At 36.6% G+C, this 62,976-nt stretch overlaps 1 protein-coding gene across 2 annotated transcripts; it reads left to right on the plus strand.

Moving 5' to 3' along the window:
* The first annotated feature begins 44,306 nt into the window (after nucleotides 1–44,306).
* On the plus strand, nucleotides 44,307–59,320 carry PROK2 (prokineticin 2). 2 transcript variants are annotated; one of them, XM_006917471.1, is made up of 4 exons: nucleotides 44,307–44,405; nucleotides 47,780–47,905; nucleotides 57,774–57,836; nucleotides 59,164–59,320. In XM_006917471.1, exons 1-4 carry the CDS (start codon nucleotides 44,310–44,312, stop codon nucleotides 59,266–59,268), a joined length of 390 nt encoding a protein of 129 aa, XP_006917533.1. In that variant the 5' UTR covers nucleotides 44,307–44,309; the 3' UTR covers nucleotides 59,269–59,320. The 2 variants fall into 2 exon arrangements, with proteins under 2 accessions (XP_006917533.1, XP_006917534.1); XM_006917472.1 differs by lacking the exon at nucleotides 57,774–57,836.
* The last annotated feature ends 3,656 nt before the right edge of the window (nucleotides 59,321–62,976 follow it).

The following is a 62,976-nucleotide window of genomic DNA, read 5'->3' on the forward strand; positions in this document are numbered from 1 at the left end:
GAGTTCTTTATTTTGGATATTAACCCCTTATCTGATGTATCATAAGTGAATATCTTCTCCCAACCAGTAGGTTGTCTTTTTGTTTTCTTGATGGTTTCCTTTGCTGTGCAAAACTTTTTAGTTTGATTTAGTCCCATTTGTTTATTTTTTCTTTTGTTTCCCTTGCCCCGGGAGATATATCCAAAAAGAAATTACTGTTAGTAATATCAGAGAGTTTACTTCCTATGTTTTCCTCTAAAAGTTTTATGGTTTGGGGTCTTACATAAGTCTTTAATCCATTTTGAGTTTATTATTGTATATGGTGTAAGAAGGTGATCTGGTTTCTTTCTTTCTTTCTTTCTTTCTTTCTTTCTTTCTTTCTTTCTTTCTTTCTTTCTTTCTTTTTTTTTTTTGCATGTATCTGTCCAATTTTCCCAACACCATTTATTGAAGAGACTGTCTTTACCCCATTATACATTCTTACCTCCTTTGTCATATATTAATTGAGCATATAGGCATGGATTTATTTCTGGGCTCTTTACTCTGTTCCATTGGTCAATGTATCTGTTGATACAATGTATCTGTTGATACAATACCATGCTGTTTTGATTACTGTAGTCTTGTAGTATAGTTTGATATCAGGTAGTGTGATACCCCCAACTTTGTTTTTCTTTCTCAAGATTGCCATGGCTATTCAGGGTCATTTATAGTTCTATATGAATTTTAAGATTATTTGTTCTATCTATCTAAAAAATGCTATTGGTATTTTGATAAAGATTGCATCGAATCTATGGATTGTTTTGGGCAGTATAGCCATTTAAATGATATTGATTTTTCCTGCCCATGAGCACAGTGTATCCTTCTATTTATTTGTATCTTCTTCAATTTCCCTTTTCAATGACTTATAATTTTCTGAGAACAGGTCTTTTACCTCCTTGACTAATCTGATTTCTAGGTATTTTATAGCTTTCGATGCAATTGTAAATGGAACTGTTTTCTTAATTTCTCTTTCTGAAAGTTCATCATTGCTGTATAAAAATGCCACTGACTTCTGAATATTTATTTTGTAAGCTACTACTTTAGTGAATTCATTGATCATTTCTAACAGTTTTTGGGTAGAATCTTTAGGGTTCTCTATATATAGTATCACATCATCGGCAAATAATGAGAGTATTACTTCTTCCTTTCCAATTTGGATGCCTTTTATTTCTCTATCTTGTCTTAGTGCTGTGACTAAGACTTCCAATACAATGTTGAAGAGTGGTGGTGAAAATGGGCATCCTTGTCTTGTTCCTGATCTTAAGGAAAATGCTTTTAGCCTTTTCTGATTGAGTATGATGTTGGCTGTAAGTTTGTCATATATGGCCTTTATTAAGTTGAGGTATGTTCCCTCTATCCTCACTTTGTTGAGAGTTTTTCTCATACATGGATGCTAGATTTTGTCAAATGCTTTTTCTGCATCTGTTTATATGATCCTATGGATTTTATCTTTTGATTTGTTAATGTGGTATATTACATTACTTGATTTGCAGATATTGTACCAACCTTGCATCCCAGGAATAAATCCAACTTGATCATGGTGTATGATATTTTTAATGTATTGTTAAATTTGGTTTGCTAATATTTTGTTGAGGATTTTCACATCAATGTTCATAAGAGATATCAGCCTATAGTTTTCTTTTTTTGTAATGTCTGTCTGGTTTTGAAATCAAGGTAATGGTGGCCTCATAAAAGCAATTAGACAGTCTTCCCTCTTCTTGAATTTTTTGGAATAGATTGAGAAAAGTAGGTGTGTTAATTCTTCTTTGAATGTTTGGTAAAATTTGCCTATGAAGCCATCTGGTCCAAGACTTTTGTTTTTTGGGAGATTTTTGATTACTGATTCAATTTCATTGGTGGTAATCTATAGTATGTTTCAAAGAATGTGTCCATTTCTTCCAGATTGTTCAATTTGTTGGCATATAATTGCTCATAGTATTTTCTTATGATCCTTTGTATTTCTGTGGAGTCAGTAGTTATTTATCCTCTTTCATTTTTGATTTTATTTTTTTGAGTCCTCTCTCTTTTTTCCTTGATGAGTCTGGCTAAGGGTCTGTCAATTTTGTTTAACCTTCCAAAGAACCAGCTCTTGGTTGCTCATTATATTTTCTTATAATCCTTTGTATTTCTGGGGAGTCCATAGTTACTTCTTCTCTTTCATTCCTGGTTTTATCTATTTGGGTCTTCTCTCTTTTCTGTTCATTTTCTTTGAGGTTTTGTTCTTATCTATAAACTGGACTGGATCATGAATTCTTCTAGTTTCTTCCAATATCTGGCTATGACACTCCAAACTAACGTTTCCAATTTTCTCCCATCCTTTTGACTTAGGATCATTGAGAACTAAAACTGCCTTCTTTCTGTAAGCCCTGCAAAGTGAAGCTAGCCAACTAGATGTAAACTTCAGAAAAATCACCATTGTAGCTCATGTTTAGACAATCTTCCTCATGCCTGTTGTTGTATGGACTCAGAAGGTTTACCCAATGAATCAGAGACATTCAAACTGCAAATCAGAAAACTCATTCAGATTGCCACTGCCTGCCCTCATTCCATCCAAAGATGCTTTTAGCTTGACACCTAGACTGGCAACTCTCAAGACTCAGAAACTGCACTTATAGTTTACTACAATCATTACTCTTTGTTTTTCATTTCCATAGAAATGGCTCTTATTAATTGCCTGACTACTTGCAATATATATAGGCCTAATTTTGGAAGCCCATCTGCAAGACCACCTCTTAAAATGAGACAACAACCATTTAACTGAATTGACTTATTCTGAAGACTGAGACTAGTTTAATGAGATGTGGAGCTATCCATAAACTTAATTTCTGGACTGAATTATTATTTGAAATTTCAAAGATGGGACTGAAGGGGAGCAGAATTTGTCACCCCAAAATATGCCACTCTGACATGAATATTTCAAGCTAAGGCAATCAAAACCCAGGTGATTCAGAAAAAGCTCCTTACTTACCTCTCAGCTACCCAAATTTACATTGGAAAAGGGGGCTTTTTTACCTAAGAAACTTATCTGCATTATAGGGCAATCTTTGTTTTCCAAGCTGCTCCTTTCACTTTCCTGTGAATGCCCTTCCTTTCCATTGTATCCTCAGACCCCACCCCTTTTTCTAGCTCAGGATATTAAATAAGCCACAATTACCTGGCTGCCTTTTGAACCTCATATCTTTGAGGTTGTCATACACACAAAATTTGTTTATTTTTCTTCTGTTATTCTATCTTATGTCATTTTAATTGTTTAACCAGCCAAATAACCTAGAAGGGTAGAATAAAATTTTTTCTGCTCTTACAGGCTTCAACACATGAATTTGAGGGGAACACAACCCAACCCATATGAGAGAGGATGAGGGAATGCACATTTGTGTATCATTTAGAAATGAGAAAAGAATTTCCCTCTTTCTGAAAAAATATCATTAACCTCTTTGGTTCTTGAATATTTTCTGTTCAGAACCCTTCTAAATCAAGGAAAATCAAGAAATAACCTTTATTTAATTGTACAGCACTCAGGATGATATCCCTTAACCCAGCTTATGACTGTGTCACATCCCTCTAACACCAATTTGGCACATGTGGTTCAATAGAAGCAGAGTTTGAATTTAAGCTCTTGAATCATCAGACATGGATTTAAATTCTGCCTATATCAGCAATAAGCTCTTGGACAAGGAACTTTTATTCTCTCAGCCTTGGTTTCCCCATCTATAAAATGAGGGATAATAATCGTTTTTATCACAAAGGTTTGTGACAAGGATTAAAGAAAATAATGCAAGTAAAGTACTATGCATGTAGCTGGCACTCAATAAATGTTAACTATTATCATCATTAAAGGCCACCCAAGCCAGTGCCTGAAATTGATAGGTAAGGGATCCAAAGCTTGTTGTCTGATTCTGTTCTGCTGACATTTTTTCCAAATCCCTTCCTCTTTTCAGACAACTGTTTTGTCTGAAATCTAAGAGAGAATGATAGCCTAAAGATTCACCTTGAAGATATGGCATGTATTTGAGGGGCTCCTACATTTATAATCCATCTGAAATTGTCTAATAGAAAGTGTATAGCAAAGGAACTAAAAGGAAAACTGTTCCTATTTCTCCTTACTTTACTAAAGGTAGTAATTACAATTTCCATAGCACCCACAGAGGCACTCAGCATAGTTACAGCTCATTTAAAAATGAGTAAGAACTCAAATCCAAACATTAATGGGGTGATTTTGACTTGGTATTCTTTCAAACACAACCACTATTCTCTTTTGAAATTCAAGGTCAGTTGCTTTATTCCCTTAGGCCTTCATTTAGAAATGAGTGGCTCATTAATTATCTTCTTGACTGTAGAATAGATGATGTTTGATTTCTTTTCACACTGGACAAGTCAACTAAAAGAGATCTCATTGCTAAAAACTGTGGATTACAATTTCTTTTTTCTCCTCTGTTAGAAATAGCTCACACACACCCTCCAAAGAAGCATGCTCATTCCCCAATCTCATTTAGCTTGTTAATTCTCATAACTTTTGTACAGTAAAATGTTTGGATGTCATTTCATCAGAAAGGTCATCTACATTCTTTGTCATAATAGCATGCCAAGGTTATACATTGGACATCCATCAAATAACATGATTTATGAAAAGTATTGACTCCATTCTTTTTTTACACAGATATTTACAGTTGAAACAACTTTCCAAATAAAAGGAATATGAAATCTTCCCATATTCTTAGGTACCAGAAAAAAACAGTTTGCAAATATTCTCTGGACTAACAAAGTTTCAGGCACAGTTACTTGATGTGCAAATTATACAGACCTGAGTTTTTTCTTTTTACTTAGTTTTCAGACTCTTAAAAGATGATTCATAGGGTTATTTTTAAAAGTATACCTAATTGAAAGGATGGCCTCTATGAATGCTGCAAAATACAGGATAAAAGCCCAACCTCTGCTCTCTTTCTTACAATGAACACCAGTATTTCTGATTTCCTGCACCTTCTTTTAGATGAGGAAATGACGCATTCTCTATGTTGGAGGTATGATTGTTTACCATTTATTTAATCTCTCCCCAAAATGCTTTTGCTCTCTTTTGTATTATCACTATGGATGTTTAAAAGTCTTTTCTAAACAGAATTGGTGTACTTTTTCTACTCACTTTAACAAAAGCTGTATCTTCAACTTTCTTTTGCTTTTTTCCCCCTTTCACTGGAGTCAGTTAAACATTAGCAGCAAAAGGTAAGTAATTTATTTATAGGGTATACATCTTTGAATAAATTACCCCAAATTCCATACAAGTATAAAACAGAAGCATTTAAATGAGTTTAATATAAAACAACATAGTGAAACAATAAAAAGAATATTCAGACAATGGGACTAGATTAACTGTTTAAATTATGGATGAGAAAACACATTTCTAAATGGCTTTTGAATATGGGATAACACAAGATCGAATGATGCATCTGAGGAAGCACTCCATTACAGTAGTAGGCAGTTTTTCAATGGATGGTATATTTGAGAATGTTTTTGTACTTGTAGGGAAGCAAGCACCCCTTACATAAACGAAATCCCCAAAATGATGAACAAAGAACTCTGGAGAAAACAAAATCTGATTGGGTGCAACACAGAAGCACTCAGTAAATGAGAACTGATGGGATGAACAAGGAATGGGTTTGGAAATAGCAGAACATGGCCAATTTCCGACTGCTCTTCCCCCAAATTTTTGCTCTCCCCTTGGAGGTCTCATTTTCATCTCATGGCCATCTGCAAATGTTGGGCAGAATTTGTGCACATGCAGATACCTCTGCAGAGCCTCAGAGAAGAAAGAAAGAGGTAGGATTAGGCAAAAGGAAGTTTGCTAATGCACAAATACAAGAAATCCTCTTTGGCAATCATCTGAAGGAATATAACAAACAGTGGGATAGAGTAAATGAGATAGCTTTGCTATATTATAACCATCACATAAAGAGTTAACATTTTCAAAAGCTAAAAAATAGATCAGTATGAATTTTTCTTAACCCTACCTCCTGCCACGCAGACACACCAAGCAACCAATTGGGCCTAGTTATTGTCATTTTTATTATAAAGAACTCCAGTCCAACCTTTGTTGAATGTTTGCATTGATACCAAAAGAAATTTCTTACTACTCTGGAAGTTCCGTTCCATGTTTTCAGTCACTGGTGTTTGCTTTAGGACTAGCTTCTGATTCCGCAGCAGCTACCAGAATGATAATGCCATCACCTAAATGCGTCCCCTCTAGCAAAAGTGTCCAGGTTTAGCACATATAAATATAAGATGCCCAATTAAATTTGAATTATAGATCAAAAATGAATAATTTTTTAGCATAAGTACATCTCAAAAGCTGTGCTAGACATACTTATACCAAAAAAATTATTTGTTGTTTATCTAAAATTGAAATTTAACTGGGTAATCTGTATTTAATTTGATAGTTCTACCTCAAGAGCTAGGTCTGGCTGAGAGGGCACTTCTGCATCCTTTAGAAGAAGCTCTGAGTTTTATTCCAAGTAAGAACCTGAGGGGCTAAGGAAAGGCTCCAGATATTTTTGGAATGGTTGCTCAAGGCAAAGGATGGGAGTTAGTCCTGTGAGACTCTAATTCCTGCCCCATCTGCAAGGTACCACCCAAACAGTAATGTTTTCTCATCTAAGGACTTACTTTGATTTACTGGGAATCACAGATCTGGCTAGAAGAAGTCAACTATCTATATGTTAATGTTTCATACACTTATACATTTAAAATTGATAAGTAACAAATAGTAGTCCAGCACAGCCTCTTATTCACTGTGGTCACTATGTGACCATCTGAAAAGAAAATTTTTCTTTCAGGTATGTAACTTGAGTCGACTTTATTTTATTCCAAAGCTCTTTGCAATCAAATAAAGCTGATATTTGAATTGGATAAGTATGTTCTATTTTTCTTTTATATTTGTCCTGCTTTTTCTGTCTTTACTAGTCTCTGATTTTTTTTTTTTCTGTATTAATTTTAGGATAAGAAGTAATAAGCACTATGTAGCTCATAATGTGCTACTCTGTTCATTTTTCAGGTAAGCCCTATCTAAATTCTTGTCAAAATAGTAGTTATTTTTGTCACGATTTGTATCTGATACATTTTGATTTGGCGTCCATATAATTTGAAAATTCAGGTATAAATTGAGGCTATAATGTTATAAATAATGTCGTTTCAAAGATGAATTCTGAAATGTTATATAAAAAATGTTTTGAATAAATTATCATTTTATTCCATTTGCCAAATATCAATTTAGGATCATAAACATGATTATATAGAAGAAAGAATTCCAAGAAGTTTTCTTAGTGACTTTTATTATCTCACAGATAACAAAGCCACCATAATAGAGCACATTTGTAAAGACAATTGTAAATGTTATTAGTTATTAAACAGAAATTATAAAATGTGTGTATACCAAAACAATATCATTTTGCTGTCAAAGATGCTATGTAAAAGTTCTTCATTGTGGTCAACGTGTTCAGTATAACATTATGCTAAAGTAATCGAATGGCTCTGAGATTTCATTTCAAAGCTATCTCAAGTTCTATTTAGATATTTAAAATAAAAATTAATATTTAATATTATAAATGAATTAAGGAGAATATAAAATAGTAAAATCCCAAAGGCACTTTGCATATATTTAATCTAATTCTCCTGACAGTCTTGCAAGATAAATGTTATCGTTTCATTTTAAACATGAAGAAACTAGGTTTGGAAATGTTAAATGAATTGTCCAAGGTCCCAGTGCTAGTAAGGAACAGAGCTGAGATCTGAACCATGGTCTGGCTGGCACTAAACCATGATTCGATAATATGAGATTTATAAACTTCCTCCTTCGAAAAAGGAATAGAGGCAATATAACAACATAAAAAAAAGACAATTAAAAATAATAACAGAACCAAAGATAGTGCAGGAGACTTGATGTTACAATGGAGTGAGAAATTAGTTTAGGTGATTCCTGAATTTAGTCCTGAATATCCTTGCAGCCAAGTTAAAGAGGAAGTTAAATTACGTAGTTCTTTTTGCCCTAAGAGGCCAATGAATGAGCTCATTCGCAAAGATAACTTTTTCCTTCCATGATTTGATGGAAGATTTGTGACCTGAGTTCTTCATTAAGACATGATGGGTAATCTAATGGATATCATCTTAGTAAATCTTTGCTTTTGTAGAAATCCAAGTAGTTTCACAGAAACCTTGAGGCTGAACTGCATTGAAGTTGTGAATTATCATCATTTAAGAAGAGATTTTTCCATATGCAGAAATTTGGTAGATATGAATGTTCATTATATAACTCATCTTATATTCTAAGAAATTAACATTAAATTACAATTCATTAAGGACACTTAGGCAAAAGATAGACATAGTATGATCAAGACACTGCCATCTGGCCATCTAATAGGCATTAGCAAACTTCCTGCAAAGGGCCAGGTACTAAATATTTTAAGCTTTGTGAGCTACACGGTCCCTGTTGCAACTACTCAACTCTGCCATTATAGTGTGAAAGCAGCCCTAGACTACATAAATGAATGAGTATCGGTGTATTCCAATAAAACTTTATTTACAAAAACTGACAGCAAACCAGATTCGGCTTATGGGCCTTTGTTTGCTGACCCCAATCCTAATATAATAAAGGGGATAGCCTTAAAATTATATCCTGTAGCACTCTTTCTCAAATACTAGTTGTCCAAATGAGTCTTGTATCACAAGTAATTCAAGGAGGAATTATGCAATATGTATGCATATTTTCTCTTATTGCTTCATTAAAATTTAACTTTGTGACAAGACAGAAAGAAGCAGAATTTACGTTGTGAAGATATGGAGCTCTAGCACACAGCTGGCCAGGCTGTACCCTTCAAAATGGCTTCCAGCCATGGGAACTAAGGGAAGTAGAAATCCAGTTAATTCTCTGCTGCATCCACCCAGAGGAAGGAGTATCATTTTCTAATTTTTCCACCCAGAGGAAAAGCCTTTTTCTAATTTGTCCACTGGGAGGGATGTTTTTTCTAATTCCTATAAAGACATGGTATGTGCTAACAGAGGCTCTGTGAAAACCTAAGAACCTGACTCATATCCTTCCCATTTTTGTGGGTAGCCACTCAAAAAGCAATTTTTACATGGTTCTTTAATAAGAATTAATTTGAAGACATAGGGTTTGATGCCATATTCCAGGAAAAAGAACTTTAGGCCTGAAAAACATTAGGGGTGGCTGTTAACAATTGACTGTTGCAACCAGAACATCATAAGATTGTTTACCCTCTCTGATTTTGGTCTTAATAAACTGTCATGGATTTTTTAAAATCCTAGCCCTCTAAAACATCTAGGGAAATTATATTATTAATATAATGGGTCATTACTCTTGAGGGGATCAAATGTTGACTTTGGATGACAAATGGTATAAAGGGTCTCAGACTGTTTATGCTTTTTTTTTCTGATGAGCCTTACTGTTAAACTGTGATCAGTTGTATAACAATTGTGTTTTAAAACTTGCTCATTATTCATATGACATCGATGAAAGCTGTGTTGCAATTTGTTAAGAAGATTACTGGCACACACTTGTTTTGTTTAGTTAATTGGGTTAGTTTTATTATTTTTATTATTTAAAAATCCTCATAGAAATTAAAACAACACTGAAATATATAAAGGAAAAGCTGAAGTCCCCTGTGTTTTCTGGCATTTGTTTAATGCTGAGGAAGAAGTGCCCCATGTCAGAGTTATAAAAATATATCCTTCTGTATTTCCTCATAGTAGCTTTTCATTTTATTTTTGTATTTAAATCTTTAATCTGAGTGGAATATGTTTGCGTATGTTGTGAGGTAGGAATTTGATTTTTTCATTTAAATGACTAACCAGTTTTTAACCATTTATTAACTATTCCATCTTATTTTAGTATTCAGCAGAAAAAACATATTAATCTCAAGGGTGGAGCTTTAATTAAATCGATGATTTTTACTGCTTTATCAAAGACATTAAAAAATGAAACTAGCATTTTTTTTTTAACTGAAAGTGCATGATGGGGGTAAATACAATGACTGCTCCCACAGTTTGGTGCCCCTGCCATAATCTGTGTCAGGATACCAGTAGTTATCCCCACCATTGTTTTTTTATCATCAGTATAAACGTCAATACAGTGAAAAGTGGGTAAGGCAAATAATGTTTTAGTATTATTATGAAAATAATTTTGACCTTTCAGACCTTTCCAAAAGGGTCTCAGGAAATAGACTGTAAGTTCCATGAGAATAAGAATTCTGTCTTGCTTGTCATTGTATTGAGATTGTACAGTATGAAAGTCGGTCTCATTAAAAATTTTTCTCTTCCCAGTGCCAGCACACAGTAGCATTATGATAAATATTTATGGAATGAGTACTTGTTACCACCTACATCGATTAGCTTTTGTTGCAATAATTTAGTTTGACAAATAACCACCAAAGCTCAGTGGCATTATAACAGTAAGCATTTTCTACTCACACATCTACAGGTTGCCTGGGGTTCTGCTGATCTAGGCTGGGTTCATCTGGACAACTCTGCTTCTCACTGCAGGGCTACGTGTCAGCTGAAGTGACTCTATTCCATACCTTTTTCATTGCTTCATGGGCCTATTGCAGAGCATTTTTGTGGAAGAGCTGTAAGAGAGAAACCAGAAACACACAAGACCTATTAATCCTTGGAAGAGGCAAACTATCACTTTTACCTATATATTTTTGCTGAAGTAAGTCACATGGCCAAGCCCAAAGTCAAGGAATAGGAGGTACACATTACCCACAGTGAGATCATAGCAAAAATATGGATGCAAAGGGGTAGGAATGAAGATCTGAGACCATACTACTCATAGGGGAACCAACTCACTTCAGTTTGCCTGGGACTTTCCTGGTTTTAGCACTGAAAGTCCCAGATCCAAGGAACACTCTCAGTTCCTGGCAAACTGGGACAGATGATCACCCTAACTACTCGCCGTCCCCAGTATACTTCATGCCATAAGCAAGTTGAGATTGTATAGTATGAAAGTCGGTCTCATTAAAAATTTTTCTCTTTTCTCAAGTACTATTACTTTAGATACAAATATCTAATAGAAAACTTCTGGTTATAATGGGGAGGTGTTGGAAAAAAATAAATCTTTCATAATTATTTTAACCCTCCACTAAAGAAGACTTATTCTATATATATAGAATCATTACATCACACATTAATATAAAGATTTTACTCAAACACATTTCTAAATCATATACTAAGAAAATTCAATTTTAAATTATACATACTATATCATTTATATGTGGTAAACTGTGGTAGCAATCTCTTATATTTTGCAAGTATCTTTTAACATTTTCTTCAATTCAGTTCATTTTTATATCCTTCATCATAAAACTATAAAAACAAGATGATATTGTTACTGGCACCATGTAATTATGTAACAACTCATTGGGCAAGAAAGAGAATATTTAAAGGAGTGATGTAAGCAAAGGATGTTTTGGGTGTATTAATGACCTTGGGTATCAAAGCTGAGAGACTGAAACAAATTTATGGGGTTATATTGCATCTTTAGCAGTTACATTGAATCTTAAAACTGCTAAAGAGGGAAATAACAAATCAGCTGAATCGTTGAAAGAAAATTGAGTAGTGCGATTAACAGAACTACTCAGGAATTGAGAGACATATATTCCTGTTGCTAAGAATGAAAATGAGAATATCAGAAATGAATAATTCTGCGTTGTCCTTGAAATATCATTACCTATTATTCAAAAAGGTCCTTTTCCATTTGTATTTTTCCTTAATGTCATACATTTGTTTGCATTCTTGTTCGGAGAAATTGTTTGAAATATGTCAAAATGTTCTCTAATTCTACTTGGAAAAAACAATGTTCAAAGCGCTCAAAAAAGACTTTTAAAAATCACTGGTGCTTAAAAATACGCCTTTTAAAAATGTGGTATTGGAAACCAATGAATCCACTCTTGCTCTCCAAGATGAATATTTATTAAAAGATTGACTGCCACACAAGTTATTGACAGAAATGTACCAAAAATAAAATAACAAATGCACATTATATTTTGAGAAAATTTTCATTCACTAGCACATACAATTAAATATTTAATGCAGAAGAATAAAGCCTTACAACTCCAGTCCAACAAAGATCTTTGTATAATGAAGTGAAGTTGGCTGCCAATATCCCATTTATTATGGATAGTTAGAGCATTTATTATCACCATGGCCCTAGAAGGCTGATAGAACCATCCTCATTTTACAGATGGAGAAACAGGCTCAGGGTGGTTAATGATTAGTAATCACACAGTTTCTAAGTGTCAGTATTGGTATTGACACCATAATCTTCTGGATACAAATCCAGTGTTCTTGCATCTGTACCTCAGTAGGCTCTAGATGGGGCCAAAAATGCACCTCTCTTGGAGGCTTCCTCCAATGTCCCTCCATGATGTACATCTCTTGTTTTTGTCTGTTCAGTATTCTTCCGATGAGAAACTCCTCTCCATTCCAGGTAGTTCTGGTGGGGCTTCCAACAACAGTGCCCCAATCCACAAACACAGGGTTCTCCCTCCTAAAGTGTTGTACTATCACTAGGTTGAGCAATTCATAGTACCTATTATTTATATTTCCAGATCCTAGCATAGTACCTAAACAAAGTGCTCATTTATAGTTAGATCTAGTCAAACAAATCAATAGGAAAGAGATGAGCGCTCCAATGAAAGAAAGTCAATGACATGTTCTCATAAATTATAGGAGTCCTTAAAAAATGTTCAACCCCACTGGTATCTAAGAAATGTAACTTAAAATGACAGAAATGTCCATTTACAGCCATCGAGATGGGTTAAATGTTTAATTTTGACAATAATAAGTATTAGTGAAGATATAGGGAAACACACTCATAGCTTTTTGTGTTGAGTGTAATTTGGTGTAACCATTTGGAGAGCAATTGGGCAAAACTCAGTAAAATTCAAAGTGTATATATCAATTGATTGTGTAATTCCACTTCTAAAGAAAACTTTGTGCATGTGCCCAAGGAAATGTTTTCAAAGATCCTCCCTGAAGCCTTGTTGGAAAAATGGAAAAGCACCTACAAGCCCACCATCAGAAGAATAGGTAAATTGTAGCCATTCCTCTAATGGAATACTCTAGAGCAGTTTAAATGAATGAAATGGATCTCCATGTATCAACCTGGATCCACCTCAGAAATATGATGACGCATATAAAATCAAATTGCAAAAGACTAATACCATTTACCTCGAATTTCGAAAAAACCCTAGAGTTCATTTACTATTCTCTCTAATTTTGTTTATGTTTAAAATGTTTTATAATAATTTTTAAAAACTACTTTATATTGCTTACTGTGATAAAGAATGTAGTAATGGATAAAAACACAGATAAGAAGAATATCGTCTCAATGCACCCCTGAGAAAGGAGGGAGATGAATACAAAAGAAGCATCCACTGAAAATATAATGTTTTATTTCTTTGGGAAAAATTTTATCTGAAGCAAATATAGCAAAATATTAAGAGTTATTATATCTAAGAGGTAGGTAGAAAAAATTAAATATAATAAAAATTAGAAAGCTTTAAAACTCAAAAAAATTTTTTAATTAGTAATCAATGTTCAATTAATTAATTGGTTATTGAGCAATGGTCACCCCAGAGTCCTTTTTCCACCAGGGAAGATATGGCGTTCTGTCTGCAAGCACAAAATCTATGGGAAAGAAAGGAAGATGTAAAGTTCTCCAATCATATATGATACACAGCAACCTAAAGTTGTACTGTAGCAATTTACTATAACGGAAAAGAGCATCTGAATTTCTGACTGCAGAGTTAGTAGAAGCCAAGAGAGCTTAATTTTTACTTATTTATTTTGTTTAGCCTTCACCATTACACCTTCAAAATCTCAGTCACTGGCACCAGGATTTCATACCAGCCACCTGCCTCCTGGGAAACTGATAGTCTGCTGACTCGAATGGTCCTGATATCTGAAAGTAGCAGGTTAGTGGGGTTTTACAAAAGCCTTTTTGAGAGCAGCATACAGCCTCCCCTTTTCCTTGGTAGCAAAGGTAATTCTGTATTTATAGGTAGCAATTTTTACAGTCAAAACACTTCCCATTTAACAAGCAATTGATTTAATGGTAATAACTTCTGTGGACTGGACCTGGGCCAGCCACCACCAAGGTTCCTTGACAATGTGCATATGCTGCAGGAGGCTGAAACCCAGCACCACACAGTTGGGGTGGGAGAGAGGACAGTCCCCCTGCTGCTGGAAGTTCGGAATGTCTAAACAAGAGCAGAAGCACATATTTCAGAGTTGAAAAAATGCCAGCAGAGTGGTTGCCCTTGGAATAATCTAGAGCTGATTGTGCCCTGCCCATTAAGCAGGGGGAGTGAAGACTACTGTATTTAGGGTACATGTTTGTGCCCCCCACCCACTCATCCACATAACAAGGGAAGGTACGAAGAAGCTTGTGACCCTTCTCAGCCTCCGAGACTTGTGCAGAAGAGTATTGCTGGATGCTTTGGGATAGTTTTTCTCTCCCTTCCTGCCAAGGGAAGAGACAGAGAAAGGGACTCTTACCACCCCTGGAGGGAGCAGCAGCAAACACCCGGGAAAGGCATTGTCGTGGCAGGCCAGGTGAATTAGCAGCAGAAAAACACAATGTTGGCTCCTGGGTTGACCATGACCATAGTATGGCAATCTTGTGTTCCTTGGAGTTACATGACCTGAGGTTTAGCTTCAGAGAAGGAACAAAAAAAATCAAAGAATACAACTGCAGAGAGCACAAGTATGAGGAAAGGAGGGGCTGTCGATGCCAACCAGAGGTCACAGAAGGAGAGTCTCTGAATCTAGCTTTCTCATAGTGGAGTGTGAATGGAGGAGACTACTTGATCCTCCAACTATACTGATTAACTGGCCACTTTTATATTAGGCTGCTTCAGCTTTTCACCAAGAACTCCCACTTCCTGTGTCTGGTTCATTATTAAGTTAACTGGAGAAAGCAAACAGTGGACCTTGATTTGTAATCTGTCTGGACATTTTTCTTGGTGCTTTAATAACTACTTCACATACATTGTTTTTCTCTATATTACCCCTTAATTACACCTATAACTCCTGGGAGAGCATGTAGGTACTACCCATTGCACAGTAGCCACAGTGATCTTTAAAAAATGTCTCATCGTGTCACTTTCTGATCAACACCCTCCTGTGGCATTTCATCTCATTCAGAGCAAAATCCAAAGTCTAATTTCAGGCCTTCAAGGCTCTGTGCAACTTAGACCTCCCCACCACCTCCACCCCTACCATGCACTGCTAACCTCAGTTTCCTCTACTCTCCACTCCTAGCCCCATCTCAGTTACCTAGGCCTCCTTGTGTTTCTCAAGCACACCAAGCACTTGCCTGCCTGGAATGTTCTGATGTCTGAATGGCTTTTTCCACATTTTCTTCAAGTCTTAGGTCCACTGCCACTTTCCTTTTCCTAACCACTCTCTATAAAATTGCAGTGCTCAGCCCCAGCCCTGACACCACACACACCTATCCCCTTCCCTACTTCATTTTTCTCCAGGGTCTATACCACCACTTGACATTCTATATGCTTTAATTATTGGTTGAATATCTGTCTCTCCTTCTCCATGCTCCCTGCCTCCCTCTCAGTGTCCCTGCTCCATCTTGGATGGACAGGATGAGGTCTTTTAGGCCCTATCCTATTCTTACGAGCAAAGCCTCCTCAAAGCAAACAAATCTCATTAACTTCTTGTCTTTTTGCCCTATCAAGGACCACTTTCCAAAAATGAATGATGAAGGAAAGAGAAGGGGAAGAGGGAAGAAAGCTCCATCTGGTCACATCTTTGTAGCCCACAGAGACAGTTATACCAGACAGCAAAATAAGTGCTATCTATGAATTTCATGAGCAAAGTGTCACTAGAAGAGGAACTTTCAAATATCGTTGATAGCTACACACAGTAAGAAAAACATTTAACATTGAGATCCAGTACACACACACATACACACATTTATATTTATGAAACAAAAGATTTATGAAACATTAACTATTATTATTTGGAGTGTTATACTCTGACATTTTCCATTCTATTTTATTGTATTTTTTAAAACACCAGTCTCCATTTCCTATTTCATTTCATAATCCAATGGATCATAGACCTCAGTTTAAAAATCTCTGGTCTAGACCCAAGCCCTTAAACTAGAAGGTCATGCACACTTTTGCAGCCAATCATTGTTAATGTGGAACACACAGTCACTGTACATCAATGAATTTATGAATACAAGTGTGTTTTGAATAAAAAATATGATATAAATTTGGCTGTAGTTTTTAGACTTTTTATTTCCAGGAGAGAGACGTCACACTGCACATTATGAAATATTTTAGTAGAATAATTAAAAATGATTATCGTACCAGGTAAAATATTAAAGACTATTTTCTCACCACATGAGCAGTTTCCAAAGCCAACACACTGTGAATGTGTTACTGGATGAATTTTCCTTCACACTAATTGAAATTACTGAGTTTCTCTCCTTTCTCTCTTCCTCTCTCTCTCTCTCTCAATCCCTCTCCCTCTCTCTCTGTCTCTCTCTCTCTTTTTCACACACACACACACACACACACACACACACACACACACACACACACATACACACACACACTCACATACACACGCTTTATCTATCCCAGATCTCAGAACTCAACCGCCACATTGAAGAGTACTTGCTCTGGCACTTTGTAAGCCAAATATCAATCACTGAAAAAGTGAATTATCTACTGAAATACTGGTTATACCTTTGAAGAAAACATTCAAGAGCTGGAGAGCATATGACAAGTGTACAAATTTTATATTGGATTGTGCAAACAGACAAAAGCAGGTGGCTTTGAAATCTGAAGCTTGGCTTGAATGGGATTTTTGTTGAGGGCCCTCCTGATTCCAGAATTACCATGTTGTTTTCCCCTGCTGGCTCAGACTATCCTTTTATCAATGCGTGGAAGAAGCAGGACAGATGCCGTGATTCTCAACATGCAATTGTGGAAATTGGCCTTCAAAACAGTTAGTCATACTGGGTGAAACGTCCCTGTTCCCCATTTCAAATGCAGGAAACTGTATGTTCAATGCTGTAAGTTTAATGACATTTATTGCATCATGGTTTATAGTGCCAAAGGACTGGAAACAACATGGAGTCAATCTGGAGGGAAATGTTTCAACAGATATTAATATCTATACTATGAAATATTATGCAGCTATTTTAAATCTAAACAATGGCTTCAGTTTAAAGTTACTCAGAAAAACAAATTGGAGGAAATATATGTAGAGTATAATCCCATTTTTTATTTAAAAGAAAGAAACATGCTGTATTTGGGTAAAATTTCTTGTAGGTATTCATAGAGGTTGGTCAAAAACATAGACAGATATATACTAAATGATTAATATTAGTTACTTGAAAAAGTATGGGCTATGGGAATGATCAAAGGAGATGGAGGGGTGAATGGCTATTTCACTGCATAATTTCATTTCTTTCAAAAAGTAATATTTCTATGATTTAAAAAGTCTGACAAAGAATATTTAAAACAACAAAAGAAAGTTATCTTTTTTTAGTTCTATTTTAAATACAGTGACCTTCCCAAGATCAGCTGAGTTGAAAGAGGCAGTGTTAGGACTGGAACACATGTTTTTAACCCCAATGCTCACTTTTTCCTCAATGCTACAGCTGCCTCTAATGTATCAAGTGTGTGCAAAACGTTGTACCCTTAAAACTAGTTTTGGGAGAATACGCATAGTGAAGAACAGAATAAAGCACATATGACAACAGGGCCTAAGTTATTGTTGTTACTGCACAGTGTTTAGTGCAAATTTAAGAATGCAAGTCAGGTATTACAATAGCAGTTGAAGAAATGTAATGCTGACAGTATTTGGCAATAAAATAATAATCACTGTGTGTATCCCTGATGAAATGAGATTTAATCCATTTGAGCTCCTAATTGTCTGCCACACTACATTAAAGATGGATACTACTATTGTCTCCACTGCTCAGAAATATGAAATTCAAAGCAATATGCACAATGTCTTGAAATAAGCTAGTTTAATGAACCAGCAAATTAGACCTTTCTATCTCTTTATTTAACACCCAGTTCCATGAATTTATCAGAGTTCATTACAAAGGTGCAAAATTTAAAGAAATGCTGCTAAATTCATTTATGATTAGAACTAATGGCTTTGAAAAAGACTTCTCATATTTTTAGAGAGCCATTATTTATTATTGAATTTATATGGCTTTGGGTAATAAGCATTCAGTCTTTTCTCACTTACTTCTGTTATTTATAGTTTGGATTTTGTAATAGAGCCACACACACACACACACACACACACACACAAAAACTCATGTAAGGAAATCAACTTTCCCCCCACAAAACACAGCAAAGACATTCAGAAAAGCAATGGAAAAGCTTTCTTCTTGACCTATATCAGTGCTTTTCAGTAAGGGGGTCGGACTGAAGGGCTTTTCCCCTGAGCTATATCTGGCGATATCTGGAGATAGTTTTGGTTGTCACAGCTGGGGGATGAGATGCTTTCTGCATCTAGTAGATAGAAGCTATGAATGCTGCTAAACATCCTACAATGCACAGTAGAGCTCCTACAACAAGAGATTATCCAGCCCGAGGTGTCAATAGCACCAAGACTGAGAACCCCTGACCTATGTGAATGTGCCTCATTCAAAGAATGTTCCACTTAATTCAAGGTTTTCTTAAATGAGATCACTTTCTATCATATCACATAGATTTAGAGTAAAACCAATGAAAAACATGAATCTGGCTCAAATGATTTTTTTTCCTGAATAGTTACAGTAATAATGACTTTGGCATTTGTAATAAAGATGATAGAGTGTTAAAATAGAACCTTTAAATATGAATCAGAGAACTGACACGCATTTATAATATTTTCAAGGAGATATCTTACCCATTTTAAACCAAAAGCATTTGATTATCTAATAGGTTTTAAGATGTTAGCATTTTGAAGTGTTTAAAAGAAATCTGCTTGAGATTCTGATTTATATGGGAAGAATCTATTTCCAGAGGTAGGAATGATGGCAGACAATGGAGAGAGCAAAAGGTCTCATTCTCTTTGTCTCTTATTTGCCTAGAACATTATTCACAGTCCATTTCAAGGTAGAAATTCCATATTTTTAAGAAAGATAGGTTTGATTTCAATATTGTTGAATTTCTCTTTTAATATTCTAGACTTAGCTCTTGTTTTAAGGTGTCTCTTATATATGTGCATGGGGAATCTGGTTAACTTGATTTAATTTAACTTAGTACTTTTAGTACCCCTTTGAAAACAATGGTCAAAGTTTTTATAGACCTTATTTACTTAAAGGAAAATCTAATCACTATAAAGTGACCCAATGAAGAAAAATGAAAAAATACTGAAATTCTTGTCATCCAAAATAAAATAACAATCAAGTATCTCAAAGTAAAAAGCTTATTATCCCAATTTTTTAAACTCCTTGAGAACAAGGGCATTCTGAAGGAAAGCTGGTAAATATCTTACATACGTTATATTCTTCGATTTCGTTAAGCAGAGTGAATATTATTGAAGTATTCATAATTTAAGTATTGTGTAACAGTATTTCTTATAGTGATTTAATGGTTATGTGCTTATTATATGTTTTTTTGTAAAATAAATGTTACTAGCACAGCAAATTGAAGATTTCACTAATATTACTTCTCTCAAAAACAATGAAGTATTGGTCTTGATGTTAGATTCAATTCAATTTAAAGAAAAATATTAAGTAAATAATAGTACAAGTGACACTCAGTGTGGCAAAAATTGTGACTGGTACCCAGATGAAAGAAATCCTCAGGCAATACTTTAAAATCATTATCCTGAACATTTTCATTGTATGGTATTTTGGGTGAGCAAAGTAATAGGGATAGAGGCATAATGACCTCAGCATATGTCATTACATTGTTTTTTTATAATTAATAGCAATTAACTTTTATTGGGCCCTTGTGATAATGCTCAGCGACATTTGTATTATGTTTACTACATGCCAGAATGTTGTAAAGATGTTACTCGTTTGTTGGGTTTTTTAAAAAATTAATTTAATACACATAATAACCCTATCTAATCAGTCACATCTAGTACATAATGAAGCTGGGATTAGCACCTAAACGTCTGCTCTTAACAACTATGCAATACTGTGTCTCTTGTAATAAAACACTTTCATATATTATCTCATACCTCACAGTGATCTTCTGCTGATCCTCATATCACCTTGAACACATGAGGTTTGTGGGGCTAGCCAGTTCATTTCTCACTAAATCATGTAGGGGAATAAACTTCCAATTATTCAAGACTCTAAATCAGTGAAAACCAAAGTGGGAAGGACACAACAAGAGCCACTGAGGTGTGGGAAGAAAAAGGAAGGGAGAATTTCAATTAACATTTATTTCTTATCTTTTTTTTTTTTAATGTCTACAGCATCAGATCTTCCTAAGTGGTCTCTATTTCTTATCTTTTTAAAAATCTATCCTTTTGTGTGTAGATATAATGTACTTATGAATCAATGCAATCATGTGTGATATAATTTATAATTAAATATACATATAGAGAGAGTGCTTGAGCAAAACATTTATACCGATGGATACATATTTTACAATAACTCCATATTTTTTCCCTCTCTGGGCCATTCCCTTGGCATACACAACTGAACTTGGAAACTTACATTGTCTCCTTAAAGCCTGTATGTATGCATGACTTTATTTACTATGCACATTTAAATTCCTTCACTCAGTACATTGTCACTAAGTGCTGGAAAGTATCTCAGATTTGAAAAGAGTATGCCATTTTGAGGTTTCATCCATAAGATGAAACCCAAAACAAAACAGCTAATCAATTCAGAGGAAATATCCCATTGCCTAAAGGAATCCAGGAAGTTAGATAACTGAGCCACTTAGGTATCCATTTAACAAGTATTCATACAGCCGTGTGCTAGACACAGAAGGCACCATACCTATGTGGCTCTGTCCTCAGGTTGCTGACAGTCTAGCCAAGTGGTTAAGAGCACAAATCCCTGGCTGCATGACCTTGAGCAGGTTATCTAGTTTCTCTGTGCTCAAATTTTCTCATTTGTATGAACATAATAGTACCTATCTCAAAAGGTTATGGTGAAAGAGTAGATAAATTAATATATGTAAAGTGGCACCCAGAAAGCACTAAATTCTCATTATTACATGTGATTAATTTTATATGTCAACTTGGCCAGGCCACTGTGCCCAGATATTTGTTCAAACATTATTCTAGATGTTTCTGTGAAGGTATTTTTTAAATAAGGTTAACATTTAAATCAGTACAGTTTAAGTGAAGCAGGTTATCCATAATGTGAACATGTCTCACCAATAAGTTGAAGGCCCTGATAGAAAAAGACTGAAATCTCCCAAAGAGGAGGGAATTCTGCCAGCAGATTGTCTTTTGACTTGAACTTCAAGTCTTCCCTGGATCACCAGCCTTGTAGATTTTGGATTTGCCAGTTTCCACAATCATATAAGCCCATTCCTTAAAATAAATATCTCTATGTGTGTCTGTCTGTCTATCTGTGTCTATGTCTCTCTCTCTCTCGCTCTCTCTCTCTCTCTCTCTCTCTCTCTCTCTCTCTCTCATCTCTATCTACTTATGTATATACACACATTCTATTGGCTCTGTTTCTCTTGAAAACCTTGACTAATACACTATGGAATAATAATAGCTAGCATTTATTTAGCCCTTCCTACATACTATTTGACACTTCAGATGTGATCTTACCTGTTCTTCATAAAAGCCTTATTATCCTCATTTTATAAACTGAGCCTAAGAGAGGCAAGTAACTTGTCCAAATTCATCTGCTAGTATGTGACTGAGGCAGGAGCCAATGCTCTCCTAAGTCCTCCTCTCAAGTAAATGCTGTCATCATTTAATGTTGGCTTAAAAGGTTAGGACTGCTGGTTCTGGGTAGGGTGCTTTGTGTTCAGCAAACCCACAATACTGGAAGACATACAAATATTTATGTGGCTGTTTTAAAACCCTTTTTAAGTTATAGAGAGATATTAAATGCCAAATAATAAATGCCAAACTAATTTTTCCCACCTCTAATTGTAATTTTTGCCTGGGTTGAACTGCGGGACTGCTTTAGTAAAGCTGTACACAATATCATAGACAGAACCCAACTAGATGGCAGAGAACATGGAGACCACCAAGACCCCTTATTGTAAGGACTATCTGGCAGATGGGAGCAAGTTTAACATATCGAGTGAAATTAGCCAAGGTTTTGAGAAGACCAGCTATGGTTTGAGAGGAGAACTAATGTTTTTGAGTTAGATGGGAGGCTCAGGTGTTTGAGACATTATGGAATTAGCAAATCTAGTCAGTCCTCTTCTAGTAAAGTAACTCTGATTACTTACTGATGCTTATCTGAGGGTTCTCCAAGGGCATTTAACAAGTCCTAGAACCATCAGGCAAAACCAAATTAGCTAGCATTCACAAATCCTTTTGTGTGCAAAGCTATAAGAGTTCAAAAGAGCTGTAAGGGAATAGTTTTGCAATCTGTTCCACTGGGTAACAGATTGAATTTAGCCTTAGCTGGTGATTTTTGTCTCCTTAATTATCGATAATAGCAACATTTTAAATTAATATAGTGCTTTTAACTTTGCAAAAGATGGTTGAGTTTGTTTATCAACTAATCTACATTGTTGTACTATGCTGTAATTTTCAACTGGTAGTCCAAGACAGCAAGTTAGCACATTATGAAGAAGGACATGCTAAGAAGTATTGTCAACATCTCTTTTTTTCTAAGCAAAATTTAGGAGATGATCACATTATCTAAAGAAAATTTTGGTATCTGATGTAATTTATTTAATCCCCAGATACAGAAAATATTTACATGAAGATAAATAAATAGAAAATACTTGATAACATGTAATTTTTTAAATTTCACATGTACATTCTAAGTATAAAAATGAAAACCAAAACCAATTAGAAATTATTGCAGAACATTCTTTGCTGTGTATTTCTCTGTAAGGGTAATTGAAAGTTTACTGTACTCTAACACTCCAAAAAAATACTTGCACAGGATTGAGAGCAAGGGGCTAAGAACTGGCTTTTGAAATGTACATGCTGTGCTTGGCTATAGAAGCATCTTTCTCTGGTTTATAAAAAAAAATTCATATACTCACCATAATAAGAAAGTGATAGTTAAGTCGGCAAACCTTCAACTATAAAACTTGCTAAATGGTGTTTAAAACAGCAGGAGAGCCTTTGTCTATACATTTTGTATTACTGTTTTGAATTGTATGAGATAAGTATATATGGCATGTTTTTAAATTACATGTCAAAGGAAGGCAAAACTCTTTAAAATATATGAGGCTCTTAACTTATATTTAGCTATTTCACTATGTAGGGAGACAAGTTTGCAAAATGAAATTAACAGAGATATGCTTATGCAATTTTGGAAGGTAAATCAAAGAACTAAGGTTATATGATGTGAAATTTCCATCCAGGAATAAGACATGAAGGTAAATTTGTCAATGAAAGATAATGTGTTTACATAAAATATGTATTAGATTACATACTTCCATATTTGAAAAAAGAAAATCATTATCAAATAATTATAAATGATATGCTGCTATATCAGAATAAACTCTTATCAGCAATGATTTTTATGCCAAAATTACAAAAAAAAATCTGTTTATAATTAGAGTTTACACTTTAGTCTCCATCCATTGAATGCCCATAATTCTAGCTATTCCTTTCCAAAACTGGTGCTCCACAGATCCAAAGCACCAAGCACCAAACTGGAAGTTTGTTCTATTTCGAGATGCTTAGCAAAATTACTATTGTCATGGCCTATTACTCTAAGAATGATGTCTCTGTCTCTCCTCTGTAGCTTCCATGAGCCCTTTCTACCTATAACAGCAAAAGGAAAGACTGCTATTGTCAAAACAGAAACACAAATTTGCAGCATTGTACAACTCCAGGGGCAATATTCACCTAGCATTGTTTATATAGACTTCCATGTGAATGGCGCCCTTAGACTGATTAGCTTGAGCTATAGAAATTAACAAAAGTGGATAAAGTTATATCAAGAACACAGAATTTCTCTACTATTGGGTCTTCTCTCTTCATCTTTTCAAAGGCCAGACACCTCCATCTCACTCCTCTGGCTTTGCTTGTGGGAGTGATCAAATTTGAAAATCTGAATGGCTCAGCATGGGCCAGAAATCCATATCCTGGTCCAGTTAGCTACAACCACAGAAGTGGTTTTGTGTGATCCCCTTAGTAAGAGACAGAATTTCAGAGAAAGGAGTATGAATCAGGCAGGCAAATTGGCTACGGAGCTATCTGTGGTTACATAGATAATGCTAAATTTTATCAGGAGAGTTTATTCTCTTTAAGAATATTCCCATTATGTAGGAGTCATTGATCCTAAGATACTTGCTCTTTATAATAGTAAACATGCCTTCATGAGTATATTTTATTACTTATTTTAAAATATTTGTTTCTCTTCCCTGTGAGCCAATTATAGTTTCTTGCCCTACTGAACCAGGCTTGATCATGTGATGTATCTTAGCCAATGAAATGCTAGTAAAAATGATGTCACTTATAAGCGAAGCTTTAAGAGCCATTCTGCGTTTTCCCCATTGCTCTTTTCCTTCTGCCACAACAGAAGCAATGTTTTAGAAAGTTCTTTTTGATGAGCCAGAACCAGATGTGATCATGTCTGCCTTTTAATGGGAGTGTTTATCCATTGATATTTAATGTAATTATCAATATGATTTCATTTAGTTTAAATCAAGAACACTGTTTCTCTGCTGTTGGGCTTTCTCTTGTTTCATTATTTTTGGGTTTTCTTCTCTTCCTTTTGTTCCTCTGTTTCCCCTTTCTGGCCTTCTTTCTGCTTATGTTGTGAAAAGTCTCGATTCTGTTATATTCTTACAAAGAGTGTTGATGTTTTTGTTTTAGCAGACAATTAACTTGGACTCTAACAGTGAGTTCTGTGTTGCCGGTGGAAGACAACAGATCAAATCTCAATGAGCAACTCTTAGCCTTCCTCCAAACAGCTTTGAGTCTGCCCCATGCATGCATTGTTCAGGAATCAGAGAATTGGTCAAAGTTATGCACAGAATTTGAGGTTCTTCTGCTCTGTGACTCTCTTTTCTTGGATCTCCTCCTCACTTTCCAGGAACAGTGGCTGCCCCAGAACCTTTGGTCATTTAGGCCAGAAAGACAGCAGATTTTCTGGTGGAATTTTAGCCTACTCATGCTGTGACTGCAGCCTGATCTCAAATAGAAGCCATAAAAATGGGCAATTATTGCTCTCAGAGATTCTGTCCTCTTCCAAGTTTTGACTCCAAAACCTGCCTGCTTTTGCTTACACTCCAGAGCCTTCAGGTAGGTTTGTTTTTGTTTTGTTTTGTTTTGTTTTTAATGTATTTTGTTCAGAGTTCTGCTGTACTAGAGGTAGAACTCTCTAAGGCCAATTCTGAGATAAGTGTATAATGAGAATTAGAAATAAGCTTTTATGATTGAAAGCCATTGAGGGTTGAGGGTATATTTGTATCTGCAGCCTAACCTACCCCAAACTGACTCATTAGCAAGGTATGACAATCTGGAATATTACTAACCATTTTACACCTATACTTGTAAAATCTATTCATGGACAAATAAATTTCCCCAAATCATTCTGATTTTATGAGTTTTGCTTTTCTACATACGCTGTTTAGATACTTTAAGCAGTACTCTTTCTGTCTTAATCATGAAGAATAATGTTCCTTAAATCTGAAAAGCATTCTTCACTCCATGTCTTCACATTCCATTCTTCCCACTGAAATCACAAGGTTTGGAGACCAGGCTTTGTGGATCTAAAGTGAATGTACATCTACCATACGGACATACTGACAGAATTAGGTCTGATAAAATTATAAAATATTTCATTTAAAAATATATAATTAATAGTTTTCTGCTAAAACATGGGGACATAAAGAAGCTGTAGGCAAATTAGACAAAGAAAATTATTTTTCTTGGGATTGCCATTTCAATGTTACTGCCCATAAAAATGACTCAGTAGAAAATGAGGTTTTTTGCCTTATAATATAGCCAAACAGGTCTTTGGCATGGATATTGGGTATTATATATGGTACTGACTTTGATTAAAAAAAAAAAATGCAAGATGGTAAATATCAGAAATTTAGCATGTCATCACCATCTAATCCTCAGCTGACCAAGCCACCCTCCATATCTACTTAGTTACAAACTACAATCAAATCGACTGCCTTAGTATTGCTTAAATCCACCCATCTAACTTCATATTTACTCCCACCCACCCCCATTAGAGCAGTGTGGTCTATACATTCTCAGATTTGCCCTTCCCAATTCACCCTTTACACTGCAGCACAGATGAACTTTCTAAACTCTAACCTGTCTGTGGCTGTCTTAAGCTTGAAGCTCTTATAGCTTCTCTCTGGAAAAAGATTATGTTGGGCACAAACCTATGCACTTTCACAGATTCTTTCAACTTTCTCCTTTCTGAAGGAGCTCATTTCTGGTGTTTGGGGCTCAAGGTGATGTGGTGGGCCTGAGTGGCCTCAAGTCTCACCACCAACCTCTGTTTTGAGCCATCCTCATCTTCCAGAGTTGAATGAAGCACCACATGATGGGGCATGAGATCTGGCTTCCTGGGCAGACCCCAGGGGCTAAGCGATGCAACCAGAGTATGAAGAAGTCAATTCCCAAAGAATGGTCCTTAAAGAGTGGGAAACAGGAGATGGAAGAGAGCTGGACAGATAAACTTCTCCTATTTCCACCTTTATGGACTACTATAAGAGGGAGGTTCTTCTTACAGCCTTTCTGGATAAGTCCCTTGTCCCAAACAGTTTTGCCTGCTAAGTTACTTGACATGCCTCTTTCTGGCTCTTTGTAACATGGTAGCCACCAAAGCGAGGTGCTATAATTTTCTCACACTACTTTGCTTCTTCATTTGCCTCACTTCCCTTTTTAACTAACCCTCACTGCCCTGGGATTGCATCTCCCAAGTTAAGTATCAACACTTCAATTCTTGCCTAAGAGGACCTGGACTTAGACAAAGACCAAATTTCTTGGCTACTGCTTACTTTCCGAACTCCATCTTTCTTCCCATCTATCTGAACATTTTCCAAGCTGCCACACACTTTACAATTTTGTGAACATGCCATGTTCTCTCTTTCCTCCTGCAGGCCTTTGTACAGGTCCTTTTATCTCCCTCTGGCAAGTCTTATGTCCCACCTGGAAAGCATTTCTTGACACTACTCTTGCACCCAACTGCTTTATGTACCACATTTACATTATTCCATGGCACGGGAACTGTGCTTTCCACTATGAAAGGGCTTCTCACTCGGCATGGTGATTGCTATTTTCCTGTCTGTCTTTCCCACTAGATGAGAAGTTACTCACTATTGTACCTCTAGCAGCTGGTTCAATGGCTGACATAAGGGCCCAATAAATATTTAATGAATGATTGAATAAATCAACACATGTTTTCAAAGGGGGACAAATTCCATGAAAAAGAGTGCACCAACAATAAAATTGTACTAGTGTTCAATTATTTCCTAAGATTTAGCATACTTTTTTAAAAAATCTGCTGTGTTTGTTTTTCCTAATTGTGAACTTTCATAGCAATGAATACCATATAGTTTAATGGTTAGGTTTTATGGCTCCAAAGAGCTGTGTTTGAATCCCAGCTTTCTTACTGATCTGTTTTGGGGTATGTGCTTGTAACCTTGACATACACCTGGACATAGATTTCCTCATCTGAAAAATGAAGTTAATAATAGTCTCTACATCATAGGATTGTTTAGAAGAGTAAATAAGAAAAATGACTAGAGGGCTTGGTACAGGGTTTGACACATAGTGATGAATAAGTGTTAACTCTCTTTGCTATTATTATTTGAAGAGGCACTTTTACTATCACCTCCTAAATAATTTTGAAAGCTATTAGGTTGGATATTTCTGTCTGCAATGTATTGAAAAGCCCATCTTAAATGACTTAATAGGGAAATGCATTATCTGGCATAAGTGGTAGGAGAGGATCCATCAGTAGCTCAAAGATGTCATCAAATACCTAGCTCCCTCCATCTCTCTGCTCCATCTTTCTCATGATGTTTTATGCCTAATTCTGGAGCATCTCATGATTACAAGATGGTCACTAGTGGCAATTGGTGCTATATGCTTCTTTTATTTCAACCGCCTGGTAAGAGAGAGGAAAACCACACCCCCAGGCAAAGAATGCAAATCTATCTTTTATTCTGATTGGACCAATCTTATGTGACCAATTGGAAATATGTGGGTGGGGTAGCATGGAAGGATGGCATGTGATAGGTTCAGACTGCTCAGGACCCATTCCTAGAGCCTAGTGTTGGATTACATTCCCCTGAGTTTTGGCCATGCAAGACTGTGAATACTTCACCAGAATTTAGTTTCTGTTAGGAAGAAAAACAAGAGTGAATGGAGACTTATTGGGCAATTAGCAGTGTTTACCACCGGTGCTATTGTTGTTAGAAAACATGGCGATGTCCTCAAGAGGAGGAATTCTAACATGTTACATTGTGTTTAGAAACTATGTTGCCAGATGTAAAACATAAAACAGAAGTATATACTTATATGTGTATTTATATATTTATAGCTTACATACATTATTACACATAAAATAAACATTATAACTTTATTATATTTTAATTATTAACATATTAATCATTAATATTGAGAGATTGCTTTGTGCCAGACACCCTTTGCATTCACTACTTATTGAGCACCTATCATATTTCAGACACTATCTAGTCACTGAGGACAGTAACAGCCAAAAAGACCAAGTCCCTGCCCTCTTATGCATCCTACATTCTATTGTTAGGAAACTGAGGCCAAAGGGGATTGAATGAGTAGCCCAAGATCACAAAGCATGAATTTGTGGCAGAGTCCAACTCCAAAGCCAAGAGTAGGTTCTTACAGGAAAAGGTTTATTTGGCTCTAAGGGAAATAATATAAATGTGAAGTAAGATATTAACTGTACCCATCCAATTTTAGGCTCCCTCCTTTCAATCCCCCATTTTCCCAGGGAGGGCTCTTTGTGGCTTTGAGAAGGTATTGCTTCAGGGGTCAGGTACCACAACTTACAGTGAAAACAGCCACTTGAGAGTGTTCAGGATGATGAAGGGCAGAGAGCAAGCCAGGGAAGAGTCCGTTTGAACCAGGGGTGTAGAGAACAGACTCCATGAGTACTGAGGTCCCAAGAGAGTCCTGCACAGGAAAGGGAGGCTCCCAGTAGGAATCCATCCTTCCTCTGGCTGTCATCTGTAGTATCTTCAGGTAACACTACCTGTAGATTTGCTTCTAAGGTACCAGTGTAGCTACCTGCCAACCCAAAAGAGGGTTTTATGGTATCTAGTAGGGTGAAGCTTCCAGACATCTGGGTGGGAACCTAAGCTAATTGAAAAATGATACACATTTTAAAAACCTAATCTCTTTCATATTGATCCATGACCTCAAATTTAGTGAAAATTTAATATCAAACTTTGATCAAGTTACTTTGAACTTGAGTTCCTCTAGATAAAATCAAATCTATACAGTGAATTAATTACTGAATTTTGACTGAATCGTACGAATTTGACTGAATTCAGATGTGTCTTTTCACTAGAACTGGATATTTGATTAATTTTAACACTATATTTTTTAAATCTTGCAGAGATTTTCAAGCACCCACTGTGTGTCAGGCATTTTACTAGGCCTTGGGTGAATAAAAATACATGGTTTCTTCCCCAGAAGCAGACTATGAGACAAAGATTCTCATGGAAAAGATTTCTTAAGGCAGCGTTCCCAGGAGACTCTGGTAAGGAAGTGAGGGTGTGGGGAATTAGGGCAAGCAAGGGAAAAAGGCAAGCAGGTGGTGCTCCCAGGCAGAGCCCCACCATAGCCCACCTCTGCAGCGATCTCTGGAGTATAAGTTATATGCCGGACTTTTTCCTGACTCAAGAGAAAGGAGCTAGGCTTTCTGTGTTAGCAGGTTGCTGGATGTAGACTACCCCGCAGGGATGGAATTAGGCATTGCTAGCTCCCTGCGCAAGCAGAGTAAAGGCCCTCCAGGAGCCTGAGAGCAGTCCTGTCACAGGTTCCACTGCTGGTAGCAAAGGTTCAAGGCAGCTAAGGGAGGAAGGCACAGGAATAGTAAGAAGGATGCAGAGCAGGTGGGCAGAGCATCAGCAGGGCTGCCACCTTCTCTTAATGAAATTTATCATCCAGTAGGTGGTAGAGAGGGACCAGTAATAAGAAAACAGGTAAATATGTCATCATCAAATATGATAAGTGTATATGAATAGATGCAATTTTAGAGACTAACAGGTGAGTATCTAGTTGGAATGATCACCAGAGGCAGATGTTCTCAACCTGCAGGCACCCTTTGCCTTCCCGCCACCCCACCCCCCCTGCTAGTCGATGGAGTAACCATCATGCCACCAGGAGGGAACATGCATGAAGACCAAAGTTCAAGGATGACTGGGTAGAAGAATGGAAGAAGCTGCTATCTCTGATGGCATCACAGAGCCAGTGCACCAGCCCTGGGCTACCTGCCAACCCAAAAGAGGGTTTGGACTTCTTTTACATGGGCAAAACAAAAAACCCTAGTTGGTGAAGCCAGAGAAGTTGTAGTTTTCTGCTACATGCAGCTGAATTTAATCCTAAGAAGCTCCCAAGCCTTGAAAGAGGGTTAAACTTATAAGTTTGATTTCTCAGGAAGAAGAAAGCAAAAGGTAAATCCAAAAGTAGGTAGGAAAGCTTCTTAAACTAGCTTCTTGATAGAGATACAGGGTTATCATGACACTTTAATATGGTAGTGCTCAACAGAATACATAAAAGAACAAGGTTTATCTTCTTTGTGAGAGTCTTCACCTGCAGTAATCAGTTCATTTAACCCAGTATTTTTCATCCTTGGCATTATTGATATTTAGGGCTGGATCATTCTTTGCTGGGGTGGGTGCTCTGTCCTGTGCACTGTAGAATGTTTACTCCCATCTCTGGCCTCTACCCACCAGAAGTCAATAGGAACCCCTACCCAAATTGTGACCAAAAAAAATGTCTTCACGGGGTCAAATATCCCCTAGGGGGCAAAATTTCCCCCTGTTGCAAACTACTGCTTTAATCCATGACTTTTTTCTTTCAAAAAGCTATTTAAAACTTATGTTTTATCTTAATCATCTACAAACTTTACAATTAATGATAAGTTATATCTAAACTATAAGAGAGCTGTGAAGAAAATAATCTTTTGATCCTATAAGCCTGCCTTCTTTGAAGTAAACATTGAAAACAAAATCTGAATTTTTTTTTTAAAAAGGATATTAATACAAATCATAAAAGAAACTCACGTAAGTGTATCTAGGGTAAGTCATTTCTCACTATCTCAGTTTCCACATCTATAAATGGAGAAACTTACATAAGATAGCTCAGAAATAATTTTCTCCTTTAAAATTAAAATTATTTCATGAGTCACTGAAAAATTGTTTTAGTTACCCTGGACCTTAAATGATGATTAGTTTACAAAAATGTGATTTACATGTAATTTAGGGAAAATAGAGCTATAGAATGAGGCATATTGTTTTTCCTTCCAAAAGTCTTGTTGAGGAATATAATTATTTTAAAATCATCATTATTATATATGTGTGTGTGTATATATATGTATATATACATGTATACATTTTTTTAATTCTACAAAGTAATTGCATCATTAATTCAAGATCAGATTTTTACATTGTTAACTTCTGAAAGCATTCATTATAAGGTTCTTTGCATTCTACTGACATGGCTGTAGTCAAAGAGAATATGCCAAGAGAAGGTCAGTAAAGGCTGAGGTGAATCAATTTGCATAGAAAAAAAAAAAGAAGGGGCTGTTTCCATGGCTTCTGATAGAAACAAAGAGAGAAATGTGAAAAATGAAAACTAGTTTGCAGTGGCAAACAAAATGAACTGGTCTATAAATATTTTATAATTTTAGCTCCATAAAGTCTCATTGTTTGGTGGTTATGTTTATTATGAGTAATCATGGGTTGCTTTTTTGTTTGTTTCTGACTTTTTCTGCTGATCTCTGTGCCACACATCTCTGAAATAGCACCCACTAATTTCTTTTTCATTTACCTCATTCTGGTATAGAGAGAATATATGTAGTCATCAAGCAGGAAGTTAGAAATGTAACTATCCAATTTAAACCTATAAAGTACATTTTTAGAGTCAAAGAGCATGATATATAAAAATGAAAACCCTAAGCTAAGTCCTCAGTAATGTTTTCCTTGAGAAGTAGAATAGATAATTTTTAAGATATCCTCTGTTTTCTTAAGAGGTTGAGAAGATTCTCTTGTTAGCAGTTATACTGCTCATTGTTATCTTGAATACAGCTTGTTGATAGCTGAGATGTGAACAGAGTAACCCTTGGCTCAGAAGTGGGGCACACACCTCTTGCTTTTATGCATGTTCATCCTCTCTTCCTTTCTTAATGGCATTTTACTTTCCTTAGGAGAACCACCCCTCCCTCACCCTAAGTTCAAGTGGCCTAGGTGAGATGAACCTCTTCTAAGTGTCTCATGGCCAAACCTCCATAACACAAGCCTGTCCAACAACGCGTTCTGTCCCTGCGGCAATCTGCAGTGATTGCTTCAGAGATGAGCACCTACTTCAAAATGGTTCACTTAGATGCAATCCTGGGATTTTCTTGGAAGAGGAGGTTTAAATACCCCTTTTAGTAAATGAGAAACAAAGAGAATCCGAGCCTGGAGCTGCTGGGACCACCTTATTCAGGAGAGCCTGACAGAGGACACCAACACAACCCAAAACATGATCGAAGACCAGCCTGCACCTACCTGGTCCTCTTAGTTTCTAGAGCAGCAGTCTCCAACCTTTTTGGTACCAGGAACCAGTGCTCCTATGAGAATATGATGCCTGATGATCTGAGGTGGAGCTGAGGTGGTGATGCTAGTGCTGGGGAGCGGCTGCAAATATGAATGAAACTTTGCTCTCTGCCCCACTGCTCACCTCCTACTGTGCGGCTTGGTTCCTAAAAGGTCACGGACAGGTACCAGTTCATGGCCCAGGGGTTAGGGACCCCTATTCTAGAGTATATAAATTCTTTCTCTTTGCTTAAGCCCATTTGAATTAGATTTTATTACTTAGCAATGGAAAGATTCCTGAAAACTTTGGCTCAGATCTCTTGTAGAATGGAGTAGAAAAAGAAACCATGTTTGTTTAGGAACCCGTATGCAGCTGATAAATCTACAAATTAGGAAATGGTTAACAAACAAAATAATCTGGATATCTCTGTGAGGAGGGACACACAAAGAGCTTCGGAAGCACTGGTGTTTAAATGCTGAAGCTAGTGTTGGCCAACAGATACTTATTTTATTATTTATTTAATGCGTACATATATTTTACCCGTTTATATATAGCTTACGTCTCATTTTTTCAGAGGTTAAGAAATTTGCGTAAAATCACAGGGCTTATAATGGGGTAACATTAGTACTTACCTCGCAGTGTTGTGGGGATCAAATGAGGTAAAAGCATGTAAGGCTTTAGCATCATGTTGGACACGTGGCAAGTGTCTGTAGACATTAGATGTTCTTCTAATAACAACCATTTTGACATGTTGGGAGGATTATAGAAGATAAAGTATATTAAATACTTAGCATAATTTCTGGCCTCTAGTAAGTGCTTATTTTGATGTTTGCTATTATCATTTTTATCAGATCTGATTAATATGTCTTCCTGGCCAACATATCTTCCACAGAAACAGATCATTTATTTTTTCTCTTATTATTCAGGCTCTCGTGGGATAAGACATTTTGCTGAAAAGGGATATAGGTAGGGATATTTTTACATTTTTTGTATTCTTTTCCAGCCTTACATTTCAAGAATCTTCATAGCAGTGTAGAAATTTTTAAATTCGTACCTGTACTGTAAAACACAATAGTCACTAGTCTTATGTAGCTATTTAAATTTAAATGTAATTCACAATTTTGTTCCTCAGTTGCACTAGCCACAGTTCAAGTGCTTCATAGACATATGTGACTAGTTGTACTGTCATGGACTGCACTGATTTGGAATCTTTCTATAATTATAGAAAGTTCTATTGAACTGCTCTGTGATATGCTGGGAGTGATTAAAACCAGAACTGAAAAAGCACAGAGTCTTCAATTTTGGAGCTGTAAGGAGATACATTTTCTGGAATAGGCTTCCTGGCTATGTCCCAAAAGAGTTCATAAGATAATCTCACCTTGATCCAGTGATGATAGTCCAGGGTCTCCCTAAGTCTTGTAAACTCAGAGCCTAACCTGCCTGTACCTCCAGAAGGGCAGCAGGGCACTTGTAATAATCAGGCACTTCGGTTTGGGTCATGAAATCAGAATGCCAATCTATTGATTTATGACGAAAACTCTCACTGCCCAAGGACTGGTATTGAGGTCCTCTGGCTGCCAGGCATCTCACCACCGGCAATGCCATTGGAACTCCACATATGAGCAAAGGGCTGCAGTGAATCAGAGTCAGATGAAAGGTGATGGGTGGTGTTGTCCAAATGTGCTATTCCTTAAATTCAAGGGGGCTCTGTCACTAGAGCCAGAAAGGCACATCCTTGGGCACCCCTCCGACCTGATATTGGTTAGCATTGCTGAGTTATACTCCGGGACTCCCCTTTTTATTCTTTTTTTCTTTTTTTTTCTTTTAACTATTTTGAAGTAATCTTAGACTTACAAGACAATGCAAAAGTAAAAGAGAGTTTCTAAGTACCCTTTAAGGATAGCATCTTATATAACCAGAGTACATTGTCAAAACCAGAATATTGATGTTGGCATGACACTGTTTTCCTTTGATAACAGTGAATGCTTTATTGGATCCTTGCATTGCATCAGGCATATTGTCATATAAATCTCATAACAACTCTATAGTGTAGATATTATCATTAGCTCCATTTTGTTGATCAGAAGACTGAAGCTCTGAAAACTTAAATATCTTTCACAAGGATAGGCAGACCATAAATGGCGGAACTGGGATAGGACTCCATCAAGCCTGACTCCAGAACAGAGCCTTTTAAATACAAATCGACATAAAAAGACTCTAACAAGCAGGCACCGAAGGCCAGAAAGCCTTTCTGCCTGTTTACTTTTGCATCCTACATCTCTTGGGTTGATTCGGTATCTGTTAGATCTGCACTTGCCCAATAGAGAGAAGGGAGAAGAATTGACTATCGCCCCCAAATTCTGACGACACATTGCTAAACCCAAAATTTGCTCAAATTTTTAGTAAATGTATCATAATGTTTAATAAAGGCAAATAATAGCATTTAATTATAAAGTGTACTACAAAGTGGTTGTATATTTTATACTCTTTGACTTCAAGAACTCATCATTCAATATCATGGCTCATTAAAATTGGGGCAAACATTTAATAACCAAAAACTACCCACCAGAGGCCTAATATTGGGGAAAAGAAAATTATAAACAGACTTACATTTAGGAAATACTTATATAATAATACAAAAAAGAAACAATGATAATAGCTAACTTTTTTTAACGCTCTCATATAGCAGACACTTTGCTAATCACTTTAGATATTTAGCTATGTCACTTCCTTTATTCCTTACTATGTGATATCATCATCATCATCATCATCATCATCATCATCATCATCATTATATAATAGCCATACTGTATGCTATGCAGTCTGCTAGGTACTTTGCATGATCTCATTTAATAGTTTCAATCCTTATTGTCATTTCCTACCTATTAGGATATTGATAGCTTACATTTATTGAGCTATTATAATTATGCAGTTGGTGGATCACATTTATCCCTTATTTTATATAGTTTTCACACATATTATTTCACTTAGTTCTCATAGCAACCCTCTGTGCATGGAACCATCATTATCTCCATTTTACAGATAAGGGAACAGAAGCTCAGAGGCATGAGGTAACAGACAGCAAGTGAACAAACCCTGATTCAAATCCAGATGTGTCTCTCAAGTGATTGAGAGATATACTCCAAATGCTCTCAGATTTTAAAAAAGAAAGTTAAATGGACTGCAGTTATTTGGAGAGGAGGTGATATATAACTTTGGCCTTGAAGAGTGCATAGGTAGAGAGACAGGGTAGAGGCAATCTTGCAAGAATGAAGGCAGAAACAGGGACTCTCATAACTTCTGTGATGTCTGGAAAAAGACCTGCCTGATAAAACTCAAAGATGAGACTGCTGAACAGGGAGATTGGGTTCAGGTCACAGAAAACTTTGACTGCTTTTCAGAGGGCTGTAGATGAGCTATTAGTTTTGGGAATCAGTTTAGGACATTGAACATGGTAATGGTGAAACTGTTGCTCTAAAAAGAACCATCTGGTAGGAACATGCTGTGTAGACTGGTTCTCACAGCACTTTTCTCCCAGTGCCTACAGGCACATAGCAGGACCCAGAGAATGCCTGTGCTCTCTCTTCACAGCTCTCCCTGCCCTGTCTGCATATTAAAGAACCAGAAACAAAAAATCAGGAAGTTATCTGACGAGATTATCAAAACTTGGGTGTTCCACTAGAAAAAAAAGTTTAAAATCTACTGGTTTACACAAATTGAATTTACAAGAGATCAATTTATAAATCAGACTGGCAATTAATTAATTTTAAAATAAGTGAATAACAGAAGTCACTTGGTGCTGGGATAGGATTTGGGGGTTTTCATCAACTTTAAGGAAGACAGGGCAGGGTTCTGGAGCCCTACCCACTCTGTAAGGAAAACACTTCTATACAAAGAACTCCAGTAAACTCATTTCCTGACCCCTCTCCCTCTCTCTCCTTCTCCAGCTCCAGCTATTATGATGGGGATCTATTAAACAGACAAACTCAAAAAAAAAAAAATAGATCAATTACTATGCATCATTAGCTATGGCTTGGAAATATTTTCATTACAATGAATTGCATTTATCAGCTTGAAACATTTTAGTAGTAAACAAAAAAGGAGTTAGCAGTTTACCTCTTAGGATTCTCAAAGTGAGAGTTTATCCCACCAAAGGTGGTTTTCCAATCCCTGCTCCTTAAGCCTATGCTATCCTTTTTGCTACTTCATGAGCCAAAGGTTGATAATAATCCTGAACCTTTTGCGAACTCAAACCCTGCCAAACTGTGTGAAGGGCAAATGACACCAGTGGATAGAGACCCAGAGCGCTTTAACATGGAATGCACAGTTTGATGGCCATCTCTCACTGTAGGGAAGGTGGAACTCAACCTATAGGGCAGGAATCTCCTTAAAGTCGTCTCCTGTTTTTAGAAAATGTCTATAACTATTTTGTAGATTAGTACCCATACCTCAAAGAGGTGCACATACAGTCAAAAAAAATTTGAACTAGGAGGCAGGAGAAGCATGACCTAATCCCAGCTCTGTTTCCTAATTCCTATGAGATGAAATCTTTTGGATTCTCAGTTTCCTCATCTATAAAGCAAGTTAGGTGAATTAAAAATTTCAACATTCCTTGTATTTAATTGATGAGCTCATCTAAAACTGGCTACATATTCAAAACACATTCTAAATTTAGTGGGTTTTTTGTTAAAGCTTGTATGTGGTCAAGAAAAGAAATTTTGATTTGCCTACAATTTTATCTCTGACACATGGGAAAAGTGCTCTGTGGCCAAATATTTTGGGAATCCAAGTGGGCTGGTTTCTTCTTGCAGGCCTTCTCAGGGACTTTAATGTGTTGATACAAATTATGACTCTTTAAAAGGTCTTCAAAAGTATTTGATCATAAAACTCAGTATTTTTCTAAGAAACACTCGTTGGCAGATGCTATGCTAAAATCTTCAGCCCCCTGATGATCCTTCTGCCTCACAAAGTAAGGATGTCTTTGATAGGATACTTATCTTATTAGAACAGAGGTACCAATCTTCTCTGAGAACTCTGACAAATAAACCCGCAGAACAGAAATGTTGATTGCCTGTTTCCTTTACAAACAAATAGCTCTTCGGAACCTGTTCTTCAGGGAATCTCTCTGGAAAAAAGTCCTCCTCCCACCCCCACCCCCCCAAAAAAAGTCACACGTGTGAAATTATACTTGTTCTCTTTCCTTTTGTTTTGAAGTCTTGGTCTCTGAGTTGTTGAGAGATAGACAGATAAACAGATAAGGAAAGAGAGGGGGGTGGGGAAAGAGGGAGAGAGAGAAGAGGGTTTAAGATGAGTCTGTGGAAAATCTACACCATAGTCATTGTTTCTTGCCTCTGGTTATTGGCTATCTAAATTTTTTATGGCAATATTTAAATAAAACATATAAATAGGAGAAGAAGCTGTATATTTAAGTATTTGACATCAGACTGACCCAAGCTGAAACCCAGTTCTACTACATAGAAGTTATTGTGATTCATATTGTGTAACATAACAAATCTTACTTTTCTGTAAAATGGGGGTTGCAATAGTAGCTACTCTACAGGGTAACTAGGGGTATTACACAAGATGTATTGATATTTATTGAGAACCTACAAAGTATAGGGAGAGCCAGCCTATACATTTAGAAATTGAGGCTCTGTTAACTGTTTTATGCCTATAAATTCCTGTAACCAAATGCCTTATTATTCCAAATCCTTTAACTCTGTTGAAAACGAATATGATCCAAATTTAGGAGAGAAAGGCAAATTGCTAAATGAAATTTATTTATATCGGATAGCTAATAAATGTTAGTCTAAAAGAATAAAAATTGCCAATTTTTATCGTAAGAAAATTCTTTACTATATGACACTTTCTCTCTGGAAAGCTACCAAGTAGGCACCAGATTTGCATAAATATCTCTTCCTTTTAATGAAGTACATGATATTTAAGCCTTAGCCTTAAGGCCCGTCTGCAATGCCAAAAATAAATATTAAATACAGTCAGCATTATAATGAATAAAATCTAAAACTTTTAGAACCCAGTGTTCATCTTGACCCCTCATATTATGTCAAATGGATTTCATACTAATTGTTTTAAGAAAACACTTTCTCCTGGATTAATATTACAACTATTTAAAAATAGATAAACTTTATTGTACATTATCACTTGAATAGACCAAATAATTTTAGTGCCTTCATAGACAATTGGCTTTCAAATTGAAGCATAGTGGTTTATTTTTAAAAATAAAGAGCAATCATCGGCATTGAAATAGATTAAAATGGATGTCTTATTCAGAATTACAAAAGCAATTCCATTTTTCATATGTCACATTTAAAGCATGGTTATTATTTAAAAAATAAATTTCAGACTGATATTATGGGTCTATTAACAAGAAAAGCTACTGTGTAATCATATGGTAATAAAGAATGAAGGGTGAAAAATCTAGCAGAATATCTATTTACCTTTTTTAAATCTATCTAAATGAAAATCATTTACACAAAGACAAATGAAATCCAGGTATAAAATTATCAGGCCCACCTATTATGCAATACTAATTAGAAGTCATATGAAGCATACACAAAAAAAGTCCTCAAATAAGCCGGAATCACTTTTAAAACTAGAGCTTCATATACAAGAATAATAAAAGTTCTTTACATAGTTAAGAAAATTTTTCAGGCTTTCAGTTCAAGATGGCAGACCAAACATATACATATTGCTTTCTTCCTCAAATTCCACCAACAAATATTTGTGAGTACCTACCACATAACAGGCAATTTAAGTATATATAATGAGGTGAACATGCTAGGGGTCCATCAGGAAGCCAGAACTTGGGGCAAATTCCCCAACTCAAGAAGCAGCTGACTTACACTGACAAAGTAGAGGGACCATCAAAAGTACAATCCATAACATATTCAATGGTAATAAATTTGCCCTGAGGAACAATATAAAAACTCCAGACTTCTCTTCTTTATCATCTAAAGCAGGAGTCCTTTCATTACATAATTGTATGATTACTTGATTCTTGTACACTTTCAGGGGGCTGGCTTTCATGTCTGTTTTACTCACCATTGTACCCTCAGTGCCTCTCACAACATCTGGTCATAGTAACTACTTAGTAAATATCTGTTGAATAAATGAAAGATGGTTTAATACCCACCTAAAAGAAAATATCAGCTTAAACATTCACTCTCTTTCAGAGTCTTTGTATAATTCTAGTATACTAAATTATATTGAATACTGAAGGAATACAGAACTAAAAAAAAAACAGAAGAACATTATCATTTATAATAATTACTAATATCATGCAAAGTTCATTATGCTCATTAATTAGTCTAAGCCATGATTGACCTCTTTCTTGTAAAATATGACATTATTCATTAGATTTCTGGTTCCCCTCAGAAACCAGAGTGTATTGCAGACTTGTCCATCCCCTTGGAGACAGACTAAGTCATGTGACTGGTTTTGACCACTAAAACATGAGCAGAAGTGATATACATCAATTCCAGGCAGAGGCATTTGAAAGCTGGTGTGCAACCTTCCAGTTCCACCCACCTGTATTAGTTTCCCATGGCTGCCATAAGAAATTACCACAACTGGGTGGCTTAAAACAACAGAAATGTATTCTCTCACAGTTCTGGAGGCCAGAAGTTTGAAATCAAGGTGTAGGCAAAGCCATACTCCCTCTGAAGGCTCTAGGGGAGGATCTTTCCTTGCCTCCTCCAACTCTAGTGGTTGTTAGCAGTCCTTGGCACTTCTTGGCTTGTAGATGTATCCCCATCTCTGCCTGCATCTTCACATGGCCTTCTCCCTGTGTATGTGTGTCTCCTTTGTGCCTCTATGTCCAAATCTCCCTCTTCTCTCTCTTAAAAAGACACCAGTCATTAGATTAAGGACCGACACTAATCCTGTATGACCTCATATTAAATCAATAACATCTACTGAGACCCTATTACCAAAAATGGTCACATTCATAACCATTGGGGGTTAGGACTTAAAAATAGCTTTCGGGGGGACGGGGATACAATTTAATCCACTACACCACCCTACGCTGGCAATCATAAGCACATGTTGATATGAAGCCTTCACCAGCCTGGGTCCCAGAGTAACTACCATGAGACAGGTTTGAGTTTTCCGGTTCACCTTATTTTAGTCACATGTCTACTGAATCGCCAGTAAAGGTAAAGTATCTATCCCTTTAGCTTTTTGATGACTACATTTAATCAGTCCATGTAAATTAAAACTGTCTACACTGTACATCATTTGCTTGTGACCTGTCTCTGGACTATCCTCAATAAGATATATTCTGTTGATCAATTAATTACTGAGTGTCTGCTTATATGCCTATCATTGTGCTTTGCGCCAAGAGGAATGTGTGGGAAATTAGACACGAGGATCCTGATCTCAACGAGTATATATATAACCTAATCTGGTGAGCAAAACAAACAAACAAAAAAACTATATCAGCTGTGAGTGTCTCGGGGCCAGTATGCGGGGTATACAGGGGTAATCTGAGGTACCGGCTGCATGCTCTCCATGCTTCATAGCTACGCCTCCCAAGATTGAGGAGATCAAAAACTTCCTGCTCACAGCCAGATGAAAGGATGCCAAATCTGTCAAGCTCAAGAAAAATAAGGATAATGTGAAGTTTAAAGTTCGATGCAGCAGATACCTTCATACCTTGGTCATTACAGACAAAGAGAAGGCAGAGAAACTAAACAGTCCCTGCCCTGCCAGTATTGCAATGAAGGAGTTGAATGAACCAGACATGCTAATATGAACTGAATTAAAATTTAAAAAATTAAAAAAAAAACTATATCAGTGTTAGCTGAAATTGTCAGATGATGCCTAATAATAAGATTTGATAAGAGGTTACCTTAACAGGGTTCCCAGTCTGTTCTAGGCCCTGTGCTGACCACTTTACAGGTATTACAGTTTTTAAACTCCATAGAGGTTATAACCCATGAGGTTGGTATTTTATATTCATTTTACAGGTGAGGAAACAGAGACTTAGAAAGGTTAAATAACTTGTCCAATGGTCACTCAGGATTCCAATCCAGGTCAGTCTGATTCACAAACCCAAGGTCCTTTGAACTTTCCTGTACTGCTCCTTCGATTCAGCCAACCTTTGATGGTCTTCTAGAATATGGTAATCTACACTCTGAATTACACAAAACTGGGTTCTCCTCATACAGTTATCCCTAAGTTGACTTGATCATGTAGCAATACCAACAGGTTGCAGTAAGAAATAGAATGGAATAGATAAGGTACTCTTCAATTTCTATTTCAGTGTTGGTTGGCTGGCCTTCCTAACTTATTTGTATGAACTAATCCAAATTCAACATTTCATCTTTCCCTTTGTAGACTGGAACTAACTTTCAGACTTCAATTTTCTAACTTGGCCATCGATGCAAAGATTTGTCATATCAGAGGCCTTCATTTCTCTTCTAAAACATTAAAATAATTCAAAGAAACATGATCAAAAAACAACATGAGATGAAACCAACCCTATTTTTAAGTGTTTCCAACCTTGCTTCAAAACAGCCTTATGAGGATTGTTTTCTAAACAGCCATGTAGGAAGCCACCCACTTTTGAAATCTAATTTTCTTATGTAGACATATTCTGTTTTCTATGCTTGGAGAAGCACGGAATTCCCAAGCTGGCAGTCAATAGCAGCAAATATGAAATAAACCATTTTTTTAAACAGTTGTAGGAATGTTAAAATCCATGTTGACTGGTTTTTACATTTACCCAGCAGCATTCCCATGCTAGCGTTGGCATGGAGACTGGAAAAGGAAACTTTCCACCAATCTGTCACTTGCTACTGTTTCCACTTATTTTACTGAGTCCAATTTTAACAATTTTTTAAAAGTTAAAAAAGAGTTTGATTCCTTGGTTGGTTGGTTGGTTTCAGGACAATTCTCAAACATGAAAACACAGGTTAAAAAAAAAAGCTTTGGTTTTCTAAATATTCAGCTGTTTAACATTCGGATAATTGCCTGCTTCCCCCCTCCCCCACCCTATATTTAGTCTAAATGCTTTGGCATGGGGGAGCCCCACAGTCTGAAAGTAACTTTGTCCCGACTCTCCTTACTGCGTTTTTTAAAGAGGCTGAAAGACACATCTGCTTTTCAACGGTTTGTGGTCCTTAAGGGACGAGGGGAAAGCCTGCAGTTCTAACAATTTAGGAAGAAGGTTGGGCTTCCCAAATTTGGTGTAGTCACCCCTAGGTATTCTTGAAATCATATTCGTTGAGCAAAAACAGGCTGAAATTCTTGGAGCTAGGCTTGGGTCAGAGATGGAGGGCAAATTTGTCACTCTCCCTCTCATGGGTGGCCTAGAACCCATGAGGCACAAATGAACAATTCATAGTAACGCGCAGTATGGCATAAGACTGAAGGGTGATTTTCCTGGGATGGAAAGTAACGGAAGAGAAAGCTGCCTACCTAGGCTCCATGGGCCTCAGGCTGGCACGCAAAGCCAGGCGTTCTAATTTCCCTTTGGCAGCATCCAGAACTGCTCTGCCTGAAGCTGGCGCGATGCTAAAGAAGGGAGGAAATGCATGTGAGAAAAATCAGAGAGGAGAGGGTCGGGAACAGATGTGAGCATAAAGGGAAAGCATTTGAAATGAAATAAATAAATTGGACTCCCACAGCTGGAAAGACAAACTCTTCACTGTCGCCAGGGATGTGGGATTAAGGGTAACTTTGCTCTCCCTTTGTTCTTTTTCTTGGTCTTCCACGTTTCCAGTTTATTTGTTTGATGTCTATCTTTTCTGCTGTTATTGGACCATGAGGACAGACCCGGGGCAGTATCTGGCGTACAGCGGGCGCTCTGTAAAGACCTACCAAACAAACGAACAAATTCAGAGGCTACACAGCGCCTGGCACGTAGTAGGCGCCTCCTAAACATCTGTAGAACAAATGAGCTGCAAGTTGTCGGCACTGAGCACGTGGAGCTTTGGAAACCAGGACAGCAAATGAGTGTGTCTCAGCCCAGGAAAGCGATTCCAGCGCGTGCGAAGGCAGCGGCGGCGAGTCTTGTGCGGAGAGAATGGCGGGGAGCGGGGCACCGCGCTGGGGGCTCTGCCTGCGTGGCGCCCAAGGAGGGGGTGCGGGGCGCCGCGCGCTGGCACGTGTCATCTTGGAAGCCCGCCGGCCCGGGTGGGCGCGCGTGTGAGCGTGGGGGTGTGCCCGTGCCGTGCCCTCTGCGCCGGCCGCCGGGCGGGCGCGGGCGTGAGTCACCGCTGCGCTTGCCTTTATAACGGCCCGGAGGCTCGCGGGAGCTGCCCGCCAGCCCGCCAGCCCGCTGCTCCGCGCTCTAGTGAGCGCGCCGGGCCCCACGCCCCCAACGGCCCCCAACCGCCGCCAGTCCCGAGGGCGCCATGAGGAGCCCGCGCTGCGCTACACTGCTGCTCCTGTTGCTGCTGCCGCCGCTGCGGCTCACACCACCCGCCGGGGACGCCGCCGTCATCACTGGGGTAAGCGGTCCCGGCGCACCTGTTTGCCTGGAGGCGCGCCCGTGATGTGCCCAGGGAGCTGAGGAAGGGACCGCAAAGGGGAGGCGAGGGGCATGGGGAGGGTCACTCTGAGCGGGCACACCTGCCTCAGTCGCCTCTTGGCGCATTTAGAAAAGTGGTCTGCTCCAAAGCAGCAGACGGCGCGGGACATTTGACGCACTCTGGAAGAAAAAGTGACCAAAGCTTCACCCGATCACCTTAATGACCACTTTTTCCTGCTTGTGTCTCCCTTATTTGCACAACCTCACTCGTGTTTTGTTTGTTTTTCTATTCAGTTGGAAGTTTTTTTCAGAGTCTTCTCAAGCACTTTTTTCTTTTTTTTATTTGAGGCGTTCCAGCCTGGAATCTTAAAATTTGAGGGCCCGTTTCTGAAATGAAAAGGCGCAAAACGAATATCCCACATCCCGAGAGTCCTACTCCTGTAGTCAAAGAGTTTGTTCCTCATGCATCCTCCGCAGAAACCCTTTGAAATAACTTGGTCCGAGGCCATGTGTGCGTTTTGAAAAGCAATGCATACGCTTCCTTCTGTGTCCCAGGGCTTTTCTTTTTTTCAGCCTCTTGATTCTCCTTAAAAGTTTCCATTTCCAATTCCTTATTAAGCACCTCCAGTGCTCCGGCATAATTATGGAATAGGTGGTCATCTAAATGTTTCAACTTAGAGAAGCTGTCTTCATCATGTTTGGAAGTAGGAACTAGTTCAGTTTTCTCCTACTCTCACCAACAGTTTTCTTTGTGCGGATCTGAAGGATGAATTTACAGTACAAAATTTAAAAATCTAGTCTACTTTTCATCAACAGTGCAAAAACGCTGTCATTCAACTGCAAAAACGCTGTTGTTCAACTGCATTATTCTTTTTTTCCAAGTATGAAATTATTTTATGCTTCCATTAAATCATTTCATAAATCAAACTTACATGTCTCAAATGATGATACATAGATAATGAAATAACATTTATATTTAAGGAAAATGTTATTGTCTTGAGAAAATAAAGCTCTATTGTTTCCATGTTAATTAATAGGCTTAGGGCACATTTTAAGCCCTTGTACTATAACAGTATTTGGTTCTATCCAAGAGATAATTATAAGTGTTGTGATATTTATTAAAATAGTTTACGGATTTTTTTTTTTACAAAAGATATTTGAATAGCTCTGTCAGTAGCCAGACTGTGTGATTGAAAAAAAGTTTTTACACGTCTTTCTAGTACATGAGAATTGAAACATGATTAGTTTTCCCCCTCTTCCCCTGCTGACTCATTTTAAATTTCTCCTAATCCTCTGAGCCCAAAATTCTTTTGCAATATAAGTATCTTTTTGTTCCATTCACGGAACAACACAGTTTGAATAGATCTGCAGTGGTTTAAGGATGAAAGGCATCAGGAAACAGCTGTCTAATTAAAAATATATAAACCTATGCAGTTCTTTGTAAATATTTCTAAGAACTGAAGCTTCTTGTTACAAAATGAAATTTTTATCACACTGGATGTTTCTCTGTTAGATTTAGACTAGGCTTGTTATATAGTTGTGTGTGCTCTTTTGTTGTTGTCATTTTAATCAGTGTTATGAAATGGGAATTTTAAAAATACTCTAACGTAACATGGCAATAAAGAAATGGAATTATGTCTCCATGAAAGAAACCATCTGGAGTCATAGGAAAATCTAAGTAACTTATCTAGACATATTGTCTATAGGATGTTAAACATCCAAGTGATTGATTGAATTTTAAAAGATTTTGGCTGGATTTTGATTGTCTTATAAGAACAGGTGGTGGGGCTTCAGAATTCAAGGTCTTGAACAACTGCTGAAATAAAATAATGCCCGAAACCTCCACCTTAAATATTTACTTTTTGGGTGGTAATAAATGTAATCATTTATAAAATGACTATATGTTCACATCAATTTGTTTAAGCCATATTGGAAAAGATCATGTGCCGAACATCTCATTTATGGAGTGTAATGGTCATGTATACATGATTTCTGGAGTACAGATAAAAGTGGGGAAATGGAAATGTTTAGATGTTTTTCTATAAATGTTCAAACACTCCAAGGTGAAAATTGTAGTTTTTGTCTAGATGCTTGTTTTACATAGACTGAAAAAAAAAATTCTAGTGGAGGAAATAAATGAATTCTAAAGCAAGATAGTTGGTCACTTTTAATGAAAAGTAATGAATAAGAGTGTGCCCATATATTTGTTTTAAGAAGTTATGGCTGTCCCCAAAACTAAGAACTTTGAAGGAATACTTTAGCTGTGACCAATAAATGTACAATTAAATTCGTGCCTAAATTATAGACTTTTTAGTTTCTTAGATATGTAGCACAGAATGTTTTTACCTTATTGCTAGCGAAATAGATTACTGAACACCATTTAAACAAAGCATCCTATTTTTTGTTGATTCTAGGAAAGAACAATTGTTCTTCAGATCTATTCTCATGCAAATAAATTTACACTTCATTATTTCTATTTAGTAGAGTATGGAAATTCAATTTCCTCTACAGTTGATTCTTAGATTATTATATGTATTTTTACTTTTTATACTGGGAGTAGGTGACTTGAGTGAGTAATCACTGTTGATAATTGCATTTCCTAATCTAATGGATCTGATAGAATAGTTCAACTGATTTTGTAAAGTACATGTCTGTATTTCCTAAGCCAATAATTGTCTTTTTGCAAGTTATTCACTGGGGAAGAAAATGGTAACAAAGGGAAAAGTCTTGATCTGTCCATTCTTAACCTATGAGGTTTCTTTCTTTAAAGTGGAAATGGTGACAATCAAGCCAGTGGTGCGAGAAACATCAAGTGTCATGAACCAAAATACAAATACTTGAAAGGGAAAATGTGTATTTCAAAAATTTACATCAGCGCCTTTATGGGTCTGAGCATTTCATGGCTTACATATAGATTATTTAAATCTCTTTTTAAAATTGGGCCCAATGTATTCTACAGTTAATAGTTATAAAATCTTATGATTTGATTCATGTGGTTCCTAATGGCCATGTGTGGTATAAGAGTAACATAGACTCATTCTTCAAGTTCAAAGCCAATCCAGCCATAAAACATTAGAAAACGACAGCTGATTTTTTTTAAATCTTGTATTTAAGATTTTTATAACACGTTGGCAATTTTTTACACCATTTTTTTAAAAACCAGGAAAATCTTTTCTAATTAGATTTTATGGTAAATATGTACAAGCAAATGAAGATTACAGTTCTTTTTTTGTATATGCGATTACTAATATTGTAACAGTTGGATATTTAAAGTGCATATTTTATTGCTAATTTTAGATTTCCTAAGCAAGACTTTTCCCCACTATCTATATTTATCTGTTTATTTAATTTCAGGCTTGCGACAAGGACCCCCAGTGTGGTGGAGGCATGTGCTGTGCTGTTAGTATCTGGGTTAAGAGCATAAGGATATGTACACCTATGGGCAAAGTAGGAGACAGCTGCCATCCACTGACTCGTAAAGTTAGTATGTATATTTATATTCATGTTGGTTCTCTTATGTTGTGGTGCCCTAACTCCAAGCAAGGCCTGTTTGATGTGAAGCCCAGGGAAATGTGCTTGAAATTGGAAATTAGAAAAGATGACAATGGAAAATCACCTCCTCTTTCCTCTCCCCTTCCATTTTAAAGAATAGTGTCCTCTAACATCCTTATTCTAGTGATCATTTTCATATAATTGCTTTAATGGCATTAAAGACATTTCATAAAAATAATTTCAAACACAGGCATTTGCTAAAAGCATTTAGGAATATGTAAACACATATATATATGTATGTACACATGTATAAGACCACTGTATACTTCTTTACAGAAATCAGCATAGAAGTTCTTAAAAAGACTTTTAATATCAGACTTCCTGAGAAGACAGAAGTAAATAAGTTGTGTTTTGTTTTGTTTTTCAGAATATCATAAATAATATTCTAGTTAAAGGATAGATTGTTCACAATCCCAGAGGTTAATGATAGTTAATTTTCATTGTATTTCATTATCTAACAGTTCAATATCATAGCGACTTAATATTTTTGAAAAGTTATTGACAATAAGTGGTATGACCATACGATGGCAGAGTTGGATAGGGCTCTAGAGGCTGTCTTGCAGACTGTTCTGTCTGCAGGGGCCAAACAGGTTTACAGTGCATCAGGAAGTGGTGGATGGGAGGAAGGAGGGAGCAGAAAAGTGTGGGGAGCCTAGAGAGTCCTTGCCCTTCAGATTCAAAACTTTTGAAGCACAGTAAGATCTTAGCAAAATCCCCCATGGATGCTGGGTTGCAATGCCTTGCTCTCCTAGTCCCACATCCTCATTTAACCCAGCAGTAAAGTGAAGTCTAGCTGCACTGAAGGATATGCCCTGGGCCAGGTGGCTTGTTGGAGGCAGAGCTCAGTTTCTGTGCAGTGTTCTCTCTCTATGTTATGAGAGAAAACTGAACTCTACTTTTTATCTTTTTTTTTTTCCACATGTAGTATAGAGTTTAAAACTGTAGTAAATCAAACATCTTCCCTGTACTCCACAGTAGCAGATAACAGTTAATATTTTGACTTTCTTGGAATAAATGTAATGAAATAAATTGGCTTATATTTAGCTCTGTGAGCTGTATGTAATAGGGACTCTGGTTGTTTGGACTTATCTGAAGACCGAATAAGGCTTTCCTGTGGTTTCCTTGAGAAATACTTCCTGTTACATTTAGAATATTCCTCCCTGTGGTTTTATCACTCAAGACTGTACTGTCATTTTTAAACATGATATGAAGCTTTTATTCTTGGATATTTTAGAACAGAGAAAGGTTTTAAACCATTAGTTGTTTGTCTCAATGCCAAACCCCCACAAGGAGGTGAAACTGGTCCAGCTGCCTTTGGCATTGATCTCAGTGTTTTCATCACCCTTATCAAATGCGAGTCATTTTTTTGTACATTTGAGTCTTTGCCGTTGAAAGGCTTACTCTTAACTCAGCCTTCTCCTTTAAGAATTATGTTGTCTTTGTACAACTTTAACATATCCTCACATGCCTTAGGTTAGAATCACACAACCTGTTTGCTAAAACAAGTGAAGAGTGACAAAATCTGTGGAACCATTTTTGTATTAACAGGAATAATAGTTTCCACTTGCTGAATGCTGTGAAGTGCCAGATATTCTGCACTAAATGTTGTATATGTAGTTCTTATTTAATACTCACAACAAGCCAGTGAAGTAGGCTTGTTTTTATCACATTCTCCACACAGAAACGTTAGGCCTCTGTGGATTTCAGTAACAGGTCAAGATCACAAGATGGTAGGTCAGAGGGCAGACACTAGACATTTCCTTCTAATGTTCCACCGTGTGCATGGTCTTAACCACTGTACTCCATGAAAGCTGCTGTCATGTTTAATTTGAACATTTTTTAGTCCAAGTAACCCAAAAGGTTTTGTGTTGATAAGAGGGGATTATAGTCCAGAGTTTAAATTTGCTTTATCCTATAGTTCCAATGAGTTTTCCAAATCTGAGATATTTAAAAAACAACAACAAAAACAAATAAATAAACAACAACAACAAAAAAACAAGCTCTTTCTCCAGTTCCTATGTAGCTTCTGGTTCAGATTTCGTGCAAGATCAATTCTACAAGTAAAAAAATCATTCTTCTCCAGTAAACAGGTACATCTCTATGCTTTCATTTTAATCATAGTTTTAATAATAACAGATGATTAGGGTTTCATAGTAGAATTAAGTGACAAAAGAACTGAAGTACTAAAAAAATAATATTTTATGTCAGATCTGAAATTTCCCCCTATTCAGATACGCACTTGAAATGTGTTTCTAGAACTCGATGTTATAATTTTTCCTATTGGTTATTTTTGTCTTGAAAATACATTTTTTGTTTGTTTGTTTGTTTGTTTATTATGGTGACATTGAAATCCAGTAAGTTCAGGTGTACAATTCAACAGTAAGGCATTGTCTGTTCACCACTCATAGTTAGATGTCTTTCTGTCACCATATATTTGACTCCTTTTACCCTATCTACCGTCCCCACTCCCACCTACCCTCTGGTAACCACTAATCCGTTGTCCATGTCCATAGGTCTCTGTTTGTTTGTCCTGCTTGTTTGTTGCTTTTAGGTTTATATCCCACATGTAAGTAATATCATGGGATTTTCAACGTTTTCTCTCTGGCTTATTTCATTTAGCATGATTATCTCAAGGTCTATACATTTTGTTGCAAATGGTAGTATTTCATCTCTTTTTATGGCTGACTAATATTCCATTGTATATAGGTACCACAGCTTCTTTATCCAATCATCTATCATAGGACACTTCCATTGCTTCCATGTCCTGGCCGCTGTGAATAATGCTGCTATGAACATCGGTGTGCAAATATCTTTTTGGATATGAGTTTTCAAATCTTCAGGGTCAATAACCAGTAGAAGGATTGCTGGATCATATGGTAGATCAATTCTTAGTTTTTTGGGGAACTTCCATACTGTTTTCCATAGTGGCTGTACCAATTTGCAGTCCCACCAGCAGTGTATGAGGGTTCCTTTTTCTCCGCATCCTTTCCAGCGTTTATTATTACTTGTCCTGTTGATTATAGCTATTCTAACAGGTGTGAGATGGTATCTCATTGTGGATTTAATTTGCATTTCCCTAATAGCGATGTTGAGCATCTTTTTATATGTTTGTTGGCCATTTGTACATCTTCTTGGGAGAAGTGTCTGTTCAGGTCCTCTGCCCATTTTTAATTGGATTATTTGTATTTTGTTGTTATTGAGTTGTACGAGTTCTTGGTATATTTTAGATATTAGGCCCTTATCAGAGGTGTTGCTTGCAAATATATTTTCGCATTTGGATGGTTGTCTCTTTACTTTGTTGACGGTTTCTTTTGCTGTGCAGAAGCTTTTTAATTTGATATAGTCCCATTTATTTTTACTTTTCCTTCCCTTGCCTTTGAGGTCAAATTTATAAAATCCTCTTTAAGTTCAGGGTCCATGAGTTTAGTTCCTATGTTTTCTTCTATGCAATTTATTGTTTCAGGTTTTATATTCAGGTCCTTAATCCATTTTGAGTTAATTTTGGTGTGCGGTGATAGACAGTAGTCTAGTTTCATTCTTTTGCAGGTGACTTTCCAATTTTCCCAGCACTATTTATTGAAGAGGCTTTCCTTTCTCCACTGTATGTTTTTGGCTTTTTTGTCAAAAATTATTTGCCTATATAAACATGGGTTTACTTCTGGACTCTCCATTCTGTTCTTCTGGTCCGTATGTCTGTTTTTTCTGCCAATACCATGCCATTTTGATGATTGTCACTTTGTAGTATAATTTGAAGTCGAGCAGAGTGATGCCTCCAGCCTCATTCTTTTTTCTCAGGATGGCTTTGGTGATTCGGGGTCTTTTGTGCTTCCATACAAATCTGATGATTTTTTGTTCTATTTCTTTAAAGACTGCCAACGAGATTTTGATGGGGATTGCATTAAATCTGTATAATGTTTTAGGTAACAAGGTCATTTTAATTATGTTGATTCTTCCAATCCAAGAACATGGAATATCTTTCCATTTCTTTGTATCTTCTTCAATTTCTTTTCATAGGGTCTTATAGTTTTCATTATACTGGTCCTTCACATGTTTCGTTAGATTTATTCCTAGGTATTTTATTCTTCTTGTTGCAACTGCAAAAGGAATTATTTTTTCCACTTCTTTTTCTGACCATTATTAGAGTATAGGAATGCTATGGATTTTCGAACACTGATTTTGTATCCAGAAACTTTACTGTATTTGCTTATTGTTTCTAGTAGTGTTCTTATGGAGTCTTTAGGGTTTTCTATGTAGAGAATCATATCATCTGCAAATATTGACAGTTTGACTTTATTTCCTATTTGGATACCTTTTATATCTTTCTCTTGCCTGATTGCTTGATATATTTCTCTTGCACTCGGAAGACCTCCTATGTTACATTGAATAATGTATAGTGGTGATAGTGGACAGCCTTGTCTTCTTCCTGATCTTAGAAAGGTTTTTAGTTTTTCACAATTAAGTATAATGTTGGCTGAGGGTTTGTCATATATGGCCTTTGTTATGCTGAGGTATGTTCCCTCTATACCAATTTGGTTAAGTGTTTTGATCAGAAATAGATTCTGTATCTTGTCAAAGGCTTTTTCTGCATCTATCGATATGGTCATGCTTTAGATAATAAGGTCATTTTATTTGTTTATGTGGTGTATCACATTAATCAATTTGCATATGTTGAACCATCCCTGTGCCCCTGGGATGAAGCCCACTTGATCATAGTGTATAATCTTTTTAATATGTTGCTGTATTCTGTTCGCTAGTATCTTATTGAGAATTTTTGCATCTGTGTTCATGAGAGATATTGGTCTGTAGTTTTCTTTTTTTGTGTTATCTTTATAGGGTTTTGATAATGTTGGCCTCATAAAATGAGTTAGAAAGAATTGCCTCCTCTTTGATTTTTTGGAAGAGTTTGAGGAGAGTAGTATTAAATCTTCTTTGAATGTTTAATAGAATTCACTGATGAAGCCATCTGGTCCTGGACTTTACTTTTTGGTAGGTATTCGATGGTTATTTCAATTTCCATACTCCTGATCAGTCTATTTAGATTTTCCAGTTCTTCTTGATTCAGTCTAGGAAGGTTGTATTTTTCTAAGTACTTATCCATTTCTTCTAGGTTATTAAATTTGGTGTTATATATTTTTTCATAGGATTCTTGCATGATCCTTTGTATTTCTGTGGTGTCTGTCATATTTTCTCCTCTTTCATCCCTGATTTTGTTTATTTGTGTCCTTGCTCTTTTTTCTTTAGTGAGTCTAGCCAGGGGTCTGTCAATTTTATTAAACTTCTCAAAGAACTTGCTCTTTGTTACACTTATTTTTTTCTATTCTTTTTTGTTGTTGTTGTTTTCAATTTCATTTAATTCTGGAAAATACATTTTTATAGGTCATTTCAGTGACCTATTTTTAGTCCCAGAGTTATTACTTATTCTGGATGAAATTAATCTATACTGGTAAAAAATCAAGTTTCTTCTAAAATAGCTCTCACCTGTATTCAAAACAATACGAGAAAAAAAATTTTATAAATGTGTCCTGGTGAAACTCTGCTCTGAAGTTTATGACTTAGTAGATAGTAAAAATGTAGACACTGTATAGAAAATACTATTTTAATGTGATATGTTCATTACTCTCTCCCCCCATTTTGTTAAAGAAAAAAAATGAATTAACTTGTTCAATTAACTAGTGTTTTAAAAACAGAATGCTATGAATGGGTGAAGACTACACCTGTTTAAATTTTAAATTTTCCATTCTGGTTTGGCTTAGCCATTAGCCACTAAAGTCTGTTTATTTTGATAAAGTGAACTGAATGAAAATGAGAACCATATGTAGGAATTGATAACCAACCACTGAATTCATTTTACTATTTTATTTCACATGCATCAATTAACTTGTAGAGTTTTCAGTCACTGACTGCTAGGCTATACTTTTATAATTGTATGGCTTTTAACTTTGCATTTAATAATTCAAAAGCAGAGTAAAATATAAGCCCATCTAAAGAGACCATGTTTTCTAAACACGTTTTTAGGCAAATAATAGTTTTAACATGTCTTCATTTTTAACAATTAATTTTTAAACAATTAAGAAAAAGTTACTGAATCATATGTCTACAGGGAATACTTTGCTATTTTTAAAAGACCTCTATTTTAATTTCTACTAATTTCAGAGTTTACAAAGATCAGCCTTTTCCATCACATTCTGCTTACCTGTTGGCTTTGGAAGTTTATAATTAACTATATGATTATTACTTTCATTTTTATTGCTTATTATTTTGTGAATTTTTCAACTTTACTGTTTCCTCCAAAAAATTAATCTTTTTAAAAAAATTTTCCACTTTTTTTGTCAACATTTTTAGCATAAGTTTTGCTTTTATTTTTTCTTTTTAGCTGTGCTTCAAAACTTAACCAATACATTTTCCTTTCTGAAGGAAAAAATTCCAATTAAAACTTGGGTCTTTTGTTAATGTAAAAAGAAAATGGAAGATTTAAAAAATTATTACCTGTTTCTATTTTAGAATCGACCTATGACGAAACATTATAAACATAATTATAATTTCAGAGTGAAGTATAAATTTTTTTTTAAATACCAACTAAAATATAATTTAAATAACTACAACATGCAGTGAAAGAGAAGTGGAAGAGAGCACAATATGCTAATAATTGACATAAATGTGTTTTCGTCTAATGCAGGGCTTCTCAATCCGAACACTATTGGCATCTTTGGTCAGATAATTCTGTGTTGTTGGGGATTGTCCTGTGCATTGTTGGATGTTTAGCAGTATCCCTGGCCTCTACCTGCTCCCTAGTTGTGACAATCAAAATGTCACCAGACTATGACAAATGTCCCCCAAAGGTTTGGGGGGAGTTTGGAGGGTGGGATTGGGTAATGGCAATCACCCTGGTTGAGCACCACTGGTCTAATACTACATTAACCTAGTCTACAGGACACAGGATAGGAGATACAACATCCTCATTTCATTGGGAGCTCAGCAGCTACCCAAGCACACAACTTCCTTTGCCCTCTTATCCAATGGGGTCCTGGTGGCTACCAAAGATGAGAGCCAAGGTGTATGGGGGGGGTCCCCTTGATCTACAGAATCTACCACTCTTATTTCTTGCAAATCTTTTATGCCCTCCTTGTCCCAGAGACCCCAGGCCTTCATGCTAGCAGCTCCCCTAACCCAAGTGCAATTCCAGACAAACAGTGAGGCCAACGCATTGTTCCAAACTGTTTTCCTTCATTTTTTCTGAGGACACAGTGCAGTTGAATGCCCAGGTCAGTGTCAGGGTGGCCTTCATCATCCCAGGCCCCATGTTAACCCTCTACTCACAAGCAGGAGATAAGTAATTATATATTCAGGGTTATATGGACGTATACATATTCCAAAAAAAATTGGAAGAAACAATTTAAAACTTTACCAAATTAAGATACATAATTATTAAACCAGAAACTGTGAGAGTGTGGGACTTTTAGTTTTCGTTTTATGCACCATTCTACCATTTGATTTTTTAAAAACTATATACCTCTATTGAAATAAGTTGTAACAAAACTGGCTTTATTACAAATAAAATTATAATAGGACTGGTTTTTTTAATGTCACATGACTAGGCTTTTTATGTATCTCATTATATTTCTTTCTTTAACATAACTGACTCTGTTTTGAGAGGAATCAAAAACATTTTGTTTCATGTCATTCAGTGCTTTTTCCTCTTTTAAAAAGTGCTGAAAATAGATAAGAATCATTCTTTCTCTAAAGTTCTGAATGTTCTCCCTTGGTAACTTCTGGAATTTGCTATTTGGAGTTCTAGGCTAATAGAAACATTGAATTGAGTATATAGTTGATTCTAAAATAAACCACCAAGTTTGGACTGAATGATCAGCTCCTTGACTATGTTTGCACATCTGAATATGTGTCTTCTGTAAACAATTGCTCATGCATTGGTGACTATCTACCTATTAGATTTGTCACAATATGTGTAGATCTAGAAGTGAATGGGCCAGTCAAGAAATTGGCCAAATATCTCCCGAGCATATCATATTCTCAGAAATCATGGTCTTTGTCATCAGGAACTCTCAGATGAAAGGGGAAGAGGAAAATTGCTACTGGCTGGTGTAGTTAATAAAGGCTTGGGGGAGGAAGGGAAAAACACAGACTGGAACTTGAAAAAGGGACTGGGTTTGATTAGAATATGAAAAGGGCATCCTGTTATAGAGGGACCTGCTGTAGAGTCTAATCATGCTGAAGTCGGTTGGGGCAGATCCAGGTGAGGCTTATACAATCTTAGTGCCGTCAATAAGAAAATGAATAGTATAGAGATATTTTTAAATGTTCACAAAAACATATGACCTTGTGAATACATTGTCAGCGTCCCTTCAAGGCCCTGAAGGGGTCTTCGCGAACAAGGGCATCTGGCTTCTTTTGGTCCACGGTAAATCCATCTCTCTGTTCAATGGTATGAATCACTTTGGGCCTGCTCAGTGGCGAGAGGCAGTATGTGGGGTGAGGGAAGGCCACAAGACCTGAGATGGTTGTCTTTTTGCCTTCAGAGAGGTCACAGCCTATGGTGGGGGCAGGGGTGGGAGAAGGAGATAGGCATTTGACATTTTCTTGAGTATCTCCTATGTACCAGACTAAGTGTTATGTGCTCATAAATAAAACAGACCAGTCTCCTTCCACAAGAATCTGGAGTCTGGGCATGGTAGTATTTGAGAAAAGCAAAATTTGGAAGAGAAAATCTGACACATAGGTTTGATATGACATTCATACACAATGCGTTATGAAGCCTGGCCTATGGCAGGCCGCTGGTATTATTATTTTTTTTTTCTGACTGCTTTTGGTGCTGACAAACCAGAGTGACCACAGTGTCATAATGCACAGGACCATAAGCACCATGAGGGTACTTATTAGTAGCTGAAACTATTTTACTGATTATCTATCTTTTGTAAATAAAATTTAAGCTCTATGATGGGCAGGGGCTTTCTTTGTTTTGTTCATTGCTATATCCACAGCACCTAAAATAGAGCCTGATATGTTTGTGACACTCAATAAATATCTGTTGAATGAATGAAGAAACATGCATGGTATTTTCCATGTGTAACAGTTTGACGTGCTTGCTATAATTTTCAGTTCACTTACTTCAGGCTCCTTTTTCGTGAGATTGCTGCCTGTATTAGTTTTTATCAACCTCAGCACTACTGACATTTAGGCCAGATAATTCTTTGCTGTGAGAACTGTCCTGAGAATTGTAGGATCTTTAAGAACATCCTTGACCTGTACCCACTAGATGTCAATAGTACTGCCTCCTATTGTGACAAACAAAAATGCCTCTGGTTATTGCCACATGTCCCCTGGGGATGTGGGGGAAGCATCACCCCCCAATGGAGAACCTCTGGCCCATGTAGCAGTTTTAGGCTCGGCAAAAAGGAAGCTTTCAAAGTCTCAGAACAGATCGTAAGGTTCGTTGGTTGTAACTTCTCATACTATCCATTTGTAATTGTCCAAGCCAATCCAGATGCACCTGCCTTCTCTTACATATTTCTATGGCAACAAAAAAGCCATCTATCCAGGTATCTATCTTTTGACACACACAGTGACAGAACCATTCTGAGTACAAGTCTGCATGGTGCCAATGGCCATGGTACCCGTGTGTGGATGCTGTTGTTAGAGCCTTGAAAGTAATGCCTTTTCAAAAAAGACAAAGGAACTGGGAAGGCTCTGCTTGTTCACCACATACATATCCTGCTCTCCTACTGCTTCTCTCTCTTCCATTTGTATTTATTGATCTCAATCATCTCCCTGGCCCTTCCAGAACCATTTTGGAAATGGAAGGCAGGAAAGAAGAAAGAGGAAGAGAAGAAAAAGAAAAAAGGAGGTAAGAAGAACATGAGCATGGTACCACTCAAAGTTAACATCCAGAATAATTATTCTTGACCATTGCTGGACTACCATAGAATTGGGTCTGTTCTATCAGTTCAACCCAAAAATAAGGTTTAGAATGGTTCTGCCACTGTCTGCAGACAGATTTTCTTCCTTTCTCTTCTTTTTTTATGTATAACAAAATTATTAAGAAAGCATCTGGAAGATGCATCTCAGATTTCTCATAAGGGCAGATAGTTGGTGTGGGGCGGCCTCTTTTGGTGGAATAGAATAAGAAATAAACTAGCATGACACCCAATAAAGCATTTGAGTTTGAAAAACAAGAAGGATGCATTTTCCTGCTATGAGCAAACTATAGAAGATTCCTGAGGCATGAGTCTGTACTAGTTTGCCTCCCTTGCATTACCCTGAATCTGAGTGATTTGCCATTCAAATTCATTGACTCTCACCACCTCTAGGCCTGGTGTTAAACTTTCTCCACATCACTTGCAAAGCAGGCAGATTCTCAAGAAGGCACCATTCCTAGGAAAGGAAGCATTTTTTTTTTTTGCTCTTTGCCTCTAGAAAGCATATATATTTGGAGTGTGCTCCACTTGCCCCTAGCACAGAGAACCACGATGCCAGTTGCTAGCTGACCCTCCTCAACCCAGCTTTATTGATGGCATGGGCAGGGCTCTTAGAAAAATTAGTTGAATGACTCTCGGAATGAAGCTGAACTTTCATTGCTGGCTCTCCCTAAGCCGAGGTTTAGTTTGTTCCATTTCAGCAAATTGAGCTTCCCTCCGTCCCTAATTTTCCTCTTGTTTCTCCTCATTCCCTCCACCCCAGAATTTTGATTCCTTTGACACCTGCGTGCAAACGTGTGAATTTATATATTGCTCATTGTCAGTGAATTTATATTTGCTTGTTATTTAAATGTGGGCATGCCCATAGTGGTGGTGCTCTTGAGGAGCTTCAGTAGCAAGACACTATAAAAAGAATTAAAAATGATGGTCAGCGCTTAGTCTTTCTGGTCAAACTGCCAGCCAGGCTTCAAGTTCTGGATATGTAACCTTGGGCAAGTTACTAATCTCTCTGCCTCAGTCTCTCATTGTAAAATGAGTATAATTAAAGTATTTGCCATCTTCACAAAGTGTTTGGAAGGATGGAAAAGGATAATACATAAAAAGTTGAGCATATTGCTTGATTACTAGTTAACACTGAATAAACGCTAGCTATTATTATTCAGATGTTTCTCAAGAATAGTTTTGGGGTTTTGTTGTTGTTGTTGTTGTTGTTCTTTGCATTTCCTGTTCTGACTTGATTTTTCTTTTTTATTTTAGGTTCCATTTTTGGGGCGGAGAATGCATCACACGTGTCCATGTATGCCAGGCTTAGCCTGTTTACGGGCTTCGTTCAACCGATTTGTTTGTTTAGCCCGAAAGTAATCACTTTAGAGTAGAAATTTTAAATGTGAACAGCCACATGATGTCTGTAAAGTCTATTTACTTGTGATTGTGCCAAACAAATAATATGCCAGAAAGAAATGCTGTTGCTTCCTCAACTTTCTAAGCAACATTTCTGTCTTTGATTTTCAAATGACCTCTCTTTATTGAAAGAAGATTTTAATTTGAGGTAAAAAAAAAAAAATGTAACATACAAGGCATTGTGGAACTGGTTCTCATTTCCTTGTTTGTGTTTTGATTTGGTTTGCCTTTTTATGCCAATAACTCGCCCATTTTCACAAAAACGAGAATAAGAATTTGATATTTTGTTACAGAAACTTTTTTAAAAATTCTCCTCCTCCCATCCCTGCCCCACCACACACACATTTTTATTCACCATTAGTTTCTTTCCTCGAAGAATTTTAAGGACCTCATTTTATTCTTTGCCATTTCTCTCTCTACTCCCCTGACATTTTAAAGTGTGTGTATGGTGGTGAGGGGGAGTGGTTTGTCCATATCCTTTAGCTTGCTGATAGAATCACTGATGAGAATCAAGCTTTTTGCCTGATACTTAAACAGTGAAAAGAGTGTGTAGTTGAACTAGACACTTCAGACTTCTCTTATAAAGAGTAGAGGTTGGGTTGCTGCTAAACTTTCACTGAACTTGTCTATGCAAGTGGACTTCAGTCAAAATTTAGTCCAGATTTGCAAATTTGAGAGTTTTTTTTTTTAAGGCTTTCCAATACAATATTATATTTATTTCTCTTTCTTTTTGTAAATTAATTTTTTTAAAGCCTCATAGTTAGAGATGTTGCAGAAAATGTCACTTGAAAAGGAAGTGTTGATTTTAATCTGGCATAACACAAGTTACCATTTTTAAATTGGTATTGAGTTGTAATTTAAACTTTATTTGTAACCAAAAAGTCTATTGTAATGGATTGCTTGACATCCTGCCATTTGTACCTGTATCAATATTGCTGTGTAAAAATTCTGTATCAGAATGACAGTACTGTATATCATTTGATTTATTTTAATATTATATCCTTATTTTTGTCACAATTGTCTTCAGTTTTTATTACAAGCAGATTTTTATATAGCCCACATCCTAAAATGGGTAAAGACTCTTCAACTGGTAAAATAGCACTGACAGTACGTGTGTTTTCATTTTACGTATTGGAAAGTTCTGTTTGCATGAATTTTAAGGTAGTACCAAAAAAGTGTGTAAATCAATAAAGTTTTAGAGCATGAAGAAAAATTATGGCATGCAGAACTGATTGTAATCAGGAATGGACTCATGGAATTTCACTGTATTGATTCAGCAAATAGTATGGAGTGTTCATCATGGATATTTAGGCAGGGTGCTAGTGCTAGCCATACGGTGATGCCAATGGAGCCTGGCCTTGAAAAACCCACCAAGTATTGTAAATGAATTCAACATTGCAAATAAACAACTTATGAAACGTGTTTACCTGACTAAACTTGACCATGCCAACCTACTAAATGTTTGGGGAAAAACATGTTCCTTTTGTAGTTATTTACTCAGCCAGAGCTTACAATTGAACATTGTGTGTAACTTTACCCCAGGGCTAACTTGTCCCATAAATGTATGGCATTTTGCTGTACTAATTACCATACTTGGTCATAGAAGTATTATTTCTGGTTCAGTTTAGTCTGTGTTCAAGAAAAAATTCTTAGAATTTTTGGGGAAAAAAATTAGACTTCAGCAAGTGAAATTATGAGTAAAGATACAGGTACTTCAGCAATCTTGCTAAATGTTCTTTTCACATAATGTTCAATACACCCTTTTTAGTAAGTGGTGGAAACTTAATGGGTCAATCATCCATTTTTACCCAAGTTAAAAAGCATACAACCAACTTTTCAAAAAATGTATTTTTGCATATACCAACTCAATTTTTAAAAATTACTACCTAAACTACATAGCCAAGAGAACAAAGTGAAGTTTGTGTAGAAAACTTAGAACTGTACTTACTAACTCACCACCATCAAAGGAAAACCAAACTTTTCCATTTGTCGCCTCTCCTCTCGGTTATTATTTTTATTGAAGGATAATACTCCCTTTTTTAGTGCACAGTTCTTTTTCGTTATTGTTTTTTAACCTGTTACCAAAGTTAGCACCTTTCAAATGTTTTTTAAGAAACTTGTAATCATATGTCACGGAAACTCTTTAAAATAATTCTATGAAAGCATACAAAGTTTTGCACTACAAAGATTGTGAGGCCCTAGTATGGTCTCTCATTGAAGTTGAGACTTCATAGGCCAGAATTTCTACAAGGTGTAACACAAAGTGAGAATTTACACAAAATTTACACAAAATGTAGGGCAGCAATGTACTTTGATGTAAATATTGTGAATGGATGGAATCCATTCTCAGGTAGAAATGGATCTTATGCAAGAAGCTACTGACCAAACACACGCAAGTTCACCTTTGGATTTCTTTGCAAATACTAACTTTCATGAAAACTGTCATTTCTGACTTCATTCTTTTTTTTTTTAAAGCAATGTTGTTGTTTTTTTTAATCACAGAAAAGTTTGTGCTGAAACAATTTCCTTACAACCTCTCTTATCTAACTGAAGACCTTCATCCTTCCCAGCATTTTAGTGTGGTTCTTTTGCTGGAGTCTAACAAAGTCAATCCAGTGACAGATAAAACACATAAACCAATTTTATTCATTGATTTTAATATCAGAAATCTCAATCCACTCATTTCTAACTTCATTTTTTGGATAATTAAAGTTAGAATTTTAATTTTAAAAACAGGACAACTTTGGTATTCAATGAGGGTTACTGTCTAAAATTCACTGGCAACCTTTTATGATCTTTCTATTTCAACATGTTGCCATGTATTTTAGGTAATATTCTCAGAATTAATATTTCTTTCATTCTCTAATATCTACCCCCTAATTTATTAATCCTTGGTACTCTCTTCTACATTAAAAAGAACTATATTCTAGTACTTTTTAATGTATCTCAGAGATGACAATCCTTAACAACATAATCCTTAAACATTTAGTATCCCCCACCTACCCCCCCAAAAAAGAAAATCAGGATATTTTCAGAGAACACATTTCCCATATTTAGAGGGGTCATTAATATGCTGCTCTTAAAGTGCCATTCCCACTTTTCCATCGTCTCTACTGCCCTCAGAGATTCTGACTTGATTTGTCTGAGGAAAAGCCCAGGTGTTGAGAATTTTTTTAAGCTACTCATTTAATTCTAAGGTGCACTTATGGTTGAGAGCCATTGAAAAAGAATAAAGGAATACACTTCTGTAGAAAGAGTACTGTTTCTCTGTGAAACTACTTTATAAGACACCTTTCTCATTAAATTTAAAGTCAAGATTGTAGCTACATGTCTATGTCTTTTCTTGCCACTCTCAAAAGTTCCTATGACTCTCAAGCATAAATGAATCCTTTCTCTTTCTCCCACCACCACCCCTAGAAGGAAGCTCGTAGAAGGGTCTCACTTGAGAATCTTAGTGGCAGTTACACAGCTCATGTGAAGAGCCTATTCAAAGTTCCTTAGAATTAGATGAGGAAGTAGGCCTATGTTCAGTCTAGCTGGCCCATTGGTTCTCCTGCTGGCCCAGTGGCACAGCATGAAACCCCAGCTCCATTGGTTTCACGAACTCTCACTTCTTTCAGGTGCTCCATCCCAGGTGGCTCAACCAAGCAGATGCTCCCCTCTCCCAAG

Source organism: Pteropus alecto, unplaced genomic scaffold (genome assembly GCF_000325575.1).
Source record: "Pteropus alecto unplaced genomic scaffold, ASM32557v1 scaffold75, whole genome shotgun sequence".
Taxonomy (NCBI): Eukaryota; Metazoa; Chordata; class Mammalia; order Chiroptera; family Pteropodidae; genus Pteropus; species Pteropus alecto.

Excerpts from the sequence above, each read along its gene's own strand:
- PROK2 (XM_006917471.1), top strand. The coding sequence starts at position 44,310 with ATGAGGAGCCCGCGCTGCGCTACACTGCTGCTCCTGTTGCTGCTGCCG. Across the intron at positions 47,906-57,773 it reads GCCATCCACTGACTCGTAAA|AACCATTTTGGAAATGGAAG; the intron begins GTTAGTATGTAT and ends TGGCCCTTCCAG. Across the intron at positions 57,837-59,163 it reads GAAGAAAAAGAAAAAAGGAG|GTTCCATTTTTGGGGCGGAG; the intron begins GTAAGAAGAACA and ends TTTTTATTTTAG.